Raw genomic sequence first — 72,089 nt, forward strand, 5'->3', positions numbered from 1 at the left:
CCTCTCTGGGCAAGTGGAGCTGATGTGGCCCACTTTGTTGCAAGCAAAACATCTGTGGGTATCCCCCTGCCCAGATGCAGCACTTACCCCTCCTTTCCCAGAGGGAGCAGACACACTAGATAAAGGCACATCAGGTTTTGTGAAGGGGGGTCGTGCAGCAGCTCCTTTCCAGGTAGATCCCCCCTTAGAAAAGGATTTCCTCCCATTCTCTGTTGACCTGTTGGCTGTGTAAAAATCAGCCAGCTCTCCAGCTTCCAATGCTGTTATGGGCTTCCGATCCAAAACCCATTCTTGAACTCCGGCTGGGCACAGCTGCATAAATTGCTCCTTCACAATCAAATCTTCCAGCTCCTCCATAGTGGTAACTTTTAATCCTCTGACCCACTGTTTAAAGGCTGTCATCAAGTTCCCAACAGCTGTAGTAAAGCTCTCTGACAAACCTTTCTGCAGAGAACGGAATTTCTTCCGGTACACCTCAGGAGTAAGATTATACCTCCTCTGCAGTGCAGCTTTAATGGAATCATAGTCCTGATCAAACTCTGGGGGTAGTTCAGCAAAAGTTCCCTTTTAATGCCACCCACACTAAACCAACAATCCTATAGCTCCAATACTGCCACAACTTAAAATTTATTAAAGGGAAAATCCTAAGAAAAAAAACCCAGACTTTACACATTAACTCTCTAAATACAATTTAGCATAAAATAACCTAAATTATACAGTTCTAATATTCCAGTCTCTTTCAGTAACGTGGTTCAATTATTAGACAAAGGCCAAACTTAATAAAGGAATTATTTATTATGCCAAAAATATTATGCACAATGCATTATTAATAAAAAGTTGTTACAAATAAAATTACATACGCAAACAGTGTTTTAAAATAAAAAGGAGAAAAACAGAATTGAATACTTTCCTTGCTTCAAGCTCTGTGCCAGGGGCTGGCATGAAAATGATGGCTCCTTACTTCTGTAAAGCAGCTCCCCTTGTAAGAATGAACACCTTATTGGTAAAAACATAAGATTCTTATACCATTTTCCAGAGATCAGGTTGCCTGACCACACCCTCCTGGGCGGGCTAAGAAACCCCCCTGTCTTTATGCCCTTCAATAGACTAAGTTCTTGCCTGAAATTAAACAATCCATTATAATTTCTGCTAGGTAACGCTATTTCTATATTTACATATTGGTAACCTCTTAGTTTCATTCGGAGAATCGGTTTGATATCAAATATGCCATAGGTTGCCATATTTACCTTCATTTAAGGTTATAACAGTTTTAACACACATATGTACATAATATACCAATGTCCTCAAGCTACACAGAATTAACCCCTTCTTAGCTAAATCCTGAGGTTTTCGTGACATCCACCATACCTCCTTTTGTTTTAGCCTAAGTTCTCTATTCCCACCTCTTCAAAATGGGCAGAAACTGGCAGGGTCATGTCTTTAGATCTAATGGGAGTTTTGTGTTGGCAAAACCTATCCCTGACAGCCTGCGTGGTCTTGCCTATATAACACAACCCACATAGTCACTTAAGTAGGTAGATAGCGTATTCTGTTTGACAGGTATAGAGGCCATTGATTGTAAGTTGCTTTCTGTTTTCCTTCTGGGCCAGATATTTACCCTTGATAATAGAATTACACTGTACACAGTGAAGACAGGGGTAGCATTTCTTATTGGCTGTAGTCAAATAGTTAATGGACATTGATTTAGTAGTTCCAACATCTGCCCTTACTAGGTCTCTAAGATTCCTAACCCTACGATATGATGGCATAGGGGGCAACTGGAATGACTTGATATCAGGGTTATATTTAGACAGAAGGTACCAGTGTTTTCTAATAATTCTGAATATGTCCCTGCTCCTATAGCAAAAAGGAAGTGGATAGAGATCCACTGACAGAATGCAGGTAGCACTCTATGCCTAGGCTGAAAGGCGTACGATCCGGATATAGTTAAAACATAACTTTTATTAATAAATTGATTAAAATACGCACAAACATACATACATATATTAAAATAACCACTCTGTTGTAAGATTCTATATAAAGGTGATGGCTATATACTACTAATGTGGGCCTAAGGTATTTGATGCCGTCACCTATAGAAATATTATAATGTAAATTTAGTAAATTGGGGGACTCATACTGGTCACCTAAAATCAAGTAAGTATGGTATAGGGAGACAGAGTTGACCTACTAGTGTTACGTTTATCAAATATATATTATGATAATGCTCGGTCTAAACTCTGCTCCCCAACATGTATATGCCTGTTAGTAATATGGTGTACACAATATCTTACACAGTGGGTCTTACAGAGAAACCAATACTTAGTCTTGTAATAGATTAAATATTCCTGACTGGTAATTCTGTGAGTTTAGGATACCCTGGTATCAGACACCTTAAGTGAATGAGTGTATGTATTGGCACCTGTACCATTCAGTAAAGAGTAGATATTATGATCCACTGTGTATTGTCGTGTGTATTATGATTGTATTAGATTCCTAAGCCAATGCATTCAATGTGTGACCATTTGGTTCATTTTAAAAAAGAATATTATTCCAGTTGTTAGGGGTTGTCAGGGTTAGATTAATTCAATATCTGTGGTGTTGTGTGTTTGAGAGAATCTGGAAAAATTATATTTCAGTTGTACCTTCTAAATAAACGGTACTTAGTAATATGATGTCTCATCCCTTGCCTGAATTGCAATATAAGTCTTTGTTGCACAGAGTTGATTCTGCTTAATACCCACTTTTTTCGATCATATAATATATTCCTGTTTATGTACACAGGTTATAGGTTTGAATCTTTATTGCACAGAGTTAATTCTGTTTAACATTCACTTAGATTCCTCGATCATATCATATTTTCCTGTTTATGAACACAGGTTATAGGTTTTACATCAATGAGTCAAATCCACTAACTGGGTTGGTACTGACATGGGAAAGTCCCTGTAATCTGTGTGCGCCAGTTAAAGATTTTACATCAATAGTTCATATATGTTGACTGTGTAAAATACCTATATAGGAGAGTCCCTTTTGTTATAATCGTTCTCAGAGACACAGAACTAATGGTGTACTTAGTTTTGTGTAATCACAGTATCTGTCAGTATCAATCTGTCAGTTTCTATCATATAGTTCGAACTCCTTAATGATATGCTATATCACAGTTCATGTTTGGTTTTGGTAAGCACTTAATCTTTCTGAATAGCTATGTGTGAATAGGATTAATTAATCAGATGGTTTCTAGATAATCATATGTTTGTTATAATTCTACAATATCTAGATAGAATCATATAATAATGGTAGTTAGAGCGCTACAACTTCATGATACGTTTAATACTTAAATATTCACCTATTGCCATCTATAATCCAAATTCTATGTAGTAAGATAAAAATGCTTACAATATTATCATAAACTTTTTAGTAGAAGCATATATATATGTTGCTTATGAATCAACTACGGTTTAAGATTACTTAAGTTCAACTATGTGGTTAGATAGATTAACTTTAAAGAGCGTCGGTATATCTAAATGGGTATAGCAGCTATTAAACGGTATTCTATCAGGTAAGTGTAATATAGAGTATTGTTCTATGTAACTGAGAGATTAGTATTTCTCCCCTTAAATGGAATATTGTATCCTGGTACTAACACAATGTTGAGTTCCAGTACTTTAGGAATGCTACGTTGACTAATAAAGTCATTTCTTTATCATATTGTGTACTTAGTTGTATATCTATTTAAGTATATTAGAGATTGTCACGTCTCTCTGCCTAGCTAGACAATGTGATACCGCTGATTGCGGTTCAGCGTTGTGAGTAGCAGGCTGTAGTGACCGCTGATTGCGGTTCAGCGTTATGAATAGCAGGCTGTAGTGACCGAGTAATTTCACGAGTTACCCCAGCATAATATATTGAACTAGTACATTTTAAATTATAGTTATCATTAAGTTTACTAAATTTTAACGGAGTGGTTCTAAAAGAGCGTCTTACTGCTGACGCGTTTCGCCCAAAACTGGGCTTTTTCAAAGGCAGCGAGCCCCCGACAGTGACCTTATTTAAGGCGCCGTAAACCGGAAGTTCCGCCTTCTCGTAGAATCTATTGGTTATCCACTTGTCCATCATAAGGATTCCATCGTTAAGGTGGTGTATACCATTGTTAATGATGGTGAGGAATTCTCATCGATAGTGTACAGTTTTTTATGTTCAATGTATATTCTATTCTTACTCAGCTTTATACTTTTAATAGGTTCCTAATTATGCTTTATATGCATTATTATATATAGGCTTTTCTCTTTTAATCTATCCTTAATTCTTGCTGATGTGTTTCTTGGTGATTTTGTTATGCCATCTGTGATGTGTTTGGAACAATAATACTGGTTATAACCTTATTCTATTTGGTGCTGTTAATACCTAAGGGGTTCAGATCTAAGGTATATGTATGCCACAAAATTTAACATTCCATGAGGATGGGATTATGTACAGTGGTTGTGAGAAGCTTTACATATTATTTTGATGGGAGTGCAGGTGGTAGATATTTATCACTGTTTTTCTATTTTAATTATCATAGAAACACTAGTGCCTCTTGTCATTTATTTCTAACCTTTACTGGTACCTCTGTTGCTTATTTGGGATTCACCATTATATCAGTTGTTACATATCATAATTCTCTGGTTAGAATCCATTTCTTGTCTTATCTTGGGTACCGTTGAGTCACTATGATTTCTTGATAATGGTTAGTTCACTAAGTTCAACCGTGGGTAGGATTTATGGCTTGACGAAAGTCATCTCACTATTTCATAACTAATTGAGATTATGAACAGTACATACTTATAAATACAAACATATTCGCCAGTTGTGATCTAAAGTAGCCGCTAAATAACAGATAATATTCTAAAAGGTGAGAGTTACTTACTGCTAATGTGAGTGTGATATATTAAGTGGATTGTGTGCTAGTACCGTTGATGTGTCTCCTCGTGTGATGGGTAGGCATCTAAAGTGTCTTAACTTGTGAAGGACTAAAATGTTATTGTGTGTCGTACTACTATTGATGGTGATTGTGATTATTGGTAAATGATGGTTCTACTTGTGTGATGGGGTGTCAATTTTCCATTCTGTCTAATGTTCGATAATGTTAGATTAATTTGTGAGGGGTGAAGATTAATAGTGAATGTGCCCAATTATTAAACACTAAGCAACTAATACGTGAAAGGAAACATAATACTGTGTGGGTGACATTAGTGGTGAATTGGTGTGACAATGTGGAGTTGTTTATGTTAGTTGTTGAACAACAACTTAATCTTTATTCATAGTCCATATTTGTGACTTTTTCTGGGATCTATATTATGTGAGGTATCCTCGATTAAAATTCAGATCTTACTGATATTTTGGTGAAATGGTTCAGTGACCTGTCATTGTTGACCATTTATTAATATAAAGTTCTCAACTTATGGGGTGTGGTGTGGTCCCCTTATCCACTAAGTGCTTTTCTGTGTGTGTATTGATATGTGTTGATATTACTTCCCTTTTTCTTTTCTTTGTTAGTGTATCTCATGGTTGGCATTTCTGGAGAGGTTAGAGGAAGATATGGTAACTGTTCTGTTCATTCATTCCATTAGGATATACTGTCAAGGTATTTGAAATATTATTAAATAATATATAGAGGTATATTTGTCTTTATTTAATAGATCTGTGGATATGAACATGGTCTGTAGACAAAGGTTTGTTCCTAAGAGATCTCCCACATTCATTATGTAAAATTATGCTGAACACACAGGGAGAGACAATGGAACATTTGGCCTGCCAAATTTCAGAACAGTCACTTAGAGGAATGTTGGGGGAAGTAATTTTGAAAGAGAACAGGATGAGTCATAAAAGGCAAATTAAGAGGATAGATTGTCAGATAGGTAACACCACACAAAATATATGGAGACGAAATGTCTGAAATACCCATCTTGGAACTGATCAAAATCATAGAGATACAGCTTTTATACACATAGGTGTTAATCATCCTTAAACATCAAATACACATCTGCACTACTAGCTAAACAGGAAATATGCTGCATTAAGACTTTTACAACTACTCGTGGATTGACCCCATGTGGTGAGTATGAGACAAAAAGTCTGGCAACTGAAGTTACTGAAAAGTTAGAATGTTAGGATAATACAGTGAAGGCCCATGACTTACATTATGATTTCAAAGCAACTGTATATATTTTAATGGATATGAGATGTGTATATATATATATATAATATATATATATATATATGTATATATATGTGTATATATATGTGTATGTTTTGAAAGCATGAATATCTTAGCCTCTGTGTGTTTAAGAACATGAATAGATGTTTATGGACCTGAAGAGAAGTGATTATTAACATTTATTTTTATTTCAGATCTACATAGACAGGATTCACTTGGAATACAGTACAATACTGAATTAAAAATAAGCTATTATTCACATATAAATGCCAGGATACCGATAACATTGTAATGCATTTTAAACTAATAATTAGCAGTATTAAATTACCTAAATAAAATAAAATGTTAATAATATAACATATTTGGTATCAGAATAATCAGAAAAAAATAACCTAATATTAACCATCTGTAATTGGGGTTATATATGATTAATGCAGAGAGTGTGATCTGATTAAATAACCATTTTATGAAAGAATTTTTTTTTTAACTTGCTTAAAAATGTTAGAGATGGTCTTGTTGTATTTGTTTGTTTGTACGTCTGCTGCCACCTGGTGTTATGTTGCGAGAACTACAGCCAGAAGGTTCTCTCTGGTTGTTAAAAATGAAATTTCCAAGGGCCAATCCGATTTAGACTTCCCAGATAACCAATGGGAAGGTCAGCTCCCGCAGGGCCACCCACAATTTACCAGTGATGGGAAAACCAAATAAAAAGTGAATGCAATGGAGAGAAAGGGACAGATTTTCTGCTGAAGCTAAAACTTGTAACTGGTTCCCGCTGGTGTGAGATACCACTTTACTTGAGCAAAGCGAATCTACCCTTCTCATTGATTGCGATATACACTTATTGGTGATCTGAGGTAAAATAATTCCTACCAAGGAACATCGGATATCGACTGCTTTTTACTTTGGTAACGTATTCAAGGTTTTGTAAGATAAGTTATATGCATAGTTAATTTGTATTTAATAGATTTAAAGAAGCAGTGTGTTTTTCTCAAGTTAGCATTTCACAGCCTATATACATATATTGTTTAAATCTGCGTCTGATTGGCTAAGTAACTCATCTATACAAGTTCTGGTATTGTCAGTTAATTTTGTATTAGGATAAATTGCAATTAAATAGCAGAATATATATTATCCTATTGTTTTATAAACACTGTTTAGAATTGTATTGCTTGGATGTTAAAGGTTTTTAGTCCCATTGTGTTAAATAAATAAAAGGCTGAATTGTGAAGGTATATTTTTCTGGGTTTTGTAAGAAGGATAGCATATCTTAAGAGTTGGTTTAAACGCATATACATTTTGTTTCATTTCCTTTTATTGCAAATATACTTCAATATGTTTATGGATATTAACTAAATAAAAGAATTCAGATATTTATATTAATTGTATGGTCTAGTAGGTGCATGGTTGATAAGGGTTTCTACTTCTTTGTATTGTGTTTATAACCCTGCCATAAACTTATATATATTATTTGGATAGCACTACTAAGATTTTCATAAATATACTGACATAATATATTGGAGGCATTGCATGAGATTTATTAATATCCATCATAATTGATATAATATATTTGTAAGTAAATAGAAATTATTATAAAAGAGAAAAAATTCATATTTCGATATTAATATTTTGAAGATATATTTTTTTTTTAAAAGTTGAAATATTAATTTTCATATTTCGAGATTGACATTAACATCTTGAAATATTATTAAAGATTAATTTTGAAAAATTAATAAAAATATTAATTTTTCATATTTCAAAATTGGTCAAAAATATTAATTTTTCATATTTTCAAAATAAATCAAAAATATAAATTTTTTCATATTTCGGAATATTAATTTTTCATATTTCAAAATTAATAATATTTTTTTGAAATATAAAATTTTTCCTTCTCTCTTTTTATTGGCAAAAATTGTATTAGCGTTTTAGTTTAACTAAGTACTAAACCAATATAATAATGTCTGTAGCCAGAAGCGACTCATTTAATTCTATACATAGCAATGAAATTGGTCCCATAACCATACCTATTACTAAAGGTCAGGTCCTTAAGAAAGATATCTTAAGTTACCTTAAAGGGAAGTTTAATATTGCGGGTGAATTAAATGATTTTATGGATATGCTTGAAACTAGGGCTAAAAATATTACCGTTAATAATAATATGTGGAATGAAGAGAATGAATTCTTCCAGGAATTATTAATGATTAATCAATGCAAAGCTCCCATAAAGCGAGACGAACTAATACTAAAATCCTGGCCCCTTTTAATATGCATAATTGACAAAATGTCGTTTTGTGTCACAGACAAACGATTGCAAATACAGGAGCTAGAAAATAGTATTCGTTCCTCGCGCAGACGCGAAGAGGGTTTAAAAACAGCCAAAAATAAAATGGATGAATTTGCCCAAAACCTAGCCACCTTAGATAAGCACAATATGGACTTAATCGCGCAGATACAAGATTTAAATAAACAGCTTGCGCAAAGCCAGAGAGAATTAAGCGATTTAAAAAGGTCATATCGCCATAATGAAAACCCCTATATTAGCAATGAGAATAATACAGATAATGCTAACTCCTTTAGCGAACGCGTCAGGGACGAGGTACGAAAATATATAGAACAACATAGACAAATGACCCCTAACGGGTCAGAAGTAGATTTCCCAAATAGACAATCCCCTCAGGATGTAAATCCAGAGGACAGCTGTAGCGCAGCTGATGCGGGGGAGGGAAACTCTAACAGAGAATCCCAAAATAAGTCTGATAAAGTCTATGATTCCCATAAAATAATCACTTTCGTACAACGCGCAGTACCTATATTCTCCAATAAGGGAACAACATCTGTAATTGATCATTTACAGGCTTTTGAAAATGCGTTAGCTATAATGAATGTTACAAGTGAGAAATTGAAAATTGAATTTCTACCTTGGGTATTTGACAGTAAGCATCACAAATTCTTTGCCTCACTAAAGGATATGAATATTCATTCCTGGAATGGGGTAAAACAACAATGCAGAAAAGAATTCGGGCAATATCGCACTAAAACTGCCGCGAAAATAGCGGTATATGGTTTAAAGTGTCGTGCGAATCAGAGTCCAGTCGAATTCCTTTCTGTATTGAAAAATGCGTACAGTATGGCTGAAGATAATCCCAGATTTGATGGCTCAGAATTTGTAAATTTATTTTTTGAAGCATTGCCTACACCCATCAAAATCAACTTAGCTAGAGATTTTGATGAGGACTGCTCATTGGAATGGCTGATCAAAGAGAGTACGAAGTTATACTCTATTCAGCAGTCCAGTGAGCAGGGGGTTAAAAAGGAGTCAAAACCCAAAATTGTGGCAGAAACTAGGGTGTCACCTAGCCCCCTCAATTTGGAGTCTAACAAGAGGACTTATGCAGAGGTGGCCAGTCAAAACAGGCCATCTCCACAGAGGTTTAATTCTGCCCCTCCCCCTACACAGGTTGAGGCGCAGGGAGACTATAACCAAAGTGGGGGACATAATCAGGTGAATAATTACTCACAAAGAGAATACTCACCAAATAATTGGTATCCACGCAAGGGTAGATACAATAAACGGCGAAGATATTCTCAGGGTAACCAGACACCCCAGGTATATAATGCTCCCCAAAGTACTAATACTGAACAAGCTGAACCCCAGGGGCAACCACGCCAGAATAGAAATAGTGGCCCTGATTCTGAGGGAACCCAATGGTCCAGGAATCAGTACAATGGGGCACCAAGAGATAGGCCCAGGGGTAGAGGTAACTTGTACAATCAGGTAGATATGCTGTTTACCCAATTAAATCGGTTGAGCGAACAAATCGCTAATATGAGTCAAAAATCTACGGCTCAGCAACCGAACAATACTTTTTTAGGGGTACAGCCAGTGGTCAGCAGTGGACCACAGGCACAGTCATAAATACTGCAGTATCACCTGAAGGGGAGGGGAGAGATATACAAAATGTAGTAATAAATATCAATGATACTAATCATGTTATCTCCCCACAGACCGGAAACGGACAAATTAGCTGTGACAATGAGCGACATCAGCCGGAAAAAGTTAACAAATCTCTTCCTTTGCAGCTCTCTCTTAACCTTGTTTCCACAGATGCAGTACAAAAGAATCCAGCCGACCCTGTCATAGAGGAAACAGGTAGGTATGAAGCTTCTTCTGCATCGGAAAGCATGGCAAACTCAGGTAATACGTGGCGAAGCCCACAAATGTATGAGAATGCAAATTTTATGTGTGAAATGATAGAAACTGCAGGAAGATATTATGTACTAGTTGAGCTGCAAGATTCAGTCTCCAACCCTATCAGGGGATTAATTGACACTGGGTCACAGGCAACTATCTTATCCCACAGATACTACACACAGCTAAATGAGCTAACACCCCACAAACCTAAAATAAAAGAATTTGACGGTTCTCTAATAGGTGTTGGGGGTGACTCCCTAAAAGTCTACGGTACTGCCTGGTTAAAATTTAAATTGGGGAACAGGGTCATAAGACACCCTGTCATTATAGTGGATTTGCCAACTGATCGTTTAATTATTGGTAGTGATCTCCTGAAACGATTAAGCACCATAATTGATTGCATAAATAATGTAATTTGGTCGCAAGTTAAACGGCCTATCAATTATGAAAAATCTGGTATATCTCGCACCCGACACAGCTGTCACGTGGTGGAAGAGAAACCAGATGCTGTGGAGATTCATTTCAGGAATAACTCTACACCTGAAATCACTATTCTGCAAATAGATGATCAGACTCCTTTTAGTGGCTCTGATGGTAATACTTTTAAAATATCGCCTGGAAAGATAGCGAATATTTCCCTAGATAGCGATGTATTAACCATATCACTCCACAAGGGGGATTATAAAATCCCTAAGGGGGGAGGCCACACTCAATACCTCACAGGGATTGAGAGAGTTAAAGAGGATCTATTTATCCCTATACAAGTGCATGACCTTGGTAAAACCGAGTATGCTAAAATAAACTTAAAACAGGAAGCTAGCTATATAAGCGAAGGTTTATTAACGCAAATAGCTGAACCTAAAGTGATTAAATATCTTTCTCCCCAAGACCACTGCGTCAACGGCCTGGATGACAGGTCTGAAAGCTATAACATCACAGCTAAGTGCTTATTATCTATCTCTATTGGTAATAAGTCAGTGAAGCACCTGTTTTTAGTTTTAAATACTCCCCATAATCAAATATACATTGGCAATGATATCTTACATAGATATGCCATACAAATAGATTTGATTAATTCTTGCCTCTGGAGCAGGTTAAAGGGGGACCCTGAAGTATTTCAGGATGAAAATGCAGCCCTGAAATCAAACCAGCAATTGCCATATGCTGTGAATATGCAGGTATCTAGCGATGTCATAATTCCTGCTGGGGCTGATAAATTTCTTTTACCCTTACAGGTAAAGAGAGGTCAGAAATTAAAAACTTCTGAAACACTGATTTGCCTCTCCCATAGAATACAAAATCTGGGTGTCTCAGTAACCTACACTCCTATGGTGAATATTGGAACTGTTCCAATAAATATTATTGTGCATAACATGACCCCACAGGATATAACATTATCCAAGGGAACTACCATAGGATATGCACTGGAATCAAGTTATTACACTTTTGGATTCCAGAATAATGTAATTGGGCTAATACCTGAAGGATACCTAACTGAAGAACAATTAATAGAACAATCCTTTGCATCTATGCCAGAGGGTCTATTTAATATTCAGTCTATTTATCCCTTCAGCTCAGAGGAAGGCATCTGTAAAATTGAAGAAGCCTCTCTAGTGTTTGATCAGCCAATCAAACAGCAAGATTACCCCAATACCCAGAGTCATGGGAGCAATGTAAATTATAATCAAGGGGATCTCACCTCTAGACTGGAAGAAGCCTATGAAATAGGACAGCCTGAAATCTTTCCAGGATTTCAGCAAATAGTCGAAGAGCAAATATCCTTAGCTAATGGCTGTTCCAGCGATGATGAACGCCAACAGCTGCGAGAACTCCTGATGGAGTACAAGGATATTTTTGCTAAGGATTCTTATGACTGTGGTACTACAGACTTGCACATTGCAAGAATACAAACAGATCCCGATGCACCACCTGTATTTGTCAAACAATACAGACTTCCCTTAGCCTCATATGATTCTCTTGCAGAGATCATAAGGAATTTGGAAGAAAGAGGTATTATCAGACAGGTGCACAGCTCTTATAATAATCCTATTCTAGGTGTCCTTAAGCCCAATGGACAATGGCGTTTGTGTGCTGACTTAAGACAGCTAAACAAACGAGTATACATGTCTGGCTGGCCTGTACCATACATTGACCAGTGCCTAGCACAAATGCAAGGATCCAAAATATTCACTGCCATTGATTGTGCACAGGGATATTGGACCATAAAGGTACATGAAGAGGACCAATATAAGCTAGCATTCTCCTTCCAAAAGGTCCAATATGCATTCCAGAGACTTCCATTTGGATACATAAATTCTGGACATGAATTTGCTGTATTCATGCATAAGGCTATGCCTGACGCACTGGAAAGGGGGACCTTATCTTATGTTGATGATGTTTTAATCAAAAGCACAGACTTTGAAAAACACATCACAGAACTTAAACATGTCCTCAGCCAACTTAAAAGGGCAGGTGTCAAATTATCCCTGCAAAAAGCTCAATGGTGCCGCACTCGTGTAAACTTCTTGGGACATGAAGTTACCTCTGATGGATTAAATCCCCAGAAGAAAAAGGTGGAAGCTATAGTGAATTCTAAAAACCCAACTAACTTAAAGGAATTGAGATCATTCCTGGGTATGACGAATTATTCTCGCAAATTCATTGATAATTATGCGGAATTAGCTAAACCACTACTACTTCTTCTAAAGAAAGATGTGAAATGGCACTGGGGTGAGTCTCAAGAGACAGCCATCAGAGAGCTGAAGAGAAAACTCACTCAAGCACCTTGCTTAGCGTACCCTGAAGGTGGTAAACCTTTCTTCTTAGAGACAGGTTACACAGATATAAGCATGCTGTGTTATACCAAAAGCATGATAATTTGAACAAAGCCATTGCTTATGCGAGCAAAAATCTATCCCCAGTAGAAATAAAGTTTAACGATTGCGAAAAAGCCCTCTTATCTACTGTATGGGCTCTACAAAATTTCCGCAGCTATATACAGGGCGAGAAAATTATTGTAGAAACGGCCCACCAGCCTTTGCTATATTTGCAAAGTGAGAGAATAAGAGATGGGAATTTGTCTAATAGCCGCATAACAGCGTGGACTCTTTCCTTGCAAGGCTGGCCATTAGAAATTCGCTACAAGCAGAATAAAAAGAATCCAGTCGCACAAGGACTTGCTGAGCTCCACGACTGTACTGATAGAGATCCTGGGGAAGAATTATCAGAAGATGATTTTCTGGAGGAACAATTGCTTTCCCCATATAAAATGTACAATGAGGAAAATTGCCAAACATTACCTTGGGTGTATGTTGATGGTTGTTCTTACCATGCCACTATTGATAATGAGCGCAGATTAGTCGCTGGCATTGGTATAACTGGGGCAAATGGATTCCCAAATATATCTATAGGTTTCAACATTGGACCAAGATCCAGTCAAGTTGCAGAACTAACTGCTGTTTTCAAAACCATTGAAATGGCTATTGAACATGGTATTCATGAATTTGTGATCATAACTGACTCAAATTATGTGCGTGACAGTTTTGTTGAATACCTGCCAACTTGGAAAAGAAATGGCATGCAGAAAAGCAATAACAAACCAGTCAAGCATGGCAAGTTGTTCTGCGAGATTGATAATCTGGTAGTATCCAATGATTTAACAATACACTGGAAAAAGACCAAGGGTCATTCCAGAGTTCTAGGTCCTGATAAGGAAGGCAATGACCTTGCGGATTCATTAGCCAAACAAGGAGCCATAACTGGAGAACTCCTTAATATTGACCATTTAATGGGTGCAATTCAGGTAGAAGCCATTACCAGAAACCAGGCAAAACAACAGAGTGAGCCTAACTTGGTACAATGGAGTCAGGATTCTCCTAGTGAGGACCTGATCACTAGTCAAAAAGAAGACCCCATTGTAGGCATCTTCTATAAACACATAGAAGATCCTGAAAGCAACCCCATCTCAAAAGATGATTGTATTGGCAAAGAAGATCTGAGAATCTTAATAAAATCTAAATCACAATTCAAATTACAGGATGGTTTGTTAATTAGAACCTCCAAAACTGGCATCCAGCAGTGGGTAGTACCCACCAAGTTCAGAGGTCTAATGCTCCAACATGCCCATGATGCTCCCACATCTGGACATCGCGGTGCCAAACTCACGTATGAAATATTGCGTGATTATGCTTTTTGGCCACACATGTTGAAAGACGTTCAAACCTACTGTCAAGGGTGTTTAATCTGCCCACAGTTCCAACCCACTGCACCAATGCATAGAGCGCCATTGCAGAAAAGGGGGATGGTAATGCCATGGTCAGATATACAAATTGATTTTATTGGTCCAGTAACAAGGTCATCAAGAGGTAACAAATACATGTTAACAGTGACATGCCTGTTCACTAAATGGGTAGAGTGCATTAGTGCACCTAACAATAGTGCTGAAACATGTGCAGCATTGCTCATCAACCATGTATTTTCCAGATTTGGTTTGCCCCAAAGAATCGAATCAGATCGGGGGACCCACTTCACTAGCGAAGTGATGACAAAAATGTGGAAAATACTAGGGGTTAAAAGAAAGCTCCATATTGCTTATAGAGCTGCCTCAAGTGGTGGTGTAGAGCGTTACAACCAGTCTATTGTTAAAATCCTCAAAAAGTTTGTGAGTGAAACAGGTAAAGACTGGGATGTAAAACTACCTCTAGTCTTAATGGCATTAAGAGCAACTCCAAGTAGTGCTACCAAGATGTCACCTTTTGAACTGATGACTGGTAGAAGAATGGTTCTACCTCAGCATCTGCTGTACCGTACATCAGACCAAAACTTGATAAACGCTGCCAATACACATCAATATGTGGAAAACCTAAGAAAGCACCTGCAATATGCCTTTGCATTTGCTCAAAGGAATTTAGAAAGAGCCGCAACTGCCACTAAGACCTATTATGATCTCAAAACATCCAAAAAGGAATATCATATAAATGATAAAGTTTATCTTTATAACTTTGGAAGAGATCAGGTTAGGGAGAAGAAATTTCTTCCCTCATGGAAAGGTCCTTTCGTCATTACTGACAAAATATCTCCAGTGGCCTATAAAATACGGATCCCCAAAAATGAAAGTTTCATAGATAAATGGGTCCATATCAATCAATTGCGAGCGTGTCATCCCAGATCCCAACTACAAGTCATAGAGGGAGAATGAAGTGTCATATCCCCAAATGAACTAAAGACATACTATAGTTTAAAGATGCCTAACTGATAAACATGAAGGTTCAAAATTGACCGACTATCTACATAGAAGACTGTCCATGATGTGTACGGTCAACATCCTCACCAAATACCACTAACTTTGATCCAATTCAAATACATGTGTCCTACATATTTTTGAATTGGAAAGGGGGATTTATGTCAAGGTATTTGAAATATTATTAAATAATATATAGAGGTATATTTGTCTTTATTTAATAGATCTGTGGATATGAACATGGTCTGTAGACAAAGGTTTGTTCCTAAGAGATCTCCCACATTCATTATGTAAAATTATGCTGAACACACAGGGAGAGACAATGGAACATTTGGCCTGCCAAATTTCAGAACAGTCACTTAGAGGAATGTTGGGGGAAGTAATTTTGAAAGAGAACAGGATGAGTCATAAAAGGCAAATTAAGAGGATAGATTGTCAGATAGGTAACACCACACAAAATATATGGAGACGAAATGTCTGAAATACCCATCTTGGAACTGATCAAAATCATAGAGATACAGCTTTTATACACATAGGTGTTAATCATCCTTAAACATCAAATACACATCTGCACTACTAGCTAAACAGGAAATATGCTGCATTAAGACTTTTACAACTACTCGTGGATTGACCCCATGTGGTGAGTATGAGACAAAAAGTCTGGCAACTGAAGTTACTGAAAAGTTAGAATGTTAGGATAATACAGTGAAGGCCCATGACTTACATTATGATTTCAAAGCAACTGTATATATTTTAATGGATATGAGATGTGTATATATATATATATATATATAATATATATATATATATGTATATATATGTGTATATATATGTGTATGTTTTGAAAGCATGAATATCTTAGCCTCTGTGTGTTTAAGAACATGAATAGATGTTTATGGACCTGAAGAGAAGTGATTATTAACATTTATTTTTATTTCAGATCTACATAGACAGGATTCACTTGGAATACAGTACAATACTGAATTAAAAATAAGCTATTATTCACATATAAATGCCAGGATACCGATAACATTGTAATGCATTTTAAACTAATAATTAGCAGTATTAAATTACCTAAATAAAATAAAATGTTAATAATATAACATATTTGGTATCAGAATAATCAGAAAAAAATAACCTAATATTAACCATCTGTAATTGGGGTTATATATGATTAATGCAGAGAGTGTGATCTGATTAAATAACCATTTTATGAAAGAATTTTTTTTTTAACTTGCTTAAAAATGTTAGAGATGGTCTTGTTGTATTTGTTTGTTTGTACGTCTGCTGCCACCTGGTGTTATGTTGCGAGAACTACAGCCAGAAGGTTCTCTCTGGTTGTTAAAAATGAAATTTCCAAGGGCCAATCCGATTTATACTTCCCAGATAACCAATGGGAAGGTCAGCTCCCGCAGGGCCACCCACAATTTACCAGTGATGGGAAAACCAAATAAAAAGTGAATGCAATGGAGAGAAAGGGACAGATTTTCTGCTGAAGCTAAAACTTGTAACTGGTTCCCGCTGGTGTGAGATACCACTTTACTTGAGCAAAGCGAATCTACCCTTCTCATTGATTGCGATATACACTTATTGGTGATCTGAGGTAAAATAATTCCTACCAAGGAACATCGGATATCGACTGCTTTTTACTTTGGTAACGTATTCAAGGTTTTGTAAGATAAGTTATATGCATAGTTAATTTGTATTTAATAGATTTAAAGAAGCAGTGTGTTTTTCTCAAGTTAGCATTTCACAGCCTATATACATATATTGTTTAAATCTGCGTCTGATTGGCTAAGTAACTCATCTATACAAGTTCTGGTATTGTCAGTTAATTTTGTATTAGGATAAATTGCAATTAAATAGCAGAATATATATTATCCTATTGTTTTATAAACACTGTTTAGAATTGTATTGCTTGGATGTTAAAGGTTTTTAGTCCCATTGTGTTAAATAAATAAAAGGCTGAATTGTGAAGGTATATTTTTCTGGGTTTTGTAAGAAGGATAGCATATCTTAAGAGTTGGTTTAAACGCATATACATTTTGTTTCATTTCCTTTTATTGCAAATATACTTCAATATGTTTATGGATATTAACTAAATAAAAGAATTCAGATATTTATATTAATTGTATGGTCTAGTAGGTGCATGGTTGATAAGGGTTTCTACTTCTTTGTATTGTGTTTATAACCCTGCCATAAACTTATATATATTATTTGGATAGCACTACTAAGATTTTCATAAATATACTGACAATACTGTATTTAACAAGTAAATCCACCTACTCTCTGCCCGGAGGAGAGCTGTTTCCAAGTCACCTCCTCTGATACCTAGGGAGACTTTTTCAATCCCCCAGCACTCAAGTTCCTCTTTATTGGAGTTGTGCTTTTTGAGGAAATGTAGAGCTACACTGGTCAGTGTTTTCCCCTTTTCCTGATCTTTGGCTGCATTATGGATATTCCTCAGATGCTCCATTAATCTTGTTCTGAGCTTACGAGTCGTCATTCCAACATATAATAATTTACATCTACACCTTAGAATGTAAATTACCCCTTCTGTGTTACAGCTGATGTATCTTTTAATCGGATGTGTTATTCCAAATCTATCTTTGATATTGGAGGTTTTAACAATGTGATGGCATGTGCTACAGTTGCCACACTGGAATGATCCTGGGTTGAATGCAGATTTGGTCCTTTTCATATTGAAATGGCTGCTACTAACCATGTCTTTTAAATTTTTGACACATCTGTATCCTATAGTTGGTCTCTCTCCTAATTTACGTTTTAGGACGGGATCCGTCATAAGTATATTCCAATGTTTTTTGATAATATTGATCACCTCAGGCGTTTGGCTGTTGTGTGTGAGGATTAGTCGTGGAGTATTTTCATTGATTTTCACTTTTTTTCTTAGTAGTTGGTCTCTGTTGGTTTGTAAAGCTCTATATTTCGCTTTTTTTATTCTTCTTTTGCTGTAGCCACGATCCAATAATCTTTCCTCCAATTCTTGAGCTCTGATATTGAATGTTTCTTTGTCCGTGCAGTTTCTCCTTATTCTAAGGAATTCACCTGTTGGTAGACCCCTAATTGTTCCCGGTGCATGGGCACTGGTACTGTATAATAGGCTGTTTGTGGCTGTCTTTTTCCTGTACAGGTCAGTTTTGATATCTCCTTGCTCATCCTTATAAATGGTTATATCTAGAAAGTTGATTGCATTTTTACTTGCCTCATGAGTTAGTTTTATGTTCAGATTGTTATTATTCAAGATGTTCAAGAATTCTAATAGTAACTCATGTGATCCTTCCCAGATGAAGATGATATCGTCTATGTATCTTAGCCAAATGGGGACCATGTCAGTGTATTTTCTGTTGGCATCTGTAAATACGTGTTCAGCCTCCCACCAGCCAAGAAAGAGATTGGCATAAGTGGGGGCACATGCCGTCCCCATGGCCGTTCCTCTGGTTTGCAAATAAAATTTATTGTCGAATATGAAGAAGTTGTAATTTAGTATGAATCCTAACAGCTGAATTATAAAGCTGTCATGTTCCTTATCTTCTTCAGAACATCTTTCTAGGAAATATTCCACTGCCTTGATTCCATCCCTGTGGTCTATTGATGTATAAAGGGATTCCACATCTGTTGTGACAAGCCACGTCTCCTTGTTCAAATTAATGCCTTCGAGTCTTTGGAGTATCTGTGTTGTATCTCGTATGTAAGATGGTAACTCCTGGACAAAGTTTCGCAACCTGTAATCTACATACTGACTAGCCTTTTCCGTCAGGCAGCCCATCCCAGAGACGATGGGTCTTCCTGGCGGATTCTCCTGATCTTTGTGGACCTTGGGTATTATATAGAAGGTCGCAATTTTCGGATTAGGTACCGTAAGGAATTTCCTTTCTTTATCAGAGATTGTTCCTCTCTGAAAAGCCTGATTAATCATATTATCATATATTTTTTGATATCCGATTGTCGGATTCAATAGTAGTTTCGTGTAGCAGCTCTGATTTCTGAGTTGTTTATGTACTTCTTTCAGGTACATTTCTAAGGGCCAGATTACGATGTTTCCTCCTTTATCGGCATTGCGTATCACGATTTCTTCTCTTTGCCTCAGATCTTGTAGCGCCTGTCTCTCCTTGAATGTTAGGTTTTTACATGTTGGCGTTATTGGCAAGGCCGTAATGTCATTACAGACCATCTCGTTAAATACATCTAGCTGAGGGGTATTGACATTTCTTGGCATAAAAGTAGACTTGTTTTTGATATTTTTCCTCCATAAGTTCGATGTCTGAAGATCTGACTCTTCCAGCAAGTTTTCCATGTTATTGATACATCCCAGTTCATCAGCATTCCATTCCAGATCATTTTCTGTATTAGAGAAGAATTTGTTGAGAGCTAGTTTGCGTATATACAGTTGTACATCCTTGATGGTTTCGAATTTGTCTATGTTAGTTGTGGGGCAGAATGACAGGCCCTTCGATAATACTGATATATGATCTTTGGTTAAAGGTATCTGTGACAGATTTATTACATTTAATGATTTAATCGAATCTGGGAGAAGGGGCTCGGGGCCCTCCTTGGTTGTCTCCAGTTGCTCTGCTGTTCCGTTTGATTCCGATTCCGGTTTCTTGCGGGCTTTTTGTTTTTTGCCTCTCCCTCTGCGGGTCCTTCGTCTTTTCCATTTGAGTCTAAAAAATCTTTCCGTTTATTCCGGCTGGAGGCTCTTGATGTAAAGATGGTAGGAGTGATGTTGGTTGAATTACCATCTGTAGAGCTTCCTTCTTCTCCATCTGTGTCCGATATGTCGCTTTGCACTATTGTCACTTTCGGATGTCTTGTTGGATTTCTGAAGAAGCCTCTGTTCCTCCATTTATAGACTCTATTGTTAGTGTAGTCTTGTATGTCTCTATTCAGCTTTCCTTGTTTGGTGGATTTTAGTTCCTCTTCATACTTATCTAGTTCTTTTTGATAAGTTTTATACAGTCTGTCAAAGTCAGGGTTCAGTTCGTATTTTTTTAATCATTAACGAGTTCGAACTATATGATAGAAACTGACAGATTGATACTGACAGATACTGTGATTACACAAAACTAAGTACACCATTAGTTCTGTGTCTCTGAGAACGATTATAACAAAAGGGACTCTCCTATATAGGTATTTTACACAGTCAACATATATGAACTATTGATGTAAAATCTTTAACTGGCGCACACAGATTACAGGGACTTTCCCATGTCAGTACCAACCCAGTTAGTGGATTTGACTCATTGATGTAAAACCTATAACCTGTGTTCATAAACAGGAAAATATGATATGATCGAGGAATCTAAGTGAATGTTAAACAGAATTAACTCTGTGCAATAAAGATTCAAACCTATAACCTGTGTACATAAACAGGAATATATTATATGATCGAAAAAAGTGGGTATTAAGCAGAATCAACTCTGTGCAACAAAGACTTATATTGCAATTCAGGCAAGGGATGAGACATCATATTACTAAGTACCGTTTATTTAGAAGGTACAACTGAAATATAATTTTTCCAGATTCTCTCAAACACACAACACCACAGATATTGAATTAATCTAACCCTGACAACCCCTAACAACTGGAATAATATTCTTTTTTAAAATGAACCAAATGGTCACACATTGAATGCATTGGCTTAGGAATCTAATACAATCATAATACACACGACAATACACAGTGGATCATAATATCTACTCTTTACTGAATGGTACAGGTGCCAATACATACACTCATTCACTTAAGGTGTCTGATACCAGGGTATCCTAAACTCACAGAATTACCAGTCAGGAATATTTAATCTATTACAAGACTAAGTATTGGTTTCTCTGTAAGACCCACTGTGTAAGATATTGTGTACACCATATTACTAACAGGCATATACATGTTGGGGAGCAGAGTTTAGACCGAGCATTATCATAATATATATTTGATAAACGTAACACTAGTAGGTCAACTCTGTCTCCCTATACCATACTTACTTGATTTTAGGTGACCAGTATGAGTCCCCCAATTTACTAAATTTACATTATAATATTTCTATAGGTGACGGCATCAAATACCTTAGGCCCACATTAGTAGTATATAGCCATCACCTTTATATAGAATCTTACAACAGAGTGGTTATTTTAATATATGTATGTATGTTTGTGCGTATTTTAATCAATTTATTAATAAAAGTTATGTTTTAACTATATCCGGATCGTACGCCTTTCAGCCTAGGCATAGAGTGCTACCTGCATTCTGTCAGTGGATCTCTATCCACTTCCTTTTTGCTATAGTTCCAATTAATGCGGAGCACCAACCCACAGTTTGTACATAGAATTCACTCCACTTGAGGCAGAATTAAAACGCAACAAGTAGGACGTTAACTGACCAAATATCTGTGGGGATTGCCACAGTAGTGCCATTGTAAACCTCTGTAGTTTAGAATAAGTCTAATACTCTGGTGATTCCAGAGTTTCTCTACAATTGAGCACACAGGCGAGTTTATCAATATGGAATCCACTTGGGACAGAGATAGGCAGGCACGACATACTAAAAGAGTGGCAGATTTAAATGAAATTTTCGAAGAGGGTTCGAATCAGGGTAGTAGTCCAATACCTAACACTTTAGATGGATTGTTAAAAGATGCTCACAAAACCATGTTGAAGCAAGATAGAGTTTGGTGGAACAAACATTTTTTCGATAAATATCTGGAAAAGAAACTTATACCAAGAGGGCTACGTATACAGCTCTTTCCAGCCTTTGAATTCAGGGACCAAACACATGCGCTAGAATGGGAGGAAGCGCTCTCCGAATGTTCAGCAAAACTGATGAAAATTCTGATAAAACATGATAAGGCTGAATATGATTTATTAGAAACTAAAATTAAAGAATACAATGACGCATTAAAAAAATACGAACTGAACCCTGACTTTGACAGACTGTATAAAACTTATCAAAAAGAACTAGATAAGTATGAAGAGGAACTAAAATCCACCAAACAAGGAAAGCTGAATAGAGACATACAAGACTACACTAACAATAGAGTCTATAAATGGAGGAACAGAGGCTTCTTCAGAAATCCAACAAGACATCCGAAAGTGACAATAGTGCAAAGCGACATATCGGACACAGATGGAGAAGAAGGAAGCTCTACAGATGGTAATTCAACCAACATCACTCCTACCATCTTTACATCAAGAGCCTCCAGCCGGAATAAACGGAAAGATTTTTTAGACTCAAATGGAAAAGACGAAGGACCCGCAGAGGGAGAGGCAAAAAACAAAAAGCCCGCAAGAAACCGGAATCGGAATCAAACGGAACAGCAGAGCAACTGGAGACAACCAAGGAGGGCCCCGAGCCCCTTCTCCCAGATTCGATTAAATCATTAAATGTAATAAATCTGTCACAGATACCTTTAACCAAAGATCATATATCAGTATTATCGAAGGGCCTGTCATTCTGCCCCACAACTAACATAGACAAATTCGAAACCATCAAGGATGTACAACTGTATATACGCAAACTAGCTCTCAACAAATTCTTCTCTAATACAGAAAATGATCTGGAATGGAATGCTGATGAACTGGGATGTATCAATAACATGGAAAACTTGCTGGAAGAGTCAGATCTTCAGACATCGAACTTATGGAGGAAAAATATCAAAAACAAGTCTACTTTTATGCCAAGAAATGTCAATACCCCTCAGCTAGATGTATTTAACGAGATGGTCTGTAATGACATTACGGCCTTGCCAATAACGCCAACATGTAAAAACCTAACATTCAAGGAGAGACAGGCGCTACAAGATCTGAGGCAAAGAGAAGAAATCGTGATACGCAATGCCGATAAAGGAGGAAACATCGTAATCTGGCCCTTAGAAATGTACCTGAAAGAAGTACATAAACAACTCAGAAATCAGAGCTGCTACACGAAACTACTATTGAATCCGACAATCGGATATCAAAAAATATATGATAATATGATTAATCAGGCTTTTCAGAGAGGAACAATCTCTGATAAAGAAAGGAAATTCCTTACGGTACCTAATCCGAAAATTGCGACCTTCTATATAATACCCAAGGTCCACAAAGATCAGGAGAATCCGCCAGGAAGACCCATCGTCTCTGGGATGGGCTGCCTGACGGAAAAGGCTAGTCAGTATGTAGATTACAGGTTGCGAAACTTTGTCCAGGAGTTACCATCTTACATACGAGATACAACACAGATACTCCAAAGACTCGAAGGCATTAATTTGAACAAGGAGACGTGGCTTGTCACAACAGATGTGGAATCCCTTTATACATCAATAGACCACAGGGATGGAATCAAGGCAGTGGAATATTTCCTAGAAAGATGTTCTGAAGAAGATAAGGAACATGACAGCTTTATAATTCAGCTGTTAGGATTCATACTAAACTACAACTTCTTCATATTCGACAATAAATTTTATTTGCAAACCAGAGGAACGGCCATGGGGACGGCATGTGCCCCCACTTATGCCAATCTCTTTGTTGGCTGGTGGGAGGCTGAACACGTATTTACAGATGCCAACAGAAAATACACTGACATGGTCCCTATTTGGCTAAGATACATAGACGATATCATCTTCATCTGGGAAGGATCACATGAGTTACTATTAGAATTCTTGAACATCTTGAATAATAACAATCTGAACATAAAACTAACTCATGAGGCAAGTAAAAATGCAATCAACTTTCTAGATATAACCATTTATAAGGATGAGCAAGGAGATATCAAAACTGACCTGTACAGGAAAAAGACAGCCACAAACAGCCTATTATACAGTACCAGTGCCCATGCACCGGGAACAATTAGGGGTCTACCAACAGGTGAATTCCTTAGAATAAGGAGAAACTGCACGGACAAAGAAACATTCAATATCAGAGCTCAAGAATTGGAGGAAAGATTATTGGATCGTGGCTACAGCAAAAGAAGAATAAAAAAAGCGAAATATAGAGCTTTACAAACCAACAGAGACCAACTACTAAGAAAAAAAGTGAAAATCAATGAAAATACTCCACGACTAATCCTCACACACAACAGCCAAACGCCTGAGGTGATCAATATTATCAAAAAACATTGGAATATACTTATGACGGATCCCGTCCTAAAACGTAAATTAGGAGAGAGACCAACTATAAGATACAGACGTGTCAAAAATTTAAAAGACATGGTTAGTAGCAGCCATTTCAATATGAAAAGGACCAAATCTGCATTCAACCCAGGATCATTCCAGTGTGGCAACTGTAGCACATGCCATCACATTGTTAAAACCTCCAATATCAAAGATAGATTTGGAATAACACATCCGATTAAAAGATACATCAGCTGTAACACAGAAGGGGTAATTTACATTCTAAGGTGTAGATGTAAATTATTATATGTTGGAATGACGACTCGTAAGCTCAGAACAAGATTAATGGAGCATCTGAGGAATATCCATAATGCAGCCAAAGATCAGGAAAAGGGGAAAACACTGACCAGTGTAGCTCTACATTTCCTCAAAAAGCACAACTCCAATAAAGAGGAACTTGAGTGCTGGGGGATTGAAAAAGTCTCCCTAGGTATCAGAGGAGGTGACTTGGAAACAGCTCTCCTCCGGGCAGAGAGTAGGTGGATTTACTTGTTAAATACAGTGTATCCTAATGGAATGAATGAACAGAACAGTTACCATATCTTCCTCTAACCTCTCCAGAAATGCCAACCATGAGATACACTAACAAAGAAAAGAAAAAGGGAAGTAATATCAACACATATCAATACACACACAGAAAAGCACTTAGTGGATAAGGGGACCACACCACACCCCATAAGTTGAGAACTTTATATTAATAAATGGTCAACAATGACAGGTCACTGAACCATTTCACCAAAATATCAGTAAGATCTGAATTTTAATCGAGGATACCTCACATAATATAGATCCCAGAAAAAGTCACAAATATGGACTATGAATAAAGATTAAGTTGTTGTTCAACAACTAACATAAACAACTCCACATTGTCACACCAATTCACCACTAATGTCACCCACACAGTATTATGTTTCCTTTCACGTATTAGTTGCTTAGTGTTTAATAATTGGGCACATTCACTATTAATCTTCACCCCTCACGAATTAATCTAACATTATCGAACATTAGACAGAATGGAAAATTGACACCCCATCACACAAGTAGAACCATCATTTACCAATAATCACAATCACCATCAATAGTAGTACGACACACAATAACATTTTAGTCCTTCACAAGTTAAGACACTTTAGATGCCTACCCATCACACGAGGAGACACATCAACGGTACTAGCACACAATCCACTTAATATATCACACTCACATTAGCAGTAAGTAACTCTCACCTTTTAGAATATTATCTGTTATTTAGCGGCTACTTTAGATCACAACTGGCGAATATGTTTGTATTTATAAGTATGTACTGTTCATAATCTCAATTAGTTATGAAATAGTGAGATGACTTTCGTCAAGCCATAAATCCTACCCACGGTTGAACTTAGTGAACTAACCATTATCAAGAAATCATAGTGACTCAACGGTACCCAAGATAAGACAAGAAATGGATTCTAACCAGAGAATTATGATATGTAACAACTGATATAATGGTGAATCCCAAATAAGCAACAGAGGTACCAGTAAAGGTTAGAAATAAATGACAAGAGGCACTAGTGTTTCTATGATAATTAAAATAGAAAAACAGTGATCAATATCTACCACCTGCACTCCCATCAAAATAATATGTAAAGCTTCTCACAACCACTGTACATAATCCCATCCTCATGGAATGTTAAATTTTGTGGCATACATATACCTTAGATCTGAACCCCTTAGGTATTAACAGCACCAAATAGAATAAGGTTATAACCAGTATTATTGTTCCAAACACATCACAGATGGCATAACAAAATCACCAAGAAACACATCAGCAAGAATTAAGGATAGATTAAAAGAGAAAAGCCTATATATAATAATGCATATAAAGCATAATTAGGAACCTATTAAAAGTATAAAGCTGAGTAAGAATAGAATATACATTGAACATAAAAAACTGTACACTATCGATGAGAATTCCTCACCATCATTAACAATGGTATACACCACCTTAACGATGGAATCCTTATGATGGACAAGTGGATAACCAATAGATTCTACGAGAAGGCGGAACTTCCGGTTTACGGCGCCTTAAATAAGGTCACTGTCGGGGGCTCGCTGCCTTTGAAAAAGCCCAGTTTTGGGCGAAAAGCGTCAGCAGTAAGACGCTCTTTTAGAACCACTCCGTTAAAATTTAGTAAACTTAATGATAACTATAATTTAAAATGTACTAGTTCAATATATTATGCTGGGGTAACTCGTGAAATTACTCGGTCACTACAGCCTGCTATTCATAACGCTGAACCGCAATCAGCGGTCACTACAGCCTGCTACTCACAACGCTGAACCGCAATCAGCGGTATCACATTGTCTAGCTAGGCAGAGAGACGTGACAATCTCTAATATACTTAAATAGATATACAACTAAGTACACAATATGATAAAGAAATGACTTTATTAGTCAACGTAGCATTCCTAAAGTACTGGAACTCAACATTGTGTTAGTACCAGGATACAATATTCCATTTAAGGGGAGAAATACTAATCTCTCAGTTACATAGAACGATACTCTATATTACACTTACCTGATAGAATACCGTTTAATAGCTGCTATACCCATTTAGATATAAAGACGCTCTTTAAAGTTAATCTATCTAACCACATAGTTGAACTTAAGTAATCTTAAACCGTAGTTGATTCATAAGCAACATATATATATGCTTCTACTAAAAAGTTTATGATAATATTGTAAGCATTTTTATCTTACTACATAGAATTTGGATTATAGATGGCAATAGGTGAATATTTAAGTATTAAACGTATCATGAAGTTGTAGCGCTCTAACTACCATTATTATATGATTCTATCTAGATATTGTAGAATTATAACAAACATATGATTATCTAGAAACCATCTGATTAATTAATCCTATTCACACATAGCTATTCAGAAAGATTAAGTGCTTACCAAAACCAAACATGAACTGTGATATAGCATATCATTAAGGAGTTCGAACTATATGATAGAAACTGACAGATTGATACTGACAGATACTGTGATTACACAAAACTAAGTACACCATTAGTTCTGTGTCTCTGAGAACGATTATAACAAAAGGGACTCTCCTATATAGGTATTTTACACAGTCAACATATATGAACTATTGATGTAAAATCTTTAACTGGCGCACACAGATTACAGGGACTTTCCCATGTCAGTACCAACCCAGTTAGTGGATTTGACTCATTGATGTAAAACCTATAACCTGTGTTCATAAACAGGAAAATATGATATGATCGAGGAATCTAAGTGAATGTTAAACAGAATTAACTCTGTGCAATAAAGATTCAAACCTATAACCTGTGTACATAAACAGGAATATATTATATGATCGAAAAAAGTGGGTATTAAGCAGAATCAACTCTGTGCAACAAAGACTTATATTGCAATTCAGGCAAGGGATGAGACATCATATTACTAAGTACCGTTTATTTAGAAGGTACAACTGAAATATAATTTTTCCAGATTCTCTCAAACACATAACACCACAGATATTGAATTAATCTAACCCTGACAACCCCTAACAACTGGAATAATATTCTTTTTTAAAATGAACCAAATGGTCACACATTGAATGCATTGGCTTAGGAATCTAATACAATCATAATACACACGACAATACACAGTGGATCATAATATCTACTCTTTACTGAATGGTACAGGTGCCAATACATACACTCATTCACTTAAGGTGTCTGATACCAGGGTATCCTAAACTCACAGAATTACCAGTCAGGAATATTTAATCTATTACAAGACTAAGTATTGGTTTCTCTGTAAGACCCACTGTGTAAGATATTGTGTACACCATATTACTAACAGGCATATACATGTTGGGGAGCAGAGTTTAGACCGAGCATTATCATAATATATATTTGATAAACGTAACACTAGTAGGTCAACTCTGTCTCCCTATACCATACTTACTTGATTTTAGGTGACCAGTATGAGTCCCCCAATTTACTAAATTTACATTATAATATTTCTATAGGTGACGGCATCAAATACCTTAGGCCCACATTAGTAGTATATAGCCATCACCTTTATATAGAATCTTACAACAGAGTGGTTATTTTAATATATGTATGTATGTTTGTGCGTATTTTAATCAATTTATTAATAAAAGTTATGTTTTAACTATATCCGGATCGTACGCCTTTCAGCCTAGGCATAGAGTGCTACCTGCATTCTGTCAGTGGATCTCTATCCACTTCCTTTTTGCTATAGTTCCAATTAATGCGGAGCACCAACCCACAGTTTGTACATAGAATTCACTCCACTTGAGGCAGAATTAAAACGCAACAAGTAGGACGTTAACTGACCTAATATCTGTGGGGATTGCCACAGTAGTGCCATTGTAAACCTCTGTAGTTTAGAATATGTCCCTGCTCCTGTTGCTATATTCTGTTGAAAAAACAATCTATTCTTTATATTATTTTCAAATTGTTGCACTACTCTACCTTCATCAGTGACAAAGTTATTAATAGTTTGGTCAATTAGTTTTTCTGAATATCCTCTTTTTACAATTTTTTTTACCCATGGATCATGGATTGTAATCTAGCAGGAAGCTTCCTCTGATCTTTAACAATTCTTTGTGTATGCAGTAACTGGCTTTTTGGTGTTAATTGAAAAACACTATCAAGATGGAAACTATAATATTCCAGCAGAGTATTTCTATCTGTAGGTTTTATATATATATATATATATATATATATATATATATATATATATATATATATATATATATATATATATATATATATATATATATATATATATATATATATATAAAAAGCACAGAAATGGACCGCACTCACAGACTGGACACATCCTAAGCCACTGTTAACTCCACAGCCCTGAACACTGACAGACAGCTGCACGGTTCCCAGCAACCCAGTCAGTTAACCCCTGAACAGCCTGGGTGACAGGCCTGCAGGGAAGCATTACAAACATTATAAACACAACACACAGAAAACCTGGCACTCGCCAGCAGATACTCAGTAATGTTTGAAAGCAACATTGGGGGAAGTCAGTTACATCCTAAGCCACTGTTAACTCCACAGCCCTGAACACTGACAGACAGCTGCTCGGTTCCCAGCAACCCAGTCAGTTAACCCCTGAACACCCTGGGTGACTATCCTGCAGGGAAGCATTACAAACATTATAAACACAACACACAGAAAACCTGGCACTCGCCAGCAGATACTCAGTAATGTTTGAAAGCAACATTGGGGGAAGTCAGTTACATTTGGCACCAAAGGATCTGTAACTGACTTCCCCCAGTTTTGCTTTTAAACATTACTGAATATCTGCTGGCAAGTTCCAGGTTTAATGTGTGTTGTGTTTATAATGTTTGTGATGCTTCCCTGTGGGTCTGTCACCCAGGCTGTTCAGGGGTTAACTGCCTGGGTTGCTGGGAACCATGCAGCTGTCTATCAGTGTTCAGGGCTGTGGAGTTAACAGTGGCTTATGATGTGTACCCAGTCCAGACTGTGAGTGCCGTCCATTCCTGTGTTTTGTATTTACATATGGGAGGTTACAAAAGCCTGTGTCACCCTGGGAGGTTTCTAGTTAGTTTCTTGAAAGTATGAATTTTGTGGGTGCTGGTTTAGGGTCCCAGGAAGGGGGAGACCTTGACGTGGTCCTGGGCTTGATCCTTTTTCGCCAAATGTAACTGACTTCCCCCAGTTTTGCTTTTAAATATTACTGAGTATCTGCTGGCGATTGCCAGGTTTTCTGTATGTTGTGTTTATAATGTTTGTAATGCTTCCCTGCAGGCCTGTCACCCAGGCTGTTCAGGGGTTAACTGCCTGGGTTGCTGGGAACCGTGCAGCTGTCTGTCAGTGTTCAGGACTGTGGAGTTAACAGTGGCTTAGGATGTTTACCCAGTCCAGTCTGTGAGTACAGTCCATTCCTGTGTTTTGTATTTACATAGGGGAGGTTACAAAAGCCTGTGTCACCATGGGAGGTTTCCAGTTGGTTTGTTTGAAAGTATGCATTTTGTGGGTGCTGGTTTAGGGTCCCAGGAAGGGGGAGACCTTGACGTGGTTCTGGACTTGATCCTTTGACGCCAAATGTAACTGACTTCCCCCAGTTTTGCTTTTAAACATTACTGAGTATCTGCTGGCGAGTGCCAGGTTTTCTGTGTGTTGTACAAAGGAAAGAGAAAATACGATGGCACTACTGGTATTGTGTCAGAATTCCCCGCCGGATGTCCCTGGTCAAATACTCATAGGGAAAGATGTTGTACGATTGTGTGGGGAAAGACAGGGGTGCTGTACATTGGAGGAGACACTAGAAAAAGAAGCCAATCGCCGAAGCGAATGGAAAGAATGTACTATAATAGCACTCACCAATACTGTACGGAGGGGCCACAAAGTACTAGACCGGGAAGGCCCAGATGAGGCAGGTTCTAAAACTTAACTTTTAATATATAAATTAAAATTACACTCAAATTATAAAAACACAGTTGTGGACCACGGGACAGACTAAGCATAGTACTAAGGCGGGAGATGGCAAGGTCAAATAACCAAATATTAGTCAAATACTGATGAATATATGACCACTGTGTGGTGGACTAAGGGTCCAATATCACTACTGCGAAAAATAACTAATGGAGACCCGTGTGTCGATAGCTATGTGTGCTTCACCACTCCCTCAGTTTTGAGGTTATTCGTAAGGAACTAAGTTAGATGCCCATACCGGGATACCAAAGTGATCAGTAGAATATTCGAATCAAATTGTGACCCTTCAATAGAGAGGCACGGCAACACCCCAAAAAATAGACGATAATCCTAGATACTAAATGGCGTGGGCCATTGGTTAATAAGTAAATAGGTAGTCTCCTATGGCTAGGGTAGCTGAAGTATATAAAATAATCGACTGAACACAATAACAGGCTCTCAACTAACTTGCCCTATTGATAGTAGAGGGTAAAGTTAAATTAATAGTGGAGGCCACCTGATGATAAGGATATAGTTCTCAATATTAATGGTACTGGATGTGGTTTCAACATTAACATGAGCCTCTTATTGGTGTAATGTTGGTGCGCAAGTATCTTGTGTTATAGTTGAAGTGCTTACCACTCCCTCAAATTGAAGGTTATTAGTGGTGTACTCAGTTGTGAAAGCTCAGAGAAAAATAGTAAGATTTATCTGAGATAGATTCCCAGTTATCTGCTGCTGTCGCACTGTCAGACAACAGACCTATGGTCGTCGCCTGTAGAAGTTACAGATGGTTCTCAATCTTACTGCAATATGGATATAGTTCTCAATGTTTTGAGGTACTTAGGGATGTTTCAAACAGGGACATAAGCCTCTTATTCATAGAATATTATTAGTGTGTGAATTATTGTGTTAACCACTCCCACATGAACAGGGTTATTAGTGGTATGCTCGGTTCAAGTACCACAGATGGAAACAGTAGAAATTTATCAGAGGTTAATTCCCAATTGTCTACTGCTGTAAAACTATCAGAGGACAAACCTCTAGTTTATTATAAAAGTAAAAGTTACTGATGGTTCTCAAAGTTACTCCAATATTTACCCTGACTCAACACTATTATTGTGGTTTCAATACTTCGTATGGTAAAGGGCCAACACGGTCCAGGGATTTATCAAAAATACATGTACTTTTTAGTTATAGGAAATGTAATTTAACTAACGCTTTATACCCACCTACAGATTAAATAAGGTTCTTAATATTGTGGTCCTAAGCGTAAAAATTGAAATGTTAGCAAGCTGATACACAATGTTGGCAAGCTAATACATAATGTTATTCTGCTCCACTTTGTACTTGTTGCAACATACCACCAAAAGTATCTACACAGGATGTCAATTAGGTCTAGTTACACTATCCTGATAGTAAGTAGCTGTTGCATATATTTTAGTGAATCTCCTAAGAGAGATCTACATTGTGGCTTGTAAGGGTGGAATAACGATCAGCTAGACCTGTTTAATCACCCGTTTTTTATAGCTAAATTCTTTGGTGAGGGAACCCTGCCAATATTATTGACTATGGCTAGTGACCGCCGATGTTGAATCCCTTTATACCTCCATTTAACACGACAAAGGACTTAGGGCTGTCCAATTCTTCTTAGAGCAGGGATCCTTGGAAGGCCACAACCATGATCTCTCCATACTTAAACTACTGGAATTTGTCCTAAAATACAATTTTTCACTTTTGCAAATCAATTTTACCTGCAAGTTTAGGGCACAGCGATGGGCACTGCTTGTGCCCCGACATATGCCAATCTATTCCTAGGGTTCTGGGAAAAACATGTGGTGTTCAGCGATTCCCACTCTACAGAGACCGACCAAATACCATTTTGGATTCGGTACATAGACGATATCCTGTTCATGTGGGAAGGAAGCAAGGAGAGTTTGGAAATTTTCCTGGGAAAATTGAACCAGAATGATCTTAACATCAAATTGACTTATACAAAGAGTCAATCAGAAATGAATTTCCTTGATCTTAACATTTTTAAAGACAAGGAAGGAAAAGTCCAAACCAACCTTTACAGGAAAGAGACCACCTCCAACAGCCTATTGCACAAAAGCAGTGCCCACGCCCAAGTACTACGAAATCCTTACCAGTCGGGGAATTTCTTCGCCTTAAAAGAAATTGCAGTGATGATCAGCTGTTTATCCAACAGGCTGAAAAATTGGAACTGAGACTCCAAGACAGGGGTTACAGCAAAAGATGTATTAAGAAGGCAAAATCCAGAGCAATACATACAGAGCGTACAGACCTCTTACGGAAGAAAACGAAAAAACCAGATGAACAGACAAGATTGATTCTGACTTATAACCCACAGATCCATGAAGTAAGTGAAATTTTGAATAGAAATTGGCAGATCTTAATGTTAGATCAAGATTTAAAATCAATAGTGGGAGATAGAGTCCAAATAGGGTACAGGAGAACCCTCAACATCAAAGACAAAGTCTCCAGAAGCCACTACCAGGTGGGCAAAACGAGAATGGCCATTACCGCAGGGTGTTTTCCCTGTGGGACATGCTCTTCCTGCAAGTACATACGTAAGACTGATCTAATTCAGGATAGATTCGGCCATACACATAAACTGAAGAAGTACATCAGCTGTTAAACAGAAAACATAATTTATGCATTATACTGTAGCTGTTCCAAAATTTATGTGGGCATGACTAGCAGGAAGCTCCGCACTAGATTACAGGAGCATGTCAGAAACATCAAAAATGCCAGCAAAGACCTGGAAGATGGTAAAGCCATCACGTCAGTAGCATCACATTTTCTTACATGTCACCGTTCTAATCCTAGCAAGTTAAAATGTCAAGGAATTGAAAAAACTTCCCTAGGAATCGGGGGGGGGGGGCAATCTGGAACAAGCACTTTTAATATCTGAATGCAGGTGGATATACCTCCTGGATTGTGTACAGCCTAAGGGGCTAAATGAGCAAAACAACTACTATTGTTTTTTGTGAATTTGCCTCTTATGATAAGTCCATATTATAAATAATTGCTTGGAGATGTGTGGCATGATACTATCCTTGTCCCTATCAAATTGTAGGGACCGTGTGTACACCAGTTGAGTATGGACACTAAGGTAATAAAATTCAAAATAATACCATTATGTTTCAATATCAAGATCAATATCTTAATACAGGTGTAATCTACAACCTGTTTTTGACACACACACTTTTGTCTCACTTCACTTCTTTCACCCTATACTCTTATTAGGGTCTCATAAATTCAGGTGTGTTGCACATATTAATTTTTATTTAAGATATAATTTTTTGCCCTTCACCCATATTTTTGTTTTTCCTTTTTCTTTCTAACATTCACCCTCACTGGGTACCTTCAATTTTAAGCTTAATTTATTATTGCTCAGTCACCATACACTATAGGAGCATTTTTTAATTAACCTAGTAGGTATTTTTCCCTTTTCACTTTGAATCGTGAAGTATAGGTAGCACTATAACTTTTGTTGTGCGTTTATCATTATTACTTTAATAAAGTTGGAACACTTTAAAAATTGTTCCTTTACCAAAACACTATTTTTATTAATCTCTCAGCATTTTTCCTTTTATGTCAGATTGGAATTAATCTTTAGCACGCATAGATTTTGCAATATTCACAGTTTAGTCACATTAATCTTCCTACATTAGTAGAACCCTTTGGCTCTAGTCAGCTTTCAATTCCACTTTTTGGAGGGCTTCATTTGCCCCAATACACCAGATTATAATGAGCACTTTAGCATCTTTTATCCGATATCTATACAATATCATCCTTGAACCCAACCTATCAATCAAACCTCCGGTACTCATTATTCCGTACCGAGATCCTGCTACACACGTCAAGACAGCCACACCTCCTACTTGACCAATCGCACTCCAGTATATGCTGATCCAATCGGGTGGTCTTATTCCATCGCTCCCCTCTTTGTCAGCCTATTTAAGCCCAGAACAATGGCGGGCGCCCCACCTTTGAAAAAGCCGAACTGGCGAAACATGTCAGGGCACACTGAGACCTTCGGTCTCTGTTTTTAAAATAACCTGCAGTTGTTTGGATGTGCGTGTGACGATTATTTAGAAATTTAAACTAAGCATGAGTGAGATTGTGTGATTGGGAATAGTGTCTAGTTATTCGCCTTAAATTTACCTACAACTTTATTAACTATTTTGAGCCGATATTGTACAACTGTAAATCACTATGGTAGGGCCACTTGCCCAAGAGGACTCAGCCTCAACATACGGTTAGAACTCAGCGTTATTTAACATTATTCTTACTAGCTGTTGTGTGTATCATTTTATGGTGAGCTACTATAATACACAAAGTAGTTATTTACTGTGTGGCCAGTGCACCTATATTGACCTTGTGAGACCACCGGTGTATCTCGTAACAGTATTTACCATCTGAGCTGTTATTACAATATAGTCAATGATATTGGCAGGGTTCCCTCACCAAAGCATTTAGCTATAAAAAACGGGTGATTAAACGGGTCTAGCTTATCGTTATTCCACCCTTACAAGCCACTATGTAGATCTCTCTTAGGAGATTCACTACAATATACGCAACAGCTACTTACTATCAGGATAGTGTAACTAGACCTAATTGACATCCTGTGTAGATACTTTTGGTGGTATGTTGCAACAAGTACAAAGTGGAGCAGACTAACATTGTGTATTAGCTTGCCAACATTGTGTATCAGCTTGCCAACATTTCAATTTTTACGCTTAGGACCACAATATTAAGAACCTTATTTAATCTGTAGGTGGGTATAAAGCGTTAGTTAAATTACATTTCCTATAACTAAAAAGTACAAGTATTTTTGATAAATCCCTGGACCATGTTGGCCCTTTACCATACAAAGTATTGAAACCACAATAATCGTGTTGAGTCAGGGTAAATATTGGAGTAAGTTTGAGAACCATCAGTAACTTTTACTTTTATAATAAACTAGAGGTTTGTCCTTTGATAGTTTTACAGCAGTAGACAATTGGGGATTAACCTCTGATACATTTCTACTGTTTCCATCTGTGGTACTTGAACCGAGCATACCACTAATAACCCTGTTCATGTTGGAGTGGTTAACACAATAATTCACACACTAATAATATTATATGAATAAGAGGCTTATGTCCCTGTGTGAAACATCCCTAAGTACCTCAAAACATTGAGAACTATATCCATATTGCAGTAAGATTGAGAACCATCTGTAACTTCTACAGGCACGACGACCATAGGTCTGTTGTCTGACAGTGCGACAGCAGCAGATAACTGGGAATCTATCTCAGATAAATCTTACTATTTTTCTCTGAGCTTTCACAACTGAGTACACCACTAATAACCTTCAATTTGAGGGAGTGGTAAGCACTTCAACTATAACACAAGATACTTGCACACCAACATTACACCAATAAGAGGCTCACATTAATGTTGAAACCACATCCAGTACCATTAATATTGAGAACTATATCCTTATCATTAGGTGGCCTCCACTATTAATTTAACTTTACCCTCTACTATCAATAGGGCAAGTTAGTTGAGAGCCTGTTATTGTGTTCAGTCGATTATTTTATATACTTCAGCTACCCTAGCCATAGGAGACTACCTATTTACTTATTAACCAATGGCCCACGCCATTTAGTATCTAGGATTGTCTATTTTTTTGGGGTGTTGCCGTGCCTCTCTATTGAAGGGTCACAATTTGATTCGAATATTCTACTGATCACTTTGGTATCCCGGTATGGGCATCTAACTTAGTTCCTTACGAATAACCTCAAAACTGAGGGAGTGGTGAAGCACACATAGCTATCGACACACGGGCCTCCATTAGTTATTTTTCACAATAGTGATATTGGACCCTTATTCCACCACACAGTGGTCATATATTCATCAGTATTTGACTAATATTTGGTTATTTGACCTTGCCATCTCCCGCCTTAGTACTACGCTTAATATGTCCCGTGGTCCACAACTGTGTTTTTATAATTTGAAATAATTTGTAATTTTAATTTATATATTAAAAGTTAAGTTTTAGAACCTGCCTTATCTGGGCCTTCCCGGTCTAGTACTTTGTGGCCCCTCCGTACAGTATTGGTGAGTGCTATTATAGTACATTCTTTCTATTCGCTTCAGCGATTGGCTTCTTTTTCTGTGTGTTGAGTTTATAATGTTTGTAATGCTTCCCTGTGGGCCTGTCACCCAGGCTGTTCTGGGGTAACTGCCTCGGTTGCTGGGTACCCTGCAGCTGTCTGTCAGTGTTCAGGGCTGTGGAGTTAACAGTGGCTTAGGATGTGTACCGAGTCCAGTCTGTGAGTGCGTTCCATTCTTGTGTTTTGTATTTACATAGGGGAGGTTACAAAGGCCTGTGTCACCCTGGGAGGTTCCCAGTTGGTTTGTTTGAAAGTATGCATTTCGTGGGTGCTGGTTTAGGGTCCCAGGAAGGGGGAGACCTTGACGTGGTCCTGGGCTTGATACTTTGGCGCCAAATGTAACTGACTTCCCCCAGTTTTGCTTTTAAACATTACTGAGTATCTGCTGGCGAGTGCAAGATTTTCTGTGTGTTGTATATATATATATATACAGAATAAAAAAAGAATATATAAAAGAAGCGGCACCCAGGTGGTAAATCGCCATAGAACAAGCTAACAAGTTATTGAGCTGGTTGTTTATTTGTGAGAGTGTGCTTCTCTCTGTGTGTAATAAGTCTCCCTAAGGGTAAAGACGTTGACTCCTTGCCAATGTGCTTAGAGGGATATGGCTACACGTCACTGACTAGGCCCATAGAAGGCCAAAATAATCGTCTTGGGTTGCAATTTCAATTGTTCAGAGGAGAATTGCCTGGTATTTCAGCGCAGCACTAACCTTACTAGGTGGGATCAGACTGATATACTTCAGGAAAGTTCTCATTTATGAAAAGCACAATTGGGCTAAAAGAGGCTGCTCCTAGTTGGTAACTTGCCATATAATAAGCTACTGAGCTGTTCTTCATTCTTGGTAGAGAGCTTCTCTTTCTGTATGCATTTGTAAATTGTAAAGTTGTTTAACAATTTATTCTCTGTCCAATTTGTTTAAGTTTGCTTTTGACTTTACTATCCCTTTAAAGGGACACTGAACCCAAAAAATTTTCTTTCGTGATTCAGATAGAGCATGGAATTTTAATCAACTTTCTAATTTACTATTATCAATTTTTCTTCTTTCTCTTGCTATCTTTATTTGAAAAAGAAGGCTTTTATATTTTTTCCTTCAGATTTCTGGACAGCACTTTTTTTATTAGTGGATGAATGTATCCACCAATCAGCAAGAACAACCCAGGTTGTTCCCCAAAAATGGGCTAGGCATCTAAACTTACATTCTTGCATTTCAAATAAAGATACCAAGAGAATGAAGAAAATTTTATAATAGGAGTAAATTAGAAATTTGCTTAAAATGTCATGCTCTATCTGAATCACGAATGAAAACATTTGGGTGCCGTGTCCCTTTAATACATATATATTTTTTAATTCTTAGATGGAAACAATTTAGCACTCAAGTTTGAATATAAAATAAGTAATCTTAAAATTTGTATTATGACCCTGAGGAAGCCTCCCTAAGGGTGAAAAAACAGACGTGAACTTCTTGCCCATTGTGCCTAGAGGCATATGGTTGCACATGATGAGGCCATTTCACTTATTCAGAGGAGAATTGCCTGCTATTTCAGTGATGGACTGACCTTAGTTAGTATGTGGGATCAGACTGATATACTTCCGAAAAGTTCTCCTTTGTGAAAAGCACAATTGGGCTAAAAAATACTGCTCCTAGGTGGTAACGTGCCATAGAACAAGCTACTGAGCTGTTCCTCATTCTTGATAGAGAGCTTCTCTTTCTATATGCATTTGTAAATTGTAAGGTTGTTTAACAATTTATTCTCTGTCCAATTTGTTTGTTTGCTTTTGACATTACTATTCCTTTAATACATATATATTTTATTTTCAATTCTTAGATGGAAACAATTTAGCACTTAAGTTTGAATATAAAATAAGTCATCATAAAATTAAATTTTTAGACATGCTAATAAATATTTAGAAAAATTAAATTGTAACAAATTACAATTATCAGGCATCATAATCAATTGCAGAAATCCCAAATATGGCAAAATTGCAATGAGATATTTTTAAGAAAAGTGTTGTATGATTTGGAAAACCTGCATACATATTTTTTTTTAGTTATTTCCAGTATATTTATCTGAACATTTAATGAAGTCATACAAAAAGCATGCAATATTATTTAAATCATGATACTAGCGTTTCATAAACATTTACTACATACTTGTTAAAATTTTAAAAATAAATTTGCTTGGAATTATACAAGGCTTTCTGTATTTCTGCTAATAACATTTTGGAGACAGAATTGTTTTTCTTGAGCAAAAGTGCCTTTTTTCCCTAACACACAAATAAAAAGTTTGCCAACGTGCTCATATATGGAGGAGTTGGAAACTTAAGAATCCTGTCAGTCTTTATTGAAAGAATAGTGGAATTTTCACTAGCAGCTGTTTTTGCTTTGCATAATTTGTTTATTATTTTTTCTATAACAGACGTCTGAGCTCACCTTGTTTTAAAATGTGTTTGAAAAAAAACCCGACCTGACAATGTAAAAAAATAATAATTTAATTTACAGAAGTAGCTTGAATACATTGCTTCATATTTATTGTTTCAAGAATGATCACAAGTTATTTTATGAAAACAAGACTCCATAGCAGGTGCAGTTGAGATAAACAAATGTTATGAATTATTGTCAGCTTAAATATGATTTTGCTGGAGTGAGTTGCAGTTAAACCTGTCATGTTATTTACTTATTTTGAATGTCTTCTTAAATGTTAATCAGTTTCAGAATGACACGTATTATAATTTATTATTTACACAGCACTGAGATCATTTTTTAACATCTGTTATAGTGAGGCCTACTTTTCTTTCTGCTATGTACAATATTTTAAAGTGAAACTAATATAAGTATCATTATGGGGTCAACTTATCTTTTCTGGGCTCAGAAGACTGGTGGAGGGACGTTTTCCTGCTTGTAAGCTAGAAGATGCATAGTATGGTCTGTAGACTCAGGCTGTTAATTAGACATGTGCGTTTCGTTTCAGACAAATTCGGAATTCGGACAAATTTTGGCCGATTCGGATGCATCCGAATTTCCGCATCGGCACATCCCGAAAATTTTTGAAAATGAATAAATATGTTTACGAATTTTCAGATCCATTATTCATATTCAGAATTTTTCATTGTTCCTTCCTAAACCGCAGTTACCCGACACTAATAAAGGTATTAACCCCTAAACCGCCCCCTAAACCACCGTTCCCCAACAACGCCGACACTAACTAAAACTATTAACCCCTAAACCGCCGTCCCGAAACATCGCCGACACGAACTAAACCTATTAACCCCTAAACTGCACCCCCCTCACATCGCCAACACGAACTAAACCTATTAACCCCTAAACCGCACCCCCCCACATCGCCAAAACAAACTAAACCTATTAACCCCTAAACCACACCCCCCCACATCGCCAACACTATCTAAACCTATTGACCTATAAAACCCCATTCCGAAACATCGCTGACACGAACTAAACCTATTAACCCCTAAACCGCACCCCCCACATCGTCGAAATGAACTAAACCTATTAACCCCTAAACCGCACACACACCCACATCGCCAACACTAACTAAACCTATTAACCCCAAAACCGCCGTTCCGAAACATCACCAACACAAACTAAACCTTTACCCCTAAACCTGCAACCCCCCACAGCGCCGCCACTAAATAAAGCTATTAACCTAAACCGCACCTCCGCACATCGCCAATATTAACTAATCCTATTAACCCCTAAACGGCTGTTCCAAAACATCGCCGACACTAACTAAAGCTATTAACTCCTAAACCGCCGTTCATAAACATCGCTAATACTAACTAAACCTATTAACCCCTAAACCGCCTGCCCCCACATTGGAACAACCTAAATTAAACTATATTAACCCCTAAACCTAAGACCCCCTAACTTTAACGCTAGCCCTAACCCTAAACCTAACCTTAACCCTAAACCTAACACCCCCTAACTTTAACATAATTAAAATATAGCTAAATTAAAGTTACAATTATTAACTAATACCTATTTAAATCTAAATACAAAGTAACTTACCCTAACCCTAAACCTAACCCTAAACCTAACCCTAAACCCAACACCTCTAACTTTAACAAAATTAAAATATAACTAAATTAAAGTTACAATTATTAACTAAATAATACCTATTTAAATCTAAATACAAAATAACTTACCTGTGAAATAAAACCTTACGGCTAGATTACGAGTTTTGTGTTATGAGTAAAAAAGCAGCGTTATGGGTTATAACGCTGCTTTTTCACTACCCCTGCTATTACGAGTCTTGTAGGTACAGCTGTCCCGCACACTTTTTTTACCTTAACGCAAATTAACTTACGCAATTTGCGTAAAGTCTTTTTTCAATGGGACTTCTATAGCGCCGATATTACAAGCTTTTTCTGGGAGGCCAAAAAGTGAGCGGTACTACCTATCCCGCAAGATTCGAAACGCAAAGCTGTAGCATAAAACTCATAACTAAAGTGCTAAAAAGTACACTAACACCCATAAACTACCTATTAACCCCTAAACCAAGGCCCTCCCGCATAGCAAACACTAAAATAAAATGATTTACCCCTAATCTGCTGCTCCGGACATCGCTGCCACTATAATAAACATATTAACCCCTAAACCGCCGCACTACCGCCTCGCAAACACTAGTTAAATATTATTAACCCCTAATCTGCTGCCCCTAACATCACCGCCACCTGCCTACATTTATTAAGCCCTAAACTGCCGCACCCAATGACGCTGCAACTATACTAAATGTATTAACCCCTAAACCTAAGTCTAACCCTAACCCTAACACCCCCTAACGTAAATATAATTAAAATAAATCTAAATAAAAATTGCTATCATTACCTAAATAATTCCTATTTAAAACTAAATACTTACCTCTAAAATAAACCCTAAGCTAGCTACAATATAACTAATTTAGCTTAGGGTTTATTTTTATTTTACAGTCAAGTTTGTATTTAATTTAACCAGGTAGAATAGTTACTAAATAGTTAAATAGTTATTAACTATTTACTAACTACCTAGCTAAAATAAATACAAATTTACCTGTAAAATAAAACCTAACCTGTCGTACACTAACACCTGAGGGAAATGGGGAAGTGGAAATGAGGCGCTAGAGATAGCACTAGGGGTTAAAAGTACTATGGATAAAATGTTATCTTACTATTATATTTGTAAAAGATCTTAGTGTGAATTTATAGATGTTAGTGTGTATTTATAGACATAAAGGGCTTGTGAATGTTGAGATCACATAGGATTTGATCATTAGCGACAAGATGTAAAACATATAAAGGTCCTGTAAATGGTGAAATCACATTAGATTAAACAACTAGTGACAAGATGTGAAACAAAAATGAACAACAATTTATTACAAACTAGTCCTAAAGCCCGTTCACACGGTGCCGTGTTATTTGTTTCATATTTAATCTCTCTCTCTCTCTCTCTCTCTCTCTCTCTCTCTCTCTCTCTCCCTCTCCCTCTCCCTCTCCCTCTCTCTCTCTCTCTCTCTCTCTCTCCCCTCTCTCTCTCTCTCTCTCTCTCTCCCTCTCCCTCTCCCTCTCCCTCTGCCTCTCTCTCTCTCTCTCTCTCTCTCACTGTCGGATCAGGTCCGCAAGACCTTTGATAAATAGGGGCCCGTGTATTAAATAAAAGCCAATAATTGCAATGATGCCGTTAAGGATATATACCATACGGTTACTCTTAAGTTATAATCCCATATGCAGCGATATTAGCTGTGTAGTGGAGTATTAGTGGCAAATATCAGATGACAACGGTATACACGTTTGTAAATGAATAGGAATGCTGTTCTTGAAAAAGCCAGAACACCTGGCGAAACATGTCGATGGGAGTGTGACTTTCTATTACACCAGAAGGAGACCGGATAATTACCTGCGTACATTCAGTACTAAAGTGCAAGAAAGACTTCAAGTAAGAACCTGCTAAGGAATAAATTGCAAGTATATATAAAAAAAGATTACAGCTTGAGGTGTCTGCCCTTACGTTTACGGGCACAGAGGATCCAGACGGGGACCCAGGTCATAGGGTAATTGACCTCCCGGAACTCCCCCACCTGAGAGGCTGCCGGAAATATGGAGTAAGTAGATGCGGCAAGCGTTGGGGAGTAAGGCAGAACGCTGCAAATAAGGTCAGCTGGATTCATCTCCAAATAAGGGTAAGAACATTTACAAGAATAACCCTTACTTTAATGGAATATTCAGTGAACTGACTTAAATTACAAGCATTCCTGTTAATTTACAAACGTGTATACCGTTGTCATCTGATATTTGCCACTAATACTCCACTACACAGCTAATATCGCTGCATATGGGATTATTACTTGAGAGTAACCGTATTATATATATTCTTAACGGCATCATTGCAAGGATTGACTTTTATTTGATACATTGTATCACCGCTCATATTACTTCTGTAACAGTTTTTGTGGTTTAACCCTTGGTATATTTTTAAAAAAGTCCCTACTCGGAAGACCAGCTATTTTTTTATTTTTTATTTTTTGTTTTTGTTTTGTTTTTTTTTGTTTTATATTTGTGCTAATCAAAGTAGTTTGTATCTATGAATCAGTGTTGCAACACTTAAATATTTTATAATTTTTATTGTATATTTTATATGTCCATTTTATAGCGCAAAGATTTGTGCTTTTCTATTCACAAGGTTGCATTTGTAATAAATTGTTGTTCATTTTTGTTTCACATCTTGTCACTAGTTCTTTAATCTGATGTGATTTCACCATTTACAGGACCTTTATATGTTTTACATCTTGTCGCTAATTATCAAATCCTATGTGATCTCAACATCCACAAGCCCTTTATGTCTATAAATTCACACTAAGATCTTTTACAAATATAATAGTAAGATAACATTTTATCCATAGTACTTTTAACCCCTAGTGCTATCTCTAGCACCTCATTTCCACTTCCCAATTTCCCTCAAATTATTAACTATCTAGCAAGAAGATAGTAGGAATTAGAGGCTTAGGGGCTATTAACTCTAGCGCTTTTTTATTTACCCCCCTTTTTTTCTCCATTTTTTTACACTAACACCTAACATTACACTACAATTAAACAAATTAAATTAATTAAATACAATTACCTAAATTACAAAAAACAAACACTAAATTACACAAAATAAAAAACAAATTATCAGATATTTAAACTAATTACACCTAATCTAATAGCCCTATCAAAATAAAAAAATCCCCCCAAAATAAAAAACCCTAGCCTAAACTAACCTACCAATAGCCCTTAAAAGGGCCTTTTGCGGGGCATTGCCCCAAAGAAATCAGCTCTTTTACCTGTAAAAAAAAATACAAACAACCCCCCAACAGTAAAACCCACCACCCACACAACCAACCCCCCAAATAAAATCCTACCTAAAAAACCTAAGCACCTCATTGCCCTGAAAAGGGAATTTGGATGGGCATTGCCCTTAAAAGGGCATTTAGCTCTATTGCTGCCCAAACCCTAATCTAAAACTAAAACCCACCCAATAAACCCTTAAAAAAACCTAACACTAACCCTCGAAGATCCACTTACAGTTTTGAAGACCTGACATCCGTCCTAAACGAAGCCGGGAGAAGTGCTCAGAGAAGCGGCAAGAAGTCCTCAACAAAGCCAGAAGAAGTCTTCATCCAAGCTGGCAGAAGTGGTCCTCCATCTGGCGAGGAGCGGCTCCATCTTCAAGACATCCGGTGCGGAGCATCCTCTTCTTCTGACGACTAAAGACCAATGAAGGTTCCTTTAAATTATGTCATCCAAGATGGCGTCCCTTTAATTCCAATTGGCTGATAGAATTCTATCAGCCAATCAGAATTAAAGGTGAAAAAATCCTATTGGCTGATGCAATCATCCAATAGGATAGAGCTTCAATCCTATTGGCTGATCCAATCAGCCAATAGGAGTGAGTTCGCATTCTATTGGCTGTTCAAAAAAAAAAACACCCCAAAATAAAAAAAACCCTAATCATAATATACTACCAAGGGCCCTTAAAAGGGCCTTTTGTTGGCCCTTAAAAGGGCATTTTGTAGGGCATTGCCCTAATGTTAACAGCTCTTTTGCTAAAAAAGAAAAACACAAAGACCCACTAACATTACAAACTCCCACCCCCCCAAACCCACAAAATAAAAATAAAGTTAAACCTAATCTACCCATTGCTCTGAAAAGGGCATTCAGCTCTTTTACTGCCCTTAAAAATCGGTTACCACCTGGGAGTAGCTTCGTTTAGGCCAATTGTGCTTTTCACAGAGGAGAACTTTGGCTAAAAGAAGCTACTTCCAGCTGGTAACCGAGTGATAGAACAAGCCACTGAGCTTTTGTTCGTTCCTGGCAGACTGCTTCTCTTTCTGTATGTATCTGATACACATAAGTAGGTTATGATATAATAGCTGCGTCTACTATGATTTTTATTTTTTATGTCTCTGTTGTTGCAAGCTGTAAATTGGAGGTGTGTGTATGGGTGTAGAGTGTAATGTGTGTTACTAGCTATAAATTGGATGTGTGTGTGCGCGGTTGTAGCGCGTGTAATGTGCATGTGTAATACTAACTGTAAATTACAGGTGTGTAATGTGTGTTTGTATTACAAGCTGTATAGTGGAGGTGTGTGTATGCGGTTGTAGTGTGTGAATAATGTGTATGTGTATTACTAACTGAAAATTAGAGGCGTGTGTAATTTGTGTGAATTGCTAGCTGTAAATTGGAGGTGTGTGTATCATTGTAATGTATAATGTGTGTGAGTATTTCTAGCTGTAAATTAGAGGTGTACATGTGTGGTGCAATTAGGTGTGTGTGGGTGTCCACATGTGTGTCTGAGTGCTCATGGTAAATCATTAGCTTTATAGTGAAAATAAAGAACTGTTGTAGGACAGTACCAAATTCAAACATCCAAACAGTGTGGACGTTGCAAAAAGGGTGTCTGCAAGACCCCAAATATAGCATAAGGTGCTGATTCAAAACTTGCACCAGCAGCACCGTATAAAATTGCAAAAAGTCTCTTTATTGGGGTGTCATCTCAAAAACATTGATGATTTGGGCTATATATAGCCCTTAATCATGCATTATTAAGGGATGTTTTTAGCCTGAAATGTTTTGGAGATGACACCTTAATAAAGAGACTTTTTGCAGTCTAAGAAACTCTCATGATCCTAACCTATAATGTCGTATCCCAAAGTAATTATTGTCTTAAATAGATGTGGCAGCAATCAGGGATGGTTCTAAACCTTAAAAATTAGGGGTGCTAAAAAAAGGTTGCATAAAGTAACAGCTCGAGGCTGCAGGGTGTCCCATTGAAGGGTCATTATTTTTCCTACTTATCCCTGTATTTCTCATGTATATTCTAATTTCCCCTACTTGCCTCTTATTTGTTTGTTCTACTATCTATACATTTTAAAATATTTTTCTATTATTTATACATATCTAATATTCACCAAGATTACAAGTTGTGCTCTAAACCAGGTGCGTAAATAACAACAAAAAATAAGCGGTATTGCACTCTCCATAGCGCTTAATTACAAGTTACTGAAAAACCTTCTTTTGTTGTGCGATATTGTGCGATACTACTCCAGCTCCATACTGTACAAAACCCAAGGCCTGACTTGACGTGCTCGTGCACGTATCCACCCAATAGACATCAATGGAGAGAAAGTATTAACTAACACCTGCGATTGCAGAATGGCGATCGCTGTAACGCAATCCCCATTGATGTCTATGGGGAAAAGAAAGTTATGTAAAAACCTAACACCGACAGAAAACTGAACACGATAATAGTGTTAAAATTATATATGTTTTTACTACAGATATAAAGATAAAAAATCACAGAAAAGGCAGATAGCGCTATTAAAATGCAGATAGAGCAAATTAATGCAGTAGGTTGCTCATATAAGATATGAGATGCTATATAATAAAAACAAATCCAGTATATTTAAACCATTAAAAGAAATACTGCGCAGTATAGATACAGTACATTGATACAGATTTGTATTACTAAAGTCTATACAATAAACTTCTAGTATAATGTAACAATTTCTGGTGAGATAAATCGATACAGTTGAAAAACAAATGAAATAAAATAGAGTCAATATAACTAATACAGTTAAAATTGATACAATATGGTTATCATAGAAACTGCTGTGCAAAACTGATCCGTCTCATATATGGCAAATCTAAAGAAATGTAGAATTTACTATAAGTATTATAGTAGTAACCTTGTGGGGGCCGGCGGTTTAGGAGTTAATAGGTTTATTATAGTAGTAGCAATGTGGGTGGGTGGCGGTTTAGGGGTTATTAGGTTTATTATAGTACTTGCGGTGTGGGGGGGGGGCGGTTTAGGGGTTAATACTTTATTTTAGTGTTGGCGATGTGAATGGGCGGCGGATTAGGGGTTAATAGGTTTTATATATAATTTGTGATGCTGGGGATGGCGGTTTAGGGGTTAATAGTGTAGTTAATGGGTGTTAGTGTACTTTGTAATATTTTTGTTATGAGTTATGTGAAACATTTTTGCAGGTACAATGAAAATCCCTCACTCAAAAGCCTTTTTTTGAGTGCGGAATGGAGAGTTGCGTAAAGGCTAAAATGCTAGCGGTATAGCCGCACCGCCGCAACTTGTAATACGGGAGACCTGCATATTCCACGCGCAATAGCCAATTTTTCAGCGGTATAGCCATACCACAAAACTTGTAATCTTCTGATTAGTAATAATGTTTACTTTTTCTAACTTGAAATAGTTTATATTTATTTCAATTATTGATTTGAACGGAATTGTATTTACAAACAGCAGATTTTTAGACTTTAGGGGTTTGTGTATTTTTCTGTTTTCCAATTTATGTTTAGAAGTGTTTAGCTCCAATGACAATGATATTGATTTTCTTTTATTGCTTTTCCATAGAGACCATTGATTTTAGAGCCTCATCTAATAAATTATTATTTGTATTATTTTTGTGAGTGCACTCCAGTGTTATTTATTGTTATAGTTAATAAGTTCCTTGTTTAAAAACATATGGCTAGATTACGAGTTTTGTGGTAAGAGCTGCTCGATAATAACTTGCAAGTTATTGCATCACTAACTTCCCTCAGGCAAGAAGTGAGCGTAAAGCAAAATTGAGCTCCATACTGCACTCCAATACCAGCGCTGCTGAAAGAATGAAGATAGAAGATGCCGTCTGGATGAAGACTTCTGCCCATCTGGAGGACCACTTCTGCCGGCTTGGATGAAGACTTCTCCCGCCTTCGTTGAGGACTTCTTGCCACTTGGATGAAGACCTCTCCTGGCTTCGTTGAGGATGGATGTCCGGTCTTCAAAACTGTAAGTGGATCTTCTGGGGTTAGTGTTAGGTTTTTAAAGGATTTATTGGGTGGGTTTTATTTTTAAATTAGGGTCTGGGCACTTGAAAAAGAACTAAATGCCATTTTAAGGGCAATGCCCATACAAATGCCCTTTTCAGGGCAATGGGGAGCTTAGGTTTCTTCAGTTAGGATTTTATTTGGGGGGTTGGTTGTGTGGGTGGTGGGTTTTCTGTTGTGGGGTTGTTTGTATTTTTTTTTACAGGTAAAAGAGCTGATTTTCTTGGGGCAATGCCCAACAAAAGGCCCTTTTAAGGGCTATTGGTAGTTTAGTTGAGGCTAGGGTTTTATTTTGGGGGGGGGATTTTTTATTTTGATATGGCTATTAGATTAGGTGTAATTAGTTTAAATAACTGATATTTTCTTTTTTTATTTTGTGTAGTTTAGTGTTTATTTTTTTTTAATAATTTAGGTAATTGTATTTAATTTATGTAATTTATTTAATTGTAGTGTAAGGTTAGGTGTTAGTGTAAGACAGGTTAGGTTTTATTTTACAGATAAATTTGTATTTATTTTACCAAGGTAGTTCGTAAATAGTTAATAACTATTTAGTAACTATTCTACCTAGTTAAAATAAATACAAACTTGCCTGTGAAATAAAAATAAACCCTAAGCTAGCTACAATGTAACTATTAGTTATATTGTAACTAGCTTAGGGTTTATTTTACAGGTAAGTATTTAGTTTTAAATAGGAATTATTTAGGTAATGATAATAAGTTTTATTTTAATTTATTTTAATTATATTTAAGTTAGGGGGTGTTAGGGTTAGACTTAGGTTTAGGGGTTAATAACTTTAGTATAGTGGCAGCGACGTTGGGGGCGGTAGATTAGGGGTTAATAACTGTAATGTACGTTGCGGCAATGTTAGGGACAGCAGATTAGGGGTTAACAATATTTAACTAGTGTTTGCGAGGCAGGAGTGCGGCGGTTTAGGGGTTAATATGTTTATTATAGTGGCAGCGATGTCCGGAGCGACAGATTAGGGGTTAATATTTTTATTTTAGAGTTTGCAATGCGGGAGGGCATCGGTTTAGGGGTTAATAGGTAGTTTATGGGTGTTAGTGTACTTTTTAGCACTTTAGTTATGAGTTTTATGCTACAGCTTTGTAGCGCAAAACCCATAACTACTGACTTTCAGTATGCTGTCGGCATTCAGCGATGTCTGTCGGACATGATACGCTACATCGTATCATGTCGGACAGACATTGTTAATTCTGCCCCATAGACTTCAATGTAAATGAAAACTGGAAAAAAAAACATCCTTAGTCGCGCGCTAACCTGATTACGTTTAACCAAGTGTTCTCCACCAAACATGAAATATGAATATTTCACATTCATTGGATTATTACCCAAAAAATATCAGCTATATATAGAAATATATATTTAAGAATAAATAGAACCTGTTCTTCACATAGAAGAATATGTTCTATGTATTCTAAAATATATATTTCTATATATAGCTGATAGTTTTTGGGTAAAACTGATTAAAAGATATTTCTGAGATTTAACAGTTAGTTCAATTTATTTTTTATAAATTTCTCAGTTATTAATAGACATTAAACATTGCCATTGGACAGCAATGGTCGACTTACCTGACCTCGATACAATACTTTTAAAGAGTTTGAAGACTACTCAAAAGTTGTTTTCCTCATCTCATTATAGAGAAATTCAATTTAGAGTGATACATAGAGATTATTTAACCCCACGGAGAGCGGCTAGGTGGAATAAGAATGTACTCAATCTCAGTTCCAAATGTAACTCTCAGGATCCAGATCTGAATAATTTATTTTGGGGTTGCCCCAAGTCAAACCAATTTTGGATGAAGGTGGAATATTTTCTTTCTAATATAGTAAAAAAGAAAATTCAGCTAACAAGAGAATCTATCCTTTTTTTGAGATCTCATGTCTCCAGGGACAAATATGTTAATTTTATATTAGTAGCAATAATAACTATTAGAACACTTTTTTTAAAATACTGGATTTCCTGTAAGACACCTCCCATTTCAGAAGTGAGGAAAGTATTACTAGACTCATCAATTAGAGCTGCTTACGAATTAAAACTAGGGGGGTCCTCAAGAGAAAAATTTTGTAGAAAATGGAAGGCCTTTGTGTGTTTCCAGGGAAATGATTTTGTACATTACATAGAACAAATTATTAATATTAAGCTAAATTAGAGAAGGGATTGGGCGAGATGGGGCAGGGGAGAGAAATATAATAATTTTTTTTTTTTTTCCTTTGACTTGGGGCTGTCCAGGAAATGTTATTATACTTGAGATAAGAAGAATTTTCTTTTGATTTGTTTGTATGTCTTGAGCTTCTGCTTATATTTCTCTTTTATTTTATTTTCTCCATTGTATAGAGAAGTGTTCGTTATATCTGTTTTTTGTATGTAATAATAAAAATAAAAAATAAATAGACCCCCCCCCCAAAAAAAAAAAAAGACATTAAACATTGTAAATGTATTACTTTATTCCTTTTTATTAGCATTTGATATCAGCAGTTTATAAAAAAACATGCCAGTATACACATTAACTGTCTGAAATAAAACAAAATATCATATGATCTAACATGTAGTTACCTAGACATTAACTTTGGCAAGCATACACCTAGATTACGAGTTTTGCGTTAGACGCTGTACGGTGCTAACGAGCAGTTTATGCTCACTGATCACTTACAGACAGTGCTGGTATTACGGGTTTTTACAAACCAGACAAGAAGTGAGCGTTGAGCAAAATTTTGCTCATTACTGCACTCCAATACCAGCGCTGCTTACAATAGCGGTGATCTGGTGTAACATGCTCGTGCACGATTTCCCAATAGGAATCAACGGGGAGAGCCAGCTGAAAAAAAGTCTAACACCTGCCAAAAAGCAGCGTAAAACTCAGTAACGCAGCCCCATTGATTCCTATGGGGAAATACATTTTATGTCTACACCTAACACCCTAACATGAACCCCGAGTCTAAACACCCCTAATCTTACCCCTAATCTGCCACCCCCTACATGATATTATTAACCCCTAATCTGCCACTCCGGACACCGTCGCCACCTACATTATACTTATGAACCCCTAATCTGCTGCCCCCAACATCGTCGACAATTACATTATATTTATTCACCCCTAATCTGCTGCCCCCAATGTCGCCGCCACCTACCTACATTTATTAACCCCTAATCTGCCGCTCCCAACGTCGCCGCCACTATAATAAACATATTAACCCCTAAACCACCACAAGACTTCTCCCGGCTTCGTTGAGGACTTTGGCCCGGTTGGACGAAAACTTCTCCCGGTAAGGTGATCTTCAAGGGGTTAGTGTTAGGACCGGCCAACGCTGCTTTTTTACCCTAATGCACAACTCATAATCTAGCCGTTTGTATATAAGTATAAAAGGAAGTAAGGTAGTAATACTGTTAAGTCCTTTCTAGAATATTTTACAGTATGTTTAATAATTTTTAATAATGTTTATTCATTTTAAAAATATTTTATATGTAATATTTTAATAACTTGCCTTCAGATTAATAAGTTTTCATGTGCGCTAACCCGACCTCATTAAGATTTAAATTGCGAAAATAGAAGCACAAAATGCATATTTTACATTCCTATGTTCTTATTATTACATTTATATTTCTAGATATCTGATACTGTTAATGTAAAATACTTATAGAAATAGATATGCAGGTATAGGTATATATATATATATATATATATATATATATATATATGTGTATGTATATATATATATATATATATATATATATATATATATATATATATATATATATTGCGGTTGAAATAGTTGTCCAAGAGCTAGTGGTCCAATTACATTTCTTAGTGGTCCCACTTTTTCAACTCCAAATTTTCACGGTGTCATACTTAAGCTTGTATTACACCGTTATACGCTTCTAATATATATAATATTTTATATATATATATATATATATATATATATACATGTATACTGTATATATATATTGTAATATTTTAAACTTATTTTCATACCTAAAAAGAGAATATTCTTGTTCACATGGCAGCAAGCTGAGGCAGTAATAATTCCACACATACATATATAGCCAGGGATATACATACACTCAGATATATATGCACACACACACAATCACAGATACACACAAACACTCTCACACACTCAAACACTCTCTCCCACAAGCTCTCTCTTACACACTCACACAAACTGACTCTCACACACTCTTACAAATAAGACTCACACACACTTTCAAACACTGTGTCACACAGTTTCTTTCACATATATTCTCACTTTCTCACACACACACACATTTCTCGCTCTCTCATATTCTCACTATCTAACACACACAAACTCTCTTACACACAATTGTTTTGCAGTACTATGGAGGTGGCACATTTATTACTGTAGCTCCCCTACGTCTTAAAGGCACTAACAGCCATACCTTTACAAGGTAGTTTTTTTTTTTTTACATATACTATGCTACAGTAGGACAAGGAGAATAAGAAATAAGAAAAGTAGGAATAAGTAAATATGATACCCTCTGCCATCTCCACTGTGCAGCCATTGAAAGGGTTCAAGCTAAAAAGATATCATTCCAGAAAGAAGCAGGATTATTTATAAGAAAAAATCAATGGATAAAAAATATGTTTGCTCCAAGTAAGTTAAGGAAAAAGGAGAGAAGCTCTAATTGGTTGAGACAACACACAAAGGGATTTTATAAATGTGGAAGAGCAGGGTGCATGTGTTGTACCTATATACACCAGGAAAAAAAAATATATTTTCGCTCCAGTAAAGATGGCAAATGACACGAAATACAAGAATTAATGAATTGTAAATCCAATTATGTCGTTTACCTCCTGGAGTGTTCATGCGGGAAAAAGTATGTGGGGAGGACAAAAAGGAGGGTGAAGTATAGACTGACACTGAACATCTTAGGAACATAGATATAGGACTTACCACTCATGGAGTATCAACCCTTTTTTTGGAGGTACATGGAAAAGATAATAGGGATCTAAAAATCAAAGCGATTGAACATGTAAAAAGGAACGAAAGGGGCGGTGATCACCTTAGATTATTGAGATAGAGAGAGACATATTGGATCCACACATTAGGTACACTAGAACCGCATGGAATGAATAGAGAAGTGGATCTAGCAGCTTTTATAGGTTCATAATGTGTGGTTCCGTCTCTCAGTGTAATTAACACTACCGCTTTGGTTGGTTACTCTAGATGTGTTTACTAAGGTATATGCGAATAAAACTACAGATTAATTTATACTTTTATATATTTTATGTGAATGGAAACGAACCAACATGGATAAGGGCAATTCGGCATAGAGGGGGACCAGGTATAAATATATAAATCTGGCCACTCAAATAAATGCCTCTATCATGAAAGTAGTAAGGCAAATGTACAAAATCAGATTTATAGTTCTATATATCTTTTAAAAATACAAAAAAAGAATATTAGTTATAGGAGCCCATTGTTGATCCGTTTTTCACGACCTATGTACTGTGAATGATTATTATTCTGATCAGAAAAACTCTTTATACAATGAAATTGGGTTTTATGAATCTATGTAAACTAACATGAATTCGAGCATACAAATAATCAATTAATGCAAACTATTATGAACTCGAGCATGTAAACAATCACCTATAGTACATGTATTTGGTCAAACTGCAAAAAACGATTTTATTTATTTTTAGAAGGAATTAATTTATTTATCTATTTTAAGTGTATATATTTTTTAGTTTTATCTATGGGTATCAAATATAAAATATTTATATATGTTTGAAATGTTATTAAATATGTTTTAGCGGACAGACTTCCTGTTGGGCGGAGCTAGCGGAGGTGATGCTAGCACAGAGCTCTGAGGAAAAGAGCTAACCAACATTGACCCTAAGCTTTTGGCTTCCTTGGCCCGTGTCCATAGTGGCCTGGAAGGTGTAGCTAACATCGCTACTGGCTGGGAAGTCCCACACATGCCTAACAGGCCCTGTCGGCTAGGGCTTGACAGAAGGCAGGAGTAATCTGAAGACAGCGCATCCCGGAAGCAAGGAGGAGCAAGACAGAGCCGACCTTGCCAATTGAGGTCAAGGGGAGCGCGGAGTACAGCGGCAGAGACGCCGAAAAAGGGCAGCCACCCGCAGAGAAGGCGAGCGAGTGGAGACCCACCATTGTGCCCGGCGGTCTGAAAAACTCCAGCGGAGGTTATGCAATCAGCTTACGCTGAGGATCCAGAGCCGTGAGTAACAGAGGGGGTCTCCCCGTATAACCGCTATACATGACCAGGTACGCTTGGCTATAGAAGCTGACATGCTGGGGGCTGAATACGCCTAAGAGGATTATTACCTGACTGTCTGCATTTAAAAATTGATGCATGTACTAACATTGAACTGAGACTGCTTTCTTGTTCCCTGCCTGTGCCCATATTCAAACCCCATCCGCTTGCACTAACAACTTTGTGTTGACGGCCTGATTCTGACAATAAGCATATGGAGGGGGGTGGCGGATAGGCTTAAAAGAGGGCAAGCAGCCATATAGAAGGCAAGTGGCAAAAGTGTTCAGTGAGCCACTACAGCGCACTCCGGATTTAGACTCCCAGTTAAAAGTTAAAAGAGAGAGGGGAAGAGCTGAAGAGGAGGAGAGAGAGGGAAAAGGAAAAGGTTATTTTTCGAAAACCCTCCAACATTGTTAAACTTGACTTGCTTGCAATAGTTTGGGACCTTGTATATGACTTTTTTTCTTTAGTTCCTGCTTTGCTTAGGAGCTTAAACGAGCGAGCTGGGGACTATTAGTGGCTAAAAGGTGTTAACTGAGACGGAAAAGCTACCTGCTTGCATTAATATTACCACGCTTATGCCTTAAAAACACAGCTCTATTCAAGGGGGGAAAAAAAAAATACGCCACCCAATCTAACTGAGACACAAATACATAAAAAGGTTTTTTAACAGCTGGGAAGAAGTAAAAGATTCTGATAACACCAGTAAGGATCACCTGGCTATCGATTCATGCTTAATGTATTACCCTCTGAACAGAGTCTTTGAGAATTTTCTATATATGGAGGAGGGGAGAATATACTAGGAATGGGACAATATCCCTTCTCATATATGCTAACTCTCTCTCACTTTTTTCCAAATAAGAAATATGTCCGGGGCTAACTAAGTGAAGCAAATCCTGTGCTTGTTCCAGAGACTAATGGACTTTGCTGAGTCATTCTGTGTTTTTTGTGTTCTGTGTTTATGTTCTTAGTTACCCTTAAGCTCTGTACTAAATGTTTTCTCCCTGCTATCTCTCTATAAGGAAAAAAAAAAGAAAATATTAATTAAGGTATAGTTATCAGAATTATATTGCAAGGAGAGTTGGAGGAAACAACATCTATGAGATATATAGGTATTTGATGACCACTAATCTAATTCCTGCATCAAACATGGGAGTCAAAAAATAGTTACGTTTCTAACATTGCCTTCCCATGATTTATAAATAGAGGAGTTGGAATAGTGAAAGATCAGGGGTACATAATAGTGAAGGAGGAATAAGACTCTGTTAGTGATCCCTCTGCTGGTGTAGCTATCCAGATCGATAATAGATATTTGAGGATTCTACATAAAATTTTCTCAGGCCACCCTTTCTTCTTTTTTTTTTCTCTTTTTTTTTATATACTGTAGATTTAAGGGCAGGTGGCACTGCATTTATTACACGTACACTAAGATCTTTTTTTCTTTGTGATCCCACGTTCACCTTTCTAACCTCACAGTCACATCTCCCCCTTTCTTTCTTTTCTCCTTTTTATTATTATTTTTCCAATACCCACTTCACTCGACATACTGACACAATCTACACGCCACACTGATATAATCACACGCCTGTATATTTATCCACGAACACGATTCTCACCCCTTGATCTCACTTGTTTGTACACCCCCCCCTTTTTTTTTTTTTTTTTTCTTCTGACACAACACTCTTTGTGATATAAACACAAAAAAAAAAAAAAAAAAAAATTTCTTTTTTTTTCTCTATGGACAAATATATGTCACATCCCAAATCTAACTCACCTGCAATGCCACCCAAACACAAGGAGAAAAGGCCTAAGCCCAATGATTTAGAAACCAGCAACGAGGGAAACTCGAATAATATTGACAATACAGTACTTCTTCATCAGATATCAGAGTTGTTAATGCCTCAATTTGATGTAGTAAAACAAGAAATAGCCAGTCTGACAACTGAGATTAGACAATTTTCATCCAGAATGTCTGAGTTGGAAACTAGAGTTTCAGACATAGATGACAGGATTATTATTCAGGAACAAATAGCTACTAGCCAGGATAAGAGGCTAACGATATTATGCTCTAGAATGGAGGAGTTAGAGGACAGGTCACGCCGTAATAACCTTAGAGTTATTGGCCTCCCAGAAAGTGGGGAATTTACAGATCTTTTAAAATTCGCCTCCACTACACTTCCCAGACTCTTAGGTAGCCAGACAGAAAACTTAGTAATTCCAGTGGAAAGAGCTCATAGAATTGGCCCAGTCCGGAATAAGATGGATGGGATGATTAAACCTAGACCTGTAATTATCAGATTTTTAAATTTTCAAGACAAATTTCACATACTGAGGTTATACCGTAAAAATAATGGCATTATGCTAGGTCAAACAAGGCTCTTATTGTTCCAAGATTTCTCATCAGAAACCCAAGCAAAACGAAGAGAAATGTCACCATACTGTTCCAGACTAATTAGAGCTAATTTTAATGCCAGATTAGTTTATCTGGCAAAAATTGTACTGGTAAAGGATGGTGACATACTCACGTTTACGAAAGTAGAAGATGTGCAGACTTTTTGTCGTAATAATAAGGTGGAGTAATTAGATGAATGGGTTCACGATAGTAGGTTTAAATCTCTGTTTTTTTATGACAATGGTATTTTTGCTGTTAATGTCTCCACGAACGGAGACATATGTTGCCTTTTTATTCACTATATTTTTAAGCTTTATTTGTAATTCATATGGCTTTCCTTTCCCCCCCCCCCCCTTTTTTTTTTTTTTTTTTTTTTTTTTTTTTCTCTCTCTTTCTCTCTCTCTCTTGCCCTTTTCGAGATCTCCTCTCCCCCACTACTAAATTCTTAATTAATGGCCCATAGACTTAATTTTTTGTCTTGGAATATAGGGGGAATTTCCTCCCCGATAAAACGGAAATTAATGATTAAACATTTAAGTACCCATAAACCAGACATAGCTCTTATACAGGAGACACATTTATCCCCCATAGAAGCATTAAAACTTAAAACTAAATGGGTAGGGGAAGTGGTCTATACACCATATAATCAGCGAAAAAGGGGGTTGGCAATTCTTTTTGATAAACAGTTGAATTATCAGATACTATCATCAGATAACGACAAAGAAGGAAGGTACCAAATCTTAGAAGTCCAAATTAATAAAAATCACTTTGTTTTATGTAATCTTTATGGTCCGAACAAAACGGAGAAAGAATTTTGGGAAATGTTAAGTCTTAAATTATTTCAGTTTGCAGGAAAAAATATAATAGTTGGGGGTGATTATAATATGACATTCTCATATACCCTGGATAGATTTAACAGTAAATCTATGGATAAGAAGACAAGGGAAGCTATAATACTCCGCAGGTTTTGCCAGAAGCTCGCCCTTAAGGATATCTGGCGCGCACAACACCCAGACTATAGAGAATATACGTGCGAATCAAAGTCCTTTAGATCCTTCTCAAGAATTGACTTCTTCCTAATTTCTACTTCATTGATGAGGTTAAATATCAAAACTGATATAAAAGAAATTAAGCTTTCGGATCATGCAATAATTTCTTTAGAGATAAAATATAAAGACCCCATGCAAGGTAATAAAACCCGGTTTTTCTTTCCCCAGTATTTCATTCATAGTATAAAATTCAGAGCTTGGCTACAAGAAAGGTGGAGAGAGTTTTCGGATTTTAATAAGGATTATAGAGACAAACCGGAAGTATTCTGGGAGACCGCAAAAGCGGTATTGAGGGGAGAAATAATAGCCTATATGGTCAAACATAAGGCATTAAAAAAACACAGGGAAGAACAGCTAGCTAACACAGTTAAAAATGCTTATTCACGTTATATTCAGAGTCCATCAACACCTAACTGGAACAAATATAATAATGCAAGAATAGAAAGAGATATCTTTTATAAACAAATGATGACTATGGAGGAACATAAGCAGCAAGCTTTTTTCTCGGGAAGCCAGGGTATTTCTGCAAAAATTTTAGCTAAGATTACTAAATTAAGGCAACAGAAAAACTACATAGCAGCTATAAATTATCAGAACAAAAAACTGATTAAAGCTTCAGAAATAAGACATGCTTTCCTAGATTACTTTCAAAAAGTCTACGCCGCCAGGCCAGTAGACAAAGTTAACAAAAGAAATTTTTGGCAAAAAATTAAACTACCACAAATTCAGAGTCACGACCTACAAATGCTTAACAAATCTATCTCAATGGAAGAGGTAGCTGAAGCGATAAAAAAGCTCAAATCAGGTAAAGCCCCAGGTCCTGACGCCCTTCCAGCTGAGTTCTATAAACTCCTACAGGAACATCTGCTTTCCCCTCTCTGCGACCTATTTAATCAATATTTTGTTAGCAATAAGACACAATCTTCTCTGTTTGCTGCCTCGAATGTGGTCCTGATTCTGAAGAAGGGAAAAAATCCTGAATTGCCAACATCATATAGGCCTATATCTCTTCTGAATCAGGACTACAAGTTGATGACGGCTATTATTTCTAATAGATTGAAAAGATGTTTAGAATATATTATACATCCAGACCAGGTCGGGTTCATGACAGGGAGAAATCCAGTCAAAAATATACGAAAAGTCCAGTTAATATTAGATTTTTTTGCAAATAAGGTATTTAGGAGATCCCATCTAAGACCAGATCTAGCGATACTCACGGTCGATGCCGAAAAGGCATTCGACTCGATAGGTTGGGACCATCTCTTTACCTCGTTAGAAGGTTTTGGTATGCGAGGTTGTTTTCAGCAGTTTATACGAAAGCTTTATCAAAATCCTCTCTCATCAGTTATAGTTAATGGAGATACATCAGACAGGTTCCTTCTGAAGAGAGGTACGCGGCAGGGCTGCCCATTGTCGCCTTTACTATTCAACCTTTCGTTGGAACCCTTGGCAATCTATTTGAGACAGGAGTTGAAGGGGATAAGAGTAGCCGGTCAAGACTTTGTGTTATCACATTTTGCTGATGACCTCCTTCTATTCTTAAGTAATACAACACAATCTATACCACAAGTTCTAGAGATATTCAGGTTATTCGGTTCCTTCTCTGGGTATAAGATTAACAACGAAAAATCTGAATTACTATGGATATATAAACCAAGAACTAAGCTCTCCCATCCTTTTCGTGAAACCAAACATATACAATACTTAGGTACAATACTCAGTAACAATCCAGAATACTGGTATGATCTTAATTTTCCTAAATGTATCGCAGAGATACAAGACAAAATGAAAACCTGGGTTAATCTTCCTTTAAGTATCTCAGCTAGAATCATGTTTATTAAGGCAATCCTGTTCCCTAAATTGTTATATTTCCTTCAAAATTTTCCCCTACTATTATATAACAAAGATATTCTGCGATTGCAGAGGAGCTTTAATAACTTCATATGGCAAGATAAAAAAACGCGCATAGCTTTATTTACGTTAACACTTCCAAAAGTCTGTGGTGGTCTTGTCTGTCCAAATATTAGATTTTATAATTATGCGGCGCTTTGCAAATTCGCGATCGATTGGATCACTGAAAAAGAACAAGTTACGTTGTTGAGACTAGAATCTCATTTAATAGAACCGTTTAGTCTGAAAGCTGCTCTACATTGTCCATTGGCCAAACTGCCTGCCAATATAACACAGTATGTTACCATTAAAGACATTATAGGCGCTTGGCAGAAGATGTGTATAGGAACTAAAAATAATTTTCGTAAGTCCGAATTTCTTCCCATATTAGGCAATCCAAATTTCCCTCCAGGCTTGACAGCATCAGTCTTTTCGGCTTGGGCACAAGAAGGCTTGTATTCCTTAGGGCAGGTGTGTCAGGGGAAAAAACTGATAGTAAAAACTTTTGATGAATTAAGAACCAAATATAATTTACCAAAAACATCGTTTTATGCTTACTTACAAATTCGCCACTGGATAGGGACCCTAAAGGCAGAAACAGGGCCCGATTTAGATATGGGTAACTTAGGTAGGATAATAAAATTACATCATGAAGGCACTAATAATATTGCACAGATATACAAATTACTAATTAATTATTATGGAGGAATTCATATTAACACACTAGTAAGGAAGTGGAAGAGAGTTCTGCCTCAGATGGAATGCGAGGCGATCACTAAAAGTGTAAGTTTAGCTACTAAAGCAACGGTTTCTGTTAGTTGGCGTGAATCGCACACTAAACTAATTAATATGGCATATCTCGCACCAGCCAGGTTAGCTAAATGGGACGGTGGGGCAGGTTTATGCCCCAAATGCGGGAAGGAAATGGCAGATCTATTACACTGTATATGGGCTTGTCCTAAAGTTATACAATTCTGGAAAAGAGTTAATTTTTGGTGTAATAAAGTGTTGGGAATACAGATTAAAATTACAATAAGCGAAATTCTCTTTTTATTTAAATATGACATAGTACAAGCTAACTTTAAATTTTTGAACGCAGTGATATTAGTGGGAAGAAATGTGATATTTACGAATTGGAAGGCTAAAACAAATCTTAGATTCTCAGAATTTCTGAAGAAAGTCCAGCATCAAATAATATTAGAACAATATAATATGAAGAATTATAATAATAGGCAACTACAGCAATTTTTCACTAAGTGGAAATTGGCGATTCTATCCTTCCCCATGATAGTGCAACTCCAATTAACTTCTCCCTTCCAAAAGTCGAGGTGGTTTAAACACCATGTAGAAAGGGGACAGTTCCCAAGAATATGGATACCGGAGTAGAACCAGTAGTGGGGGAGGGGTACCCCTCTGCTTTTCCTTTCCCCCTTCATCCCCCCCCTTCCCCCCCTCCCTTTTTTTTTTTTTTTTTTTTCTTTTTATCTCCACGGTAAGCCAGTGCTAATTTAACTGGCTAACCCAAATTGCGATGGGAAGAGCACTTGCCCTCCTAAGGTCATCGACCTAGGGTACAGGGGCTCTGACCTTGCGGTTATCAGCTAGTCTGAATTTTGTTTCATTGGATATATTGAATTACCTGAAGTTAGAATCAAAGTTAAAATTGTAAAAGTCACCAACTTTTGTATTAATTCCCTTCCACAAAGGTAAAGGAAATATTGTAATAGTCAGTAGATACGGTTAGGGAAGTCTAGCTAATGTTATGACTGTATGTATGGAAACGTTTTGTTTTGATTTCTGTGAATATATTGATATCATACTACTAAAAAACCAATAAAAATTATTAAAAAAAAAAAAAAAAAAAAAATATGTTTTAGCAAGTATTAACTATTAAGTATTTATATTATGCTGAAATGATTTTACATATTTATGAAATACACAAAGAGTCACCAAGTATAAATATACTGAGGTACAGATTGTAAAACTTTTGGCAGTATGAGTATCCCATATCAAATACATACACTATTGAAAATGTACTACTTTACCCAGTAGTCACTTTAAGGAGCATAACATAACAAATAAGTAATTGCATATGGGCCATTTTGCATTAACGTTATTGCTCAGGTAACAGGGAAGCTCTATAAAAGGTAGATGTCAAGGTATGTATGCATGCCTCTGATGAAGGGGGAGGAGCCCCACGAAACATGTTAGGCCACACCCACATTGACGGACAATTGGAACTAGCAGACACACAGCGTTCTAGCCGGCTTGTGAATGACTATAGTAGTCTGGTGGGAGTTTGCGGTCCTTACACTTTTGTGTATTTTGAGTAACAATTCGAGTAAGCAGCCAGAGACAATTTGAGTAAGCAGCCAGAGACTCAAAGTTTGTGCCATTTCTCACCACGGAGATACGGATGTGGAGGTGAGCAGCATAGCTGTCCCTGCTGACACGCCAACCGGAAAGAATCAGCCCATATAAACTTAGGGCCCAAGCACTGTAATAAGGACACCTTAATTTTAAGGAAGAAATATTTAAATCCCCAGAGCACTTTATAAAACATATGTCATCCTGTACTAAGTATCTCAGTGATCCGGCCATGATCTCACCTTTTCTCCTTTACTATTAAACTTTGATCTCCTCGGTTTGTTGCCACCTTGGCGGATACTACTACATGTTCTAAAATTTGTCACCGGTATATCTCTGTGTCTTTAATCTGTGTACCGAAGCATAACCCAAACAAAGTCATGCAACAAAACCTTATTGAAGGGTGGGGTCCCCTGGCTGTGAAAACCAAAACTAACACCATGTCAACTCCTATGTCAGCCTTAGTGGATGTTTTTAATGTAATTGGGCCAATGATCTTCCACCTGTGAAACCGAAAAACCGAACCGTGCTTTTTAGTCATATTATACTGATGTCTGTTGCGGTCATCTAAGTTATAGCTATGTGGTAACCATAAACCAGCGGATAAATAAATAATTACTGTTCATGACCAGTATTGTTAATGTACCATTAAGGGGACATACGTTCCAATAAAAATACAGGTTACTAACATAGGGATGATCGTGACAGATGTATATGTAATGCAGACATCATAACAATTTCACACTGTTGCCCCCTTAGTATATCCTGTGCTGAAAGGGGAGTTTTCAATAAATATATATCATCAAACCCACTTCATATATAAGAATATATTTAAGAAAACAAAAAGGACATTTCCTGTAAGTGAAGAACATTGGTGTGACATATGTACAGTAAATATACAGTAAAACACATAAATACATATGTATTCTAATGGAGCCCTCTTGACCTTACAACCGGAACTACTTCATTGTCAGATTGGACACACTGATTCAACTGTTTGCTCTGAACATCAACGGTTTGAATATACCACAGTGCTCTACTCACATGTTTGGGTAACGGAGACCCTTCACAACTGTCTGGAAACCAGGTACATGTATCAGTGACACAATTCACATCCGGAACTTTATTGTCTGTTCCTGGGACATCGGGAGTATTTTTGTTTATCAGACCCCACTGGCACTTACATAAGACTGTATATGCGGATACATTGTATCGAGTTTTCTATTGCTAGCACATTTTCCGTAGCAATTCAGGAGCGATCTTGTCGCTATACAATTGTTGCCAAATTGTTTATCAGACCCCACTGGCACTTTCATAAGACTGTATATGTCGATACATTGTATCAAGTTTCCTATTACTGGCACATTATTCGTAGCAATTCAGGAGCGATTTTGTCACTATACAATTGTTGCCAAATTGCCATTGGTTTTATTATGTTTCATAAGCACTATTAACTACTGTTTTAAATAAGTACTATTAACTACTGTTTTAAGATATACTATTAACTACTGCAGTAACTTGATGCTGGCATCTTTTTAGAGCATATATTAAATTGTCATATTGTTATTTTTTATTTGTTATATTAAATATTACCTTGTATGTTATTTATTTTATATATTTTTTGAAAGCACATATCTTTCCATTAAGAACCATCATATGATTGTTATCAATTAATATTTATATTGATTGTATGTATCCATACATCAAGAGGAATCATAGTTAGGTCCTTTTTATGATAAACTTTTGACACATATCTTAATTCATTATCAAATCCAATAATTTATAGACCATTCTCAAATAACAATACATCAACGGCCTCATCAATTTCTGATACATATCATTATCAATTTAAATATCTATTCTCTTAGCTGTTTAACGTTATCCCACCCCCTTTTTTTCACCTCATATGTTAGAGCCCTTATAACTTTTTTTATGCAATATTTTATTATGTTATGAGTGCAACTGTACTTTACTATGTATTTTTGATGTGTTTTGTGCAACTTTTTAGAAGAGCATAACAGTTAACCAGAGCTCTGAAGTCATGCTAACCCGACATTACATTAAATACAATTGCGCTCACGCGAACACGTTTACTTTCAACTTGTAATATGCATTCTACTTCCGACACACGCAAAAAACAGTGATATACCTCTTATCACTCGAGCAACAGTTATTGCGCCACTCATAACCTAGTCCTTACTAAGATTTAATGGTTAAATGCAGCAGAGGTCAAGAAGGATTAATATTGAGAATTCGCTCCTGTCTTTTGCCTTTAGGAGGTCATTTAATACCCATATCACAGTTTCAGTGCTTGTCCTGAACCCAGACTGGAATCAGTAATAAATGTTGTTTGTTGATAGCCATTCTTCTAGTCGAGTTGAAGCAACTTTGTCAATTACTTTTTTAAGAAAAGTTAGTAGTTCGCATTGCATTCGGGATCCAGAGAGGGCCTTTTTAAGAAAAGACAGAGAACTACCTTTTTTATTGATGATGGAAAAGTCCATGTCATTTTGGTGAAGACTGGTGCTATTTGGTCCTTGTACTCTATAAAAAGGCATGCTGGGCCAGATTGCAGGTTGTGGTATGTACTGTAGCCTTTTGATTGCTTGTATGATTTTGTTTTCATTCTTGCAATTGGAGCTTGTCCAATATGATAAGCAATTCTTGTTAGGGTTCCTAAATCAATCATGTTGGAGTGTTTGTCATGAACAACAGATAATGGAAACTTTGTTGGCAAAGAAGATATCAAACTCCTTAAATGACTGGGTGAAAGTGTTATGCCAAGAAGGTTTTCAAAATCTTTTAACTATGTGAAAAGGCTGATCTGGTCTGTTGCTTTTGTGATTTCCTGTGAAAGGAACTATGACTTCTTCTGAGTGATTGCTTTTTGGTACATATTTGTGTTTTCTACTAGTTCAAGTTTATTCTCCTTCGTCTGTGATTTCCTCCATCTCTGTTAAAGAGCACACCCTCTCTTTGTCATCTCTCTAATGGTACTTTAAAGTCAAGGAAGTAAGTTAGTTGAATTATATGTGGCACCTAACCAATGTCAAGTGTCTGTCAAACCTGGGAGCCTTGTGGCGATTGTTAAGGGGTTGAGTGAGTATTGGCGCAACCAAGTCCAAGGTATTAAAATTTGTGTAGTAGTGTTCAACCAGAGAGTTGAGATACTCACAGATGTATAACACATAGGAAAAATCATGCTTTGACATGAAGGTCTGAGCAGTTACATCCTTTAGTAATTGGTTACTAATCAGGACTAAAAAACTATGTGGCAGAATGTCATATCTCATCATTGTTCTAAACTCAACAATTTTTGGTGATCTTAACTGTATTTCAAACCCTACAAAGCATGTATTTTTGAATCAGTTAAGCCACACAAGATATACCCAGCAGTTATTCCTAAAGATCTGGATTTCCTAGACTTGGATTGGGAAAACTCAAAAATCTTTGTGTAAAGGTTGGTTTCTCAATAATTTCTCTAACACATAAGAAAAAATAAACATCTACTTTTTTCATTAGAAAATGATTTGGTTCAATAGGATTGAGCTGGCATTCTATTGGCTGTTCCAATCAGCCTATAGAATGCAAGCTCAATCCTATTGGCTGATTGCATCAACCAATAGGATTTTTTCTACCTTAATTCCGATTGGTTGATAGAATTCTATCAGCCAATCGGAATTGAAGGGACGCCATCTTGGATGACATCATTTAAAGGAACCTTCATTTAGTCTTAGCCGTCGGATGAAGAGGATGCTCTGCGTCGGATGTCTTGAAGATGGACCCGCTCCGTGCCGAATGGATGAAGATAGAAGATGCCGTCTGGATGAAGACTTCTGCCCGTCTGGAGGACCACTTCGCCCAGATTGGATGAAGACTTCTCTCGGCTTCGTTGAGGACTTCGGCCCGGTTGGATGAAGACTTCTCCCGGTAAGGTGATCTTCAAGGGGTTAGTGTTAGGTTTTTTTAAGGGGGTATTGGGTGGGTTTTAGAGTAGGGTTGGTTGTGTGGGTGGTTGGTTTTAATGTTGGGGGGAATTTGTTATTTTTACAGGTAAAAGAGCTGATTACTTTGGGGCAATGCCCCGCAAAAGGCCCTTTTAAGGGCTATTTGTAATTTAGTGTAGGGTAGGGCTTTTTTTATTTTGGGTGGGCTTTTTTATTTTGTTAGGGGGATTACATTAGTTGTAATTAGTTTAAAAATCTTGTAATTTGTTTATTATTTTCTGTAATTTAATGTTTGTTTGTTTTTGTGCTTTATATAATTGTATTTAATTGTATTTAATTTAGGGAAATAATTTAATTATAGTGTATGTGTAATTGTAACTTAGGTTAGGTTTTATTTTACAGGTAACTTTGTATTTATTTTAGCTAGGTAGTTATTAAATAGTTAATAACTATTTAATAACAATTCTACCTAGTTAAAATAAATACAAACTTGCTTGTAAAATAAAAATAAACCCTAAGCTAGCTACAATGTAACTATTAGTTATATTGTAGCTAGCTTAGGGTTTATTTTATAGGTAAGTATTTAGTTTTAAATAGGAATTATTTAGTTAATGATAGGAATTTTTATTTAGATTTCTTTTAATTATATTTAAGTTAGGGGGTGTTAGGGTTAGGGTTAGACTTAGATTTAGGGGTTAATAACTTTAGTATAGTGGCAGCGACGTTGGGGGCGTCAGATTAGGGGTTAATAAATGTAGTTAGGTGTCAGCAATGTTAGGGACGGCATATTAGGGGTTAATAATATTTAACTAATGTTTGCGAGGTGGGAGTGCAGCGGTTTGGGGGTTAATATGTTTATTATAGTGGCGGCGATGTCCGGTTCGGCAGATTAATATGTACTTCATGGGTGTTAGTGTACTTTTTAGCACTTTAGTTAAGAATTTTATGCTACGGCATTGTAGTGTAAAATTCTTAACTACTGACTTTAAAATGCGGTACCAGTCTTGTTATGAGTGGGTGTACCGCTCACTTTTTGTCAGACTCGTAATACCGGCGCTATGCAAGTCCCATTGAAAAAAGAGGATACGGAGTTTACATAAGTGGATTTGCGGTATTTCCAAGTCTGGCGAACAAAAGTGAGCGGTACACCTGTACCTGCAAGACTCGTAATACCAGCGGACGTTAAAAAGCAGCGCTAGGACCTCTTAACGCTGCTTTTTAAACCTAACGCACAACTCGTAATCTAGCTGATTATATTTTTTTTTGTTAAAATGCTTTTTATTTTATTTTATCAGATTGGTTTGATTCCATAGATATTAAGAACTATCATTGACACTAAATTTTTTTTCATAATGTGTCTATATATTAATTTATTACAAATTATTTTTTTTTTAAAGTCATACGAATACGGTAAAATTTTCAAATACTGCAACATGTGATTTGTAACACATTGTTTTTTATAACTTCTAGCAGTTCCTAAAATATCCGCAATAGCATTCATAAATCTTTTTAGATTATTTTACGATTGATTGATTATTTACACAAACAAAAATATTTTTTTAAACAGAACCGGCAATATTGCAGATTTACACATTCGCAATTATATATTTTGTTGTTTTTACATTTATTATTCAACTCATTTCAGAATTTATTAATTCCAGCAATTCATAGACACCTGCAGATTTATCCTCCAAATATCATAGGATGATTTGAAAACTTTGGATAGCCAATAAAATTCAATGTGGCTGCTTAAAGAAAGCGGCTTTTTATCTGTTTTTATACGTCTTTTGCCTGATGAAATGACCATGCTTATGGTTGAGAACTGCGTTGCATGCAACAATAAACCTTGTTTTTAAGTTCTATCACAGAGGAGTCTGCCTTTTCCTTCTACGGAAGAGCATATATATGCGATCATTTTATAGGTGACTTTTTTCCAGCACATTATACATTTGGGCTTGTTGTGTGATTTACGCTGGTGCATTCCTGGCCGGACGCTGAGGGATTGGAGAGTACATCCACCTAGACGCAGGAGAAATCCCTCAGCCACCCATGATATGGGACAAGTATCCAATGAGCTGACTACTGCGATTGTCAGCCTGCCTGTTTGCACTTTCACAAGTGCCATCTCAATTGTGAGTTTTATTCTTTATCTATTCCTAGCACATTCATTTATGGAGTTCACTATGAGGTGCCCCTTTCTTTTTTCATTTATATCACAACGGGGAACCAAGATCATTCTCCACAAGTGGAGCTGCCTTGTACTGTCCTGAAATTGGATTTCCATTACCATAGGTTATTACAGTGGAACTTTCGTATGATTGTACGGACTATATCCATCTAAAAGTCAAATACATTGATTGTATTGTTTATTACAATTAACAGTTGCATTTTTTGGTCCTTTAGACATTGTTGAAATATTTACAATTTTGTATATAGATCTGAAACACATTTACACACTGTTGCAATACTTCTCTCTGCTTATCCTCCTTGATCTGTCCGCAGCCTTTGACACTGTCGACCACCCTCTTTTGCTCCAAACCCTCAAATCCTTCGGCATCTGTGACACAGCCCTTTCATGGCTCTCTTCCTACCTATCAAACCGTACCTTCAGTGTAGCCTTCTCTGGGGCCTCCTACCGCAAGGCTCTGTCCTCAGTCCCCTTCTCTTCTCAATCTATACGTCATCACTAGGCTCCCTAATTAAGTCCCGCAGTTTCCAATATCACTTGTATGCCGATGACACCCAAATCTACTTCTCTGCACCAGACCTATCTCCTTCCTTGCTAACCCGTGTCACTAACTGTCTTTCTCACATCTCTTCCTGGATGTCCTCCCACTACCTCAAGCTAAATCTCTCCAAAACTGAGCTCCTCATTTTCCCCCCTTCTTCCAAAATCTCCACCCCCAATATCTCTATAACTGTTGACAACTCCATTATTACCCCTACCCCGCATGCCCGATGTCTCGGGGTCACATTTGACTCAGATCTTTCCTTCACTCCTCTCATTCAGTCCTTGGCTAAAGCCTGCCGCTTCCACCTTAAAAACATCTCCAAAATTAGACACTTCCTTACACAAGATACAACTAAGATTTTAATCCACTCTCTCATTCTTTCCCGCCTTGATTACTGTAACTCTGTCCTCTCTGGTCTCCCCACCTGCCGCCTAGCTCCCTTACAATCTATACTGAATGCCTCTGCCAGACTCATCTTCCTTACACGTCACTCTTCATCTACTGCTCCTCTCTGCCAATCCCTTCACTAGCTTCATCTTGCCTCAAGGATCAAACACAAAATTCTCACTCTGACATACAAAGCCCTCAACTGCACTGCTCCCCCCTATATCTCAGACCTTGTCTCCAGATACTCTCCCTCCCGTCCCCTTCGCTCTGCTCATGACCTCCTACTCTCCTCCTCTCTGGTTACCTCATCGCACTCCCATTTACAGGACTTCTCCAGACTGGCTCCCATCTTGTGGAACTCTCTGCCTCGCCCCACAAGACTCTCCCCTAGTTTTGAAAGCTTCAAGCGCTCCCTAAAGACTCTACTGTTCAAGGATGCATACAACCTATGTTAACCTTACTCTGTGTTTATAGCGCTGCAGAATCTGTTGGCGCTCTACAAATAACCGATAATAATAATAAATAATTCATTTATTTGCTAGGGCCTCACAGGCATTCGTTTAATTTCCCCTTTTTTCCCCTTTACCAGTATAAGAGCACGCCACCTTCCTGGGTGTTTTCACCTAGTATTGGTACTAAAATTAAAATAACTACCAATTAAAAAAAACTAAATAACACATTAAAAAAAACTAGCACTACTAAAAAATTAAGTCTAAAATTGGAAAAAAATAAAAAATACTAAATTACAGAAAAAAACTAACACTAAATTATGAAAAATAACAAACAAAATTATCAAAAATAAAACAATTACACCTAATCTAATAGCCCTATAAAAATACCCCCCCCCCCCCAAATAACACCTAGCCTATAATAATTGCCCTAAAGAAATCAGCTTTTTTACCTGGAAAAAAATACAAAGACCCCCCAACAGTAAAACCAACCACCGAACCAACCCCCCAAAATAAAAAACCTTACTCTAATAAAAACCTAAGCTACCCATTGCCCTGAAAAGAGCATTTGTATGGGCATTGCCCTTAAAAGGGCATTCAGCTCTTTTACCTGAAGCCTAAAACCCTAATTTAAAAAAACCCACCAAAATTTATTTTAAAAAAACCTAACACTAACCTCTGAAGATCCAATCACAGTTTCTGAAGTTCAGACATCCCTCCTCATCCAGGCAGCGAGAAGTCTTCATCCAGGCGGCAAGAAGTCTTCATCCAGACGGCTATTCAAATCATGCAATAGAATTTAAGTAGCTCTCATCCTATTGGCTGATTTGTACAGCCAATAGGATTTCAGAAGCTTTCATCCTATAGGCTAATTTGAATTTCAAGAATCAAATTAGCCAATAGGAATGCAAGGGGCTCCATTTTTAAAAGGCTCCCTTGCATTGAAGATCCAGTGTACAGCGATGATCGTATGAAGAGGACGTTCCGCGCCAGATGTCTGCAAGAATGGATCCGCTCTGCGCCGCCGGGATGAAGATAGAAGACGCCGCCTGGTTGAAGAATTCTCGCCACCTGAATGAAGACTTCTCGCCTCCTGGATGAAGACGTCTCACCACCTGGATGAGGATAGAAACTGTGAGTAGATCTTCAGGGGTTAGTATTAGGTTTTTTAAAAACAAAATTGTGTATTTTTCTATTTTAGATGAGGGTTTTGGGCTTTAGCTAAAAGAGCTCAATGCCCTGCCCTTTTCAGGGCAATGTAAAAGAGCTGAATGCCCTGCCCTTTTCAGGGCAATGTAAAAGAGCTGAATGCCCTTTTAAGGGCAATGCCCATACAAATGCCCTTTTCAGGTTAATGGGTAGCTTAGGTTTTTGCTAGAGTTAGGTTTTTTATTTTGGGGGGTTGGTTGGGTGGTGGGTTTTACTGTTGGGGGTCTTTGTATTTTTTTCCAGGTAAAAGAGCTGATTTCTTAAGAGCTATTGGTAGTTTATTGTAGGCTAGGGTTTTATTTTATTTTGGGGGGGCGCTTTATATTTTTATAGGGCTATTAGATTAGGTGTAATTGTTTTTATTTTTGATCATTTTGTTTGTTATTTTTTTTGTAATTTTTTAATTTTTTGTAATTTTAGACTTACATTTTTTTTTTTTACTAGTGTTTTTTTAATGTGTAATTTAGTTTTTTTAATTGGTAGTTATTTTAATTTTAGTATAATAGTTTAGTATAATAGTTATGTTAGGTTATTTGTTCGTTTAAACTTAGTTTTTTTTAATTTCACAGGTAAGTTTTTATTTATATTAAGATA

Source organism: Bombina bombina, chromosome 4 (genome assembly GCF_027579735.1).
Source record: "Bombina bombina isolate aBomBom1 chromosome 4, aBomBom1.pri, whole genome shotgun sequence".
NCBI classification, from domain to species: Eukaryota; Metazoa; Chordata; class Amphibia; order Anura; family Bombinatoridae; genus Bombina; species Bombina bombina.